The sequence below is a fragment of the Microtus pennsylvanicus genome, chromosome 12 (genome assembly GCF_037038515.1).
Source record: "Microtus pennsylvanicus isolate mMicPen1 chromosome 12, mMicPen1.hap1, whole genome shotgun sequence".
In the NCBI taxonomy this organism is placed as follows: Eukaryota; Metazoa; Chordata; class Mammalia; order Rodentia; family Cricetidae; genus Microtus; species Microtus pennsylvanicus.
In genome coordinates, this window is record NC_134590.1 from 91,968,589 (window position 1) to 92,036,809 (window position 68,221).

The following is a 68,221-nucleotide window of genomic DNA, read 5'->3' on the forward strand; positions in this document are numbered from 1 at the left end:
TGCTGAAACTGTGGAACCCAATAAACGCTTCATAGTTTTTAGTGCCTTGGCCGTAGTGTGTTGTCATGGCAACTGAAAAGTAACTACAACAAAGGACCTCTACAGAAAATGACACAGGTCTTTATTTCTTTTTTAAAAACAATTTACTGCCGGGCGGTGCTGAGGCACGCCTTTAATCCCAGCACTCGGGAGGCAGAGGCAGACGGATCTCTGGGAGTTCGAGACCAGCCTGGTCTACAAGAGCTAGTTCCAGGACAGGTTCCAAAACCACAGAGAAACCCGTCTCGAAAAACCAAAAAATAAATTGGGACCTCACCAAGACCAGCTGGCCTGGGTCTGAAAAAGCATGGGATAAAACCGGACTCGCTGAACATAGCGGACAATGAGGACTACTGAGAACTAAAGAACAATGGCAATGGGTTTTTGATCCTACAGCACGTACTGGCTTTGTGGGAGCCTAGGCAGTTTGGATGCTCACCTTACTAGACCTTGATGGAGGTGGGTGGTCCTTGGACTTCCCACAGGGCAGGGAACCCTGATTGCTCTTCGGGCTGAGGAGGGAGGAGGACTTGATTGGAGAAGGGGGAGGGAAATGGGAGGCAGTGGCAGGGAGGAGGCAGAAATCTTCAATAAATAAATAAAAATATTTTACTGGTGCTTTGGCTATATATATATATATACATATATATACATATATATGTATATATATATACATATATATATATGTGTGTGTGAGGGTGTCAGATCCTCTAGAACTGGAGTTGCAGACAATTGTGAGTTGCCATGTGGTTGGTGGAAATTGAACCCAGGTCCTCTGGAAGAGCAGTCAGTGCTCTTAACCTCTGAGCCACCTCTCCAGCCACGACACAGGTCTTTCTTATCTTGGAATTTCTACCGAAGTCCAGAAGACAAGGAGAAGTTTCCCAAATCCAAAAGACTGAGATTGCACAAAGAGAATCTGTACTGTGTTGCAAAGTCCATACATCTTCCTCATATACCCACCTTCCCGCTTTCAGTGTGAACCTGTGAAACTTCTAGCAAGCCAACAAGGTAGGGGGGATGGACGGTTGGCTGTGCGGATGGCTGGAGAGATGGACGTGGATGAGTCTGTGTCTGCAGCGGCACAGTGAATGCAGGATTGTAGCATTCAAACCCCCGAAGAACTCTCTGTTCCATGATTTCGGGGTTCTCAAGTTCCACACTGGACAAAGGGGTATGAATCCCCTGCTATGGCCTCCAGCAACCACTTCTCCGCTCAGACCTGTTTCCCCCATCTCATAGCCGTATGGGGATCTACACGATCATCTCCCTTGTTACCCGCTGCTTCTTTGCCCCCCCCCCCCCACCACACCTGACTCCGGACCACCCACCGCCAACCCCGTATCACGTGACCCCGAACCTCTCGGCTAGCAAGTACAAAACACCCTGGCAACCACCCCAGAGTCCTACCAGCTGGCCGAAGCCTCTGCCACGCCCTCTAGGTGAAAGCCACACCCCGAGACGTGAAGGGAACTCGCTTTTCTGGCGCAATCCCGCCCTCCTGTTGCCGTGGCAACCGCCGCCTACGCTGGCTTCCCCTCAGGACGCTCAATCCTTCGCGCAGGCGCGGGGATCTCAGCGTCTTCTAAGGGCTCCGTCCATCGTCCCTTCAAACTACATTTCCCGGGAGTCTTCGCGGCCTAGCGCGTCTCTTTTTTCCCTCCCGACTACATTTCCTTGAAGAAATTGCCACAGCCACGGTCCTCCAGAGACTAACCCGATTGCCGCTCCCAGAGTCCTTTGCGGCTGACGGCGAGGACTATATTTCCCAGGAGACTCAGCAGCGCCGCTTACCGGAAGCGGCGGGTGAATTGCGTGCCCTTGCGCGGGGAGTGAAACGAGAGACAGACCATGGTGGCTCGAGTGTGGTCGCTAATGAGGTGCGTGGAGACTCGGGTGGGTCCTGAGCCTTCGGGAAAGTTCCGTGCCGCAAGCATCTGTACCTTGCGGCTTGGTGTCCTGCGACTGCTCACTTCCGGTTGCATCTGGACCCCTTCTCAGGCTCACTGCCAAAGCTAACTGGATCGCCTCTCCTACCTCCCAGCCAGCCCTTGTCACCTACAGCTTCAGTTTTCCCTTATGTACAACAGGGACTCGTGGAAAATCTTGCCCTTCCCCCCTCTCCGGAGCATTAGTGACATGAAGTTTCTTTGGTCTCCCTGGAAGTTTTTATGTCCGGTGTCTCCTGATCTCGGCAGGATTTCGAACGATTCACTGTCTCTTACTTTAAGACTTGGTTTAAAACTCGTGTCACACAAGGCAATATGAATGATCCTTGTTCTGTGGCCTCCCAGGTCGCCGAATGGCGACCCTGCCGCCACAGCTTCTGTCCCTTCTCCCCTAGGTTCCTCATCAAGGGAAGCGTGGCGGGGGGAGCAGTCTACCTTGTTTATGACCAGGAGCTGCTGGGGCCCAGCGACAAGAGCGAGGCTGCCCTACGGAAGGCCGAGGAGGTGGTGCCACCAGCAATGTACCAGTTCAGCCAGTATGTGTGCCAGCAGACGGGTCTGGAGATGCCACAGGTACCCTGGCTGGGACTCAGGCCGGTTATGGTTGGCCTTGGTACCCCACCGCCCCTACTTGGTTGAGTTTATGTTGCTGGGTTTGGGTGACAAGGCTGTGACCTATCCCCGCGCACCAGCCCTGTGCTCATCTTTATTCCCAGCTCCCAGCCCCTCCAAAGATTAACTTTCCGAACTTCCGTGACTCCTGGAACTCAGGTAAGGCCCCCTGTGCCCTTGTTTGGGGGATACCTGGACATGCCAGCCTTGCTCCCAACCCTGTTTGCCTTGCTGTTCTGCTGTTCCTTTCCATTCCTCCCAGTTTATCTATTTGTGTGCCTGTATGTCGTCTGTGGAGCTAAGTAGAAATGATTGGGCGTGGTGGCACGTGCCGGTGTCTCTAGCGTTTGGGAGGCAGAGGCAGGAAGATTTTAATTCCAGGCTAACTTGGTCTACCAAGTGAATTCTAGGACAACCACGACTACAAAGAAAAATCCTGTTTAAAAACAAAACTATCTGAGAAACGTGCAGGGAAGGGGTGACCCCACTCCTGCTCCAGCTACCACTCTTCGGCTTCCTTGGGGGTTGGCTGTGAAAGTGGTTCTGGCAAGCTGGGGTCTCACTGGCACCCATGCACTGTCCCTGCAGGCATCATTTCCGTCATGGCAGCTTTGTCAGTGGCCCCCACCAAGGCCCGAGAATACTCCAAGGAGGGCTGGGAGTACGTGAAAGAGCACACCAAGTAACGGATGCCACCTGTCCCATCATTATGGGGGGGCAAGACCAGGATGCCACAGACTCAACCACAGTGGGGACCCCACTCTGAGGGCAGCTTCCAGCATTGCTGGTGCAATAAAGGACTTGGAATAGTCCCCGACCTGTGTTCTGGTAGAGTGGAGTGGACTGGAGGAAAATGGATCACCTGGGCTTTTGGGGGTCCTGGCTCCTGGCAGCCTTTGCTTGTGTGAGGAGTCCGGACCAATGGGGAACCCTGTGTTCCAGATGTAATGCTTGGAGCCCAAAAAGGTTTTTTTGTTTTCAATTTTAAAAAACAGTGTCTTAAGGTTTCTATTGCTGTGATAGAGCATCACACTTGAAAGCTGCTCAGGCAGGACAGGGTTTGTTCCAGCAGCTGGTTCCTCAGGCCTCACTCCCTTGCTGAGGGAAGTCAGGGCAGACCTGGAGACAGGACTGAAGCAGAGGTCATGGAGGTTCACTGGGGGGGGGGGGAGTTGCTCCTTCCTCGTGGTTAGACCACCAGCCCCAGGTGGTGCTGTTTACTGCCCCTCACACATCACTCATTATTCACAAAGATGCTCACAGGCCCATCTGATGGAGGCATTTCCTTAGTGTCCCCCTCCCAGGTGGCTATTGACAAAAAGTACTGACTAGCAGTGCTTCCCTGTGTGTGTGCACTGCCCACACTACCCAGGAGGGTCCTATCTGGAGCTGGGTGTACAGGCAGTCCTAAGTTGCCTGTCACGGGTACTGGACTACTGAACCATCCCCCTAGCCCTCAGAGAGGATGAAGTAGGTACTAAGGTTAGGGGAGTCTGGACATGGGGAGGCCCTCAACAGGGGTTTCATTTACAACAGACCAGTTCTTCTTGACTTTCCCATTGTCCAGACTGATCATAACCACTCAGGCCTCCCAACCTTGTCCCCTGTAGGTCCCTTTTTTTTTTGGTTTTTCGAGGCAGGGTTTCTCTGTGGTTTTGGAGCCTGGCCTACAACTAGCTCTTGTAGACCAGGCTGGTCTCGAACTCCCAGAGATCCGCCTGCCTCTGCCTCCCCGAGTGCTGGGATTAAAGGCGTGCACCACCACCTCCCGGCCCCCTGTAAGTCCCTTTTCCCAGGAGCCACAAGTAAGGCTGCATCAGCTGTCTGAGGCCTTAGTCAAAGAAGGCTGTGATTGGCAGTCAGGCCCAGAATGGGTGGGGCTAAGGTGGGAAGACTCTAGGCCACCATTGGGCTCTGGGTCACCTCCAGGAACAGCTTTTGTCACACAGCTCTTTATGTGTCCAAGCCCAATAGGACATCCAGCTATTTGTATATTCACAGAACACCCTGGAAACCTAGTGGACAGATGGAGGTGATTTTGGCTGGCTGAACATAACTTTTCTAGGTTCTCCTAGGCTGCAGAGAGCACCTGGCATTGGGCTTACTGCTGTCACCCTGCTGAAGTCCAGAGCTGGTGACATGTGTCTTACACTCTAAAACCAGGGGCTGCCTGTTTGTAACCTGGGCTGGGTGTCAGTGATCTCCAGAGTGAGACCTGTGCCCCTCACACCGCTGCTGCCTCCTCCAGCAGCCAGCTTTGTTCTTGTAGAGGTCTGTGCACAGGAAGGGTAATAGCCCTGCATGTCCTTGATGCTCACCAAGCCTGAGCTTGCAACGTGGGACCAAATAGGCTGCTTCCCATGTGCAGGACTGAGGTAGCCAAGGCCACAGCACAGGTGCCACACAGAATGGGATTGACTAGGCACCGTGGACACAGCTTATACAGTTGCTTGTATAGTACCACTTCTCTCTCTTGATGAAAATGAGGGGCCAGGCTTGAAGTAAAGGGCACATGAACAGAAACACCTTTATTACAAAAAACAGCAACAAAAACCAAATGAAAACAAATTCACATTGTTAACAAGCTACAATATGGCAGCAGATTAAAAAAAAAAATCCTTTATACAATGGTGGAGAAGTCCTGACAGGACACGGAGATCACAGTTGGGCAGCACAGGTGCTCAGTAGCGGCGGGTGAAGCGGGCGTCACTGGGTCTGCTGCCCCGACTCTGTCCTCCAAAGCCTCCCTGCATCCCTCCACGCGGGATCACATGGCCACGTGAGGCTCCACCAGGGGCGAAACTGCCACGCCTAAGGAGGCCAGGGACCATTAGACAGCTTTCCCCAAGCCACAGGCGGTCCCCAGCTCACTGCAGTGCAGCCCTGCCCCCGCCTGGCAGTAGAGTACTTACCCTGACATGCCTCCACGGTTCATCATGTGGCCGGGTCCTGAGTGGCCTGACATGCTCCTCTCACCTCCTGCAGGATGAGGCACAAGTCCAAGAGGGCAGCTTGGCAGGTGTGGAGCCAACAGCTGCTTGGTCTCAGCTGGCCCTACCCCACCCCAGTCCCTTCTCAGCCAGTGGCCCTGGCTTCCACCTAGTTCTCACCTTGCCACCTCTTGTGCTCACGTTCCATCATGCCTCCGTCAGCTGCGCCCTGCCACGCCCGGTCGTCTTCAAGTCTCCGACTGTGCTCCCCCCAGTCACGCCTGCCCCTTGGAAAGAGACCCCTCTGACCTGCACTGCCACACACACCAGGCCCTCAGCAGATGGTGTTGTTGGGAGGTACAGGCTCCACCAGGTCAGGCTGGTCACCCCCCTTCCAGGCCTTGGGAGGGTGGGACACAAACCTGGGAGGTGGGGGCAGCCCTCGGCCTTCACTTATTCTCTTGTTGGAGCTGTAGCCCCAGCCATCTCGAGAGTCCCGGCCATGGCGTTCAGGTCCTCCATGGCGCTCAGGGTAATGCTGCACCAGAGAAAAGGGTGAGGTCAACATTGTCTCTGATCCCTAGATGTGAGGATACAAAGCTCAGGGAGCAGAGTGTGGCCACTATCACAGTGTCCTCCTTCACGAAGGGTTGGGTTCACAAGGCTCCTTACAAAGAGCCCGGCCTATGCATAGCACCCTTGCTTTATAAACGTGAGACACCAAACAGAAGAGTGGCCGCACACAGATACCCACATGAACTCTTGCGCAAGGCCTCACTCTGGCTGAAACTGTATGTCAATGCCAGTAACCCCTATCTTAACTACCTGAGTGGTGAGATTCTGAGTGTGACAAGTATACCCAGCTCAAATACTGGCTTATCAAAACTGTTTTAAGGGCCAAGGCAGAAAGACCTGACAATACCAAGTGAAGCCAAGCACAGTGAGCATCTCCCAAAGCCCCCAGTTTCCTGCCTGAGCACAAACAGTCCTGGTCACTGGCGTTCTTGGCCAGCTCTTGCTCTGTCTTCCTATCTCTAAGTCAGAAGACACTGTCACCTGCCCTTCTTTGTAGTGACAACTGCATGTACAAATGAACACTCACACAGGCCACTTCTAGTCACCAGTTCCCAAAGACAACTAGCTATGTGGAAATAGCGACATCGGGATGGGCCGCAGACAACCCGACTTGGTGATGGGAAACCAAGGATGGTAAGCAAGACAGTAGTGAGGGTGGCACTGTGCAGCTGAAGCCTGACACAGTGGGAGAGCAACAAGGGGACAGAAGGATGCAAGGGGCCCTAGGGAGCAGTGGCTCAGGTGTGTAGCACTAGCAGCAGCGAGTGAGACCGCCCTTTCACAGCTGGAGCAGTGCCCCACGCACTCACCTGTCCATCTCGGTCTCCCATCATCGACCTTGAACCTTCTCTCCTAAAAAACAGGATTTCAATGAGACCAGATGGGGAGGGGTCTATGTGCACAGAGCCCGCCCAACATGGTCATGGGCCCACGATAAGGCTCACCTGTCCACGGAGTGGTTGGGATAGCGGCCCCGGTCTCTGTGGTCGAAGTCATGGAAGCGGTCCTGGCGTCCAAAATCTGAGTGGTAGCGGTCATCCAGTGCGGCCCGTTTGGCTTCTGGCCAGTAGGCATCATCGCGCCTGTGATGGGGTATGAGGCAGGGACATAAGGCACCTACAGCCTGCACAGCTCCAAGTCACAACCATGTCCCTGGCAAAAGCTTTTTCTGTGGAGGCGGTAATGAATCCTTGGACCAAACACCCCCACCTCTGCCTTAGTGCCACCGTGGATGCTGGATGTCCTGGCCTTTGGAAGGCCTTAGCACTGGCAGCTTCACAGGACACATGCCTGCCTTCTACCATAGATTCACACACCAATAGGCAGCAGGCTCGGCCTTACGTTCAACAGTGAGACCCCGCCCCGCCCCGCCCCGCGCACCTGGACCTCTGGCTGCTCACCGGCCATCCACATCATAGGGCCTGCGCACGGCTGGCCTGCGCTCCTGCTCATAGCGCAGCTCCTGTTGCCTTCGCAGCTCCTCTCGTTCGCGGTGGATGCGCTCCTGCTCACGCCTCCGCTCCTGCTCCACATGCATGCGCTCCCGCTCCAGCCGCTCCCGCTCCATGCGCTCACGCTCTAGCCGATGGCGGTGGAAAGCCAGGCGCTCACGGGCGATCTCTAGCCTCTCCCGCTCCTCCCGCTCCCACTGTGCCTGCAGCCGCTGCTCCCGCTCGCTGCGCTCCCGCTCCCTGTAAGAGGAGGGCAAGTCAAGGCAGAGGGCTCAGTGTGAGATGCTAGGGGCATGCTAGGACAGCCAGGTCAAAGACAGCACTGCCACCTCCTGTCTTCCTCTCCCCTTTCGCCCAGCAGAGCAGCCAGAGGCTCTGCCCCATTGTGCTGACCTGCCCTGGAGCCCACTTTAAACACACACACACTGCCTCAAGCAAAGGCCACTTTAGAAACTGCAACAGTGCTGCGATCAGCTGTCAAATGCCTGCTATACCTTTTCCGATCCTTCCTGGGCAAGTGAATATTCCCATCGTCCCTGCCCTGCTGGACACTTTCTGAGGTCTCTGAAGATGGTGAAATACTGCGGCAGTTATCTCAGTACAGGGCCCTCAAAGTGCCCAGCCAGTGAGCCACTCAACACCCACCCATGGCTGTCCCTTCCAGCCCTGCTCACCTCCGTGACTCAGAGTCTCTGGACTTTCGGGACTCTTTAACCTTGTCAAAGGACACAACAGACCGCTTTTCCCGGCTGGCCGACTTTCGGTCCTGGCTTTTGGAGGCCTGGTTCAGTAACAGAAAGAGAATTAGTGCAGGAGGGACAGAGGCCCCTGGCACAGGGACAGTTGCTGACTGAAGGTGCTCACAGGAGAGGCTCAAATGGAGCTGCCTATGTCCCCAAATGGAATCAAGTCACCATCCATCATCCCCGCCCCGAGAAGGACCACCACGCAGTCGTCCTGCCTCAGCCTCCAGCATGCTGTGCTGAGTTGTGAGCTCCAGGCTGGCTAAGTCACAACTATTGCTCTACATTTTCCAACTACAATGAAACTCTAACTTTCTGGAGCAAGTGTCTCACTGTTTAGCCCTGGTTGGCCTGCAGCATGTCGTAGTCTTCCTAATAAATCCCATTTGCCCTTTCCTTCATGGTCAGGGCCATATATACCATCTCCTCAGGTGTGATAGCGCCCATTGAGACCCACCCACTTTCCCCTGGAGCCCACCCTTCACCTTCCCACTTTCTAGCTGCTACAAGTAAGACTGACGTAAAAAGCCACCCGGAGACCCCAGTGCATGTGGGAATGGCCAGAAGTCTCAGGCAACAGGCCTTCTCACTCAGCAGTGAGCCATGCTGGGCTTTGAGACCCTCAGAATCCCGGGTTGATACAAACATGCCAAGCCTAGACCCTGCCTTCAGAAGTCCCCTGTGACCCAGGCCCGGCGCCACATGATGTGGTCCTCTAGAGGCTTGGCATGGATGGGAGGTCTTGGGGATGCCAGACCCATGCTAAGGTGGTCAGGCTCTGAGACTTCAGAACCCACCAAGGTCTGCAGCTGTCCCAACAGTGGGCTTCCAGGAGGCAGGGATGGGAGGCAGCACATGGCGGCCATCAGAGAGAGCAGCAGCAGACAGGCTACTCTAGATGCCTCGCATCTCTCTATGAAGCTTCCCTCGAATCACTGGAGCATCGAGCCTGCTGTCGGTCTGACACTCACTCTCTCTTTGGACCCAGATGTCTTCACACTGATGACAGGCACACCTTTGGACTTGTCCATCACCACAGTGCGCTCGGTACCACGGCTTCCTGTAAGCAGAGGGAGGGAAGAGCTGAATGCAGATGGTTGCTTTAGGCTATGCATAAAGGGACAACGGGCATCATTGCCTACCTGACTTGGTGGTCCTTGAGCGCTCTGAAGGCCCAGGCTTCTGATCGTCCGAGTCCTTGGTCTTCTCTGTGCTCCCATCGTCCCCCTTTTTGGCATCGTCTTTTCTGTCGGCTTTCTCCTCCCTCTTCAGGGTTGCTGACCTAGAAGTGAGTGGCCCACAAGCCTCAGAGCAAACATTCAAGAGGCAATGGCTACCCAGTTCATAGGTGCAGGAGGTTCAAGGCCATCTTTGGCACGTGCTAGTGGGCAGGGAGGGTAAGAGCACAGCTCTGGTGGTCTGCAGGAATACCTGTCACTGGTGCTGGCCTTCTCCTTCTTGCTGTCTCCATCTCTCCTGTCAGGCACTCTCTTGCCAGCAGGCTCACTTTTGGCCTATGGAAGAGTCAAATGCTAGTGCCCCTATGCCCTGGCACCAGTGCCAGCCCCAACTGTAGCACATGGCCAGTTACCTTTTCCACTGAGATCATTTTGCCATGCAGCTCAGTCTTATGCAAATGGCTAATGCATTTTGTTGCCTCTTCAGCTGTGGACATAGTGACAAAGCCGTAACAGCGAGCTCCAGGACTGCGGGCATTCGTCACAACCTTGGCACCCACCACCTGAAGAAAGCAAACCACCTCAGTACTACTGCAGGCATGGACCTGGTAATCACAGAGCGAGGAAGGGATTCTGACTCCCCTCAGTCCAAGGCCCTACTAGAGGCACTGGGGAGAAACAGTGCAGCCACCAGCAGAGGTTCTCAAGGGGACTGGGAGGTTTTAAACTGCACATGGGAGTGACAGTCATACCATGGACTGAGTCTTGGTGGAGTCACAGAGCCATAGACAAACAGTAACCAACACAGATGATGGCAACACTTATCAGTGAGTTGAGAGGTGGCTCAAGTGAGTCCTCTGAAACCACCTGGTGGTCACAGCACCACACTCTCACAGCATATGTGGAACCCAGCCCTGACAGGGAGCTCCAGTCTGTCCCCGATTAAGCCAGGACACAGACCTGTGCAGCCAAGTCCTGTTGCAGGATATCTGATAACACTGTAAACCTTAAACTTGTATTATTTACTGGAAAAATCTGTTTCTAATTTTGGTGTTTCAGCTCTAGCACACACTTTAGTCCAAGAGCTTTCTGCTTGAATATTGTTAACAGAATTAAATAAAGTCAACCACAGGTCAAGAGGCAGAGCAGACAACCAGCTGACAGGAAGTGAATATACGATGATTAGACAGGAGGATGGGCAGAGAGACACAAGAAGTGGAGGGGAGGGACATGAAGAGAGGACCTGATTGAAATGGTAGAAGACAGGAGGCTTCTGGGACAAGGGCAGAGAAGGAAGTTAGCTGAGTGCTGTCTCTGCCTCTCTGGGTTAGCAGGCTTTTACCCCAGCATCTGACTCCAAGTCTTTGTGGGTAAAATTGAACTGAGATTTTACTAAAAACACTTGGCTTCCAACATGGGGCACAAACACGGACAGAGAAATCATGCCATTTGTAGTCAAATGATGAGAAGTCATCAGGTTTGGTAAGACACCTGGGAAGAGTTAAATAATATTAAAAGAAAAAAAACTTTCCTAAGTTAAGGATGGGAACTATGGTGTACTCTAAGTGGCAGAAAACAGAACAATAAATGACCTAGCTGAGATTGACATAATGCCAATCACAATTACTATCGGTCTGGTAATTCATATTTTATCCTCAATAGCCAGTGTTTTTGTGCCAAATATGAAAAGTGGATTTAAGATACAAGCATTAGAAAAACGTATGAAAATAAGGAAAATTCTCAGACAGAGACAGAGGAATTTAGACAAGAATCTACCACACCACTGCATGATGCAACTGAAGAGGAGAGACCCAAGGTTATCAGAAACCCAATCTTAGTTTAACTAGTCACTATAAAACACTACCAGCAGATGATAGAGATCGCCAAAGCTATGCAGAAGTTGACTTGGGATCCTGCAGAATGTTAGATTTCAAGAGACTTAAGGAAATAGTCATTTCATATGGTATGCATTCTCCCTATGTGAAGCAGGTGTTAAATTCATGGGCAACTCAGAACAGAATTATCCACCAAGACTGGAAAGATTTGGCAACAGTAATATTAGAAAGCTGGTTCTCAGATACAATGACTAACACGGTAGAAAGAAGATCATAGGGTCATAGAACAGTGAAATAAGGTTAGAGGTATTAATATTTCTCAAGATCAGTTGCTAGGTGAAGATCAACATTCTGATTTACAAAGACAGCTTGAATTTGATGATCACACCTTGGTACTATGTTCTTTAGCAGCTTTGACTGCTTCAAACAGGGTTGGAGAATCAGGAAAGACATCTAAGTCATTTACTAAAATTATACAAGTCCAAAAAACACTGACTTCAGCTGTAAATAGAACAGTATTAGATCCGGAAGTCAGATAAATATTAATTGAATCTTTGGCTTTTGAAAATGCTAATTCAAAATACAAAAAGGTGATTAGGTTTTTAAAGGCAACATCAATAGACGTTTATGATGCTACTCTAATGGGGAAGTAACTTTTAAAAGTTTTAAGAAAAATAAAAATGACATGTTTTAATTGTGGTAAGCAAGGTCATTTGAAAAGGATTGTATGCAAGGTGTTCCTAGAGACCCAACAGAAGTCACCAGTCTTCTGGAGTATGCAGAAGGTTTGGCAAAGGCCAGCACTGAACTAATGAATGCAGATCAGCTAAGGACAAGTACAGGCCCCACTATCATATTTGGTTCAATCATTCCCTGTCGGCATTGAAGAAATTCATCCACAAAGCAATTGAGAGACTTATGGAATGCCTGTTGAATTGATTCTGAAAGCAAAACTGAGATTTTTCTCAATTAGTAGGAATAGACATGGTGGAAACTGTGGTACCTTTTACTAATACTGAAATCGCCTCATTATGGGCAGAAAATGAACAATGGTAAAGAGCTTACAGTAATTTTTGGGAGAGATTTGGCAAGAAATATCCCAAAACCAAGAGTTTTCAGTTTGTAAAAAGAGCCAATTGGATTCTCCCTGATACAGTAAATGGGATACCAATTTCTGGAGCCCCTACTTTCCCTAGTGATGCAAATAAACCAGGAAAGGTGGGTTTCAAGTCAGGAGAAATAAGTGGCTCAAAGTCTTTATGATTCAGTTCATAAATTAGAGATGTACACACTCTTACAGTATTATTAGATTTTTCTCAATCTCTTAATAATATAGTTACTGACTCTCAATATACAGAAGAATGGTTTCACATATTGAAACAGCTGAATTTATTCCAAACAATTCAGAATTAACTTCGCTATTTATTCAACTACAACAAGTAATCAGAAATAGAAACCATCCTTTATATATAACATACCTATCAGATCCCATATGGCTCACCAGGCCCTCTGGCACAAGGTAATGAGGAAACTGATCAGCCATTAATAGGAAATGCGGTAGAAGTCTAAGAATTTCATTAAAAACACCATGTTAACAGCAAAGACTTGAAGAAAGATTGCTTTTCTATCACTTGGCAACAAGCCAAGGAAATTTTAAGAAAATGTCTTACTTGTTCTTTGCGTAACCAAACTCTATTACCTGTAGGAAGTAACCCAAAGGGTACTCAAAGAAATGAAATTTGACACATGGATGTGTTTCATTGTGCAGAGTTTGGGAAATTAAAATATGTGCACCATAGCTCAGATAAATTTTCATGATTTCAATGGGCAACTGCTTTAAGCTCTGAAAAGGCTGATTCCATGATTATTTATTTAGTAGAAATTATGATTATTACAGTGATATCTGTACAAATTAAGACTGACTACGTTCCAGAATATGTCTCCAGTAAAACAGTTTTTTTCATATTACAACATAAAGTACGTTACAGGCACACTACACAATCTGGAGACTACAGGACAAGTGAAACATCTGAAGAAAAAGGATGGATCATCATGAGAAAATGACCTCCCAAAAAAGGAATACACTGGTCAAGTGGTTATCACCCACCTCCAGCTGAATGGCCTGAAAACCCAGCTCAGAGCACCAGCACCCACACCACCGTCATGCCTGACAACCACTCAGTGTGCCAGGGGTGGGACTCCCAGCCAGGCACTCCCTCCTTTCTTTCCGCCATAAGGCTGGCCCACCAAGGTGAAGTCCCAAATTCTTGTCTCTGCTGCCCTCTACAGACCTAAGTGGCAAATAGTCTTTAAGTGGCCCCACATCAATCAAAAATTAAAACTGGCTTTGGATGGAGCTGGAGTGTGGCTCTCTCCTGTAAAGCCATGCACTCTTCTTAAATGAAAATCCAAAATCTCTGTCTCTTATCAGAAAAAACAAACTTAAGGGATGATTCTGTTGCCATTAATCTCATAATCTTTTGGTTTTGACTCTCTAAAACTTTCCTTAAACCTTTCGGAGATCTGCTATAGATGCTTTAAGTTTTGAACCATGACTGGTGTAGGAGTTCCTTCTGTTTGTGTGTTGCTTTCATTGGTTAATGAATAAAGAAACTGCCTTGACCTAGCTGATAGGGCAGAACTTAGGTAGGCGGGGAAGACAGAACTGAATGCTGGGAGGAAGAAAGGCGGAATAGAGAGGAACACCTTGGGGCCGCCAGAGACAGACATACTGAATCTTTCCCTGTAAGCCACTGTCACGTGGCGATACACAGAATAGAAATGGGTTAAATCAAGATGCGAGAGTTAGCCAATAAGAGGCTAGAACTAATGGGCCAAGCAGTGATTTAAGTCATACAATTTCTGTGTTGCTTTTTCGGGGCTAAGCTAGCCAGGCGACCAGGACAAACAAGCAAGACGCCGTTCTCCAATACGTGACCATTCCTAACAGTAACCTTTGAAGATGATGGGGTCCTGCAATGACAAATCCACCTGAATTGTGGTAACATTAATCACTGGACGAAACTGTCCCACACCTCTTCTGCCACCAGGTCCTAAACAAACAGGGGACACCTTTGGGCTGACTGCTGCATTCTAGCTAGGTTTGCCACTAAGCTGACAAACACCACTCAACTTGGTATTATAAACTGCTAAGGACATTCAAATTGCTGAGCTCATACGAGACTGACATGAACATTTACAGAAATTTCAATTCAAAAATACTTAATCCTAAAACTGCTAAATACAACCAAGCTGGACACTGTGGAAAGTTTGGCAGAAGTAGCTTCATTACTGTAAAATTTTGCTGTTAAAGTTTAAAACCTTTCCTTTTCGTTTAGATAGAAATGTTTAGGGAAATGTCGCAGGACGTTTGATCACACTGTGAACCCTGAGATTGTGTTATTTACTGGAAAAACCCGTTTCTAGCTGAGCAGTTCAGTCCTAGCACACATCTTTAACGCAAGAGCTTTCTACTTGAATACTGTAAATAGGATTAAAGCCAACAACAGGTTTAGAGGCAGAGTAAGCGACCAGTTAACAGGAAAAGAACATAAGATTATTAAGAAAAAAACGTAAAGAGTAAGAAGGAGTCAGGAGGGTGGAGAGAGAGACACACAGAACTGGAAGGAAGGGACATGAAGAGAGGACCTGATTAAGATGGTAGAAGACAAGGGACAAAGGCAGAAGAGGAAGGTCAGCTGGGTGCTTTCTCAGCCTCTCTGAGTTGGCAGGCTCTCACCCCAGCATCTGGCTCCCAAGTCTTTGTGGGTAAAACAGAACTGACATTTATTTAGTAAAAGCAAGGTCTTCTCTGCTTGCTCTTGGGCAGCGGTGGCTCACCTTCCCATATCTGCTGAATAGGTTCTTCAGATCAGTGGCTCTAGTTGTAGACGAAAGGCCACTGACCCAGAAATTCCTACCACAGCTGCTGCGACCTGTGCAAAGGGAAGTTATGGTCAGAACCTCAACATCCAGAGAACTCCAGAGCTTGGCCATCCCTAGAACTTCAGGGATGTGCCCAGGGCCCAATGGCATGGCCAGGCCCAGGAAACCAGTGTCGGCCTAGTCACAGACAGCAGTGGCATCTACGTGTTGACACTAAAAAAGGATGCCAGGACATCAAGGACCAGTCAGTTGTGAACAGCTGAACTGATCTCAGACCAAGATGGCTTCTGCTCATAAAGCAGTCACTGCAGCATGGCACTGTCCTTGCTTGCCACCTTTTCCAAGCCCATGTCGTGCCTCCCCTCCCTAGCTAGACCCTGCATGGTCAGAACTGTAGACTGGTTCTGTATGGCATTTCTCAGCCTGCAAACTTCTATTTGAGTCAGGTACCTTAGCTGGCCTGGAACTTGTCAGCCTCCCTCCCTGTGCTTCTGCCTACCAAGTGATTGGAGAAAGGGCCTGAGCCACTGAGCCCACTCAGCAAGAGACTTTAACAAGGGGCCGCAGCACTCGCCAGCTGTAGTGGGATGCATGCGTGTACAGGGAAACAGGCCACGGTGAACTTGAGGCCTACTGCACTCCAGGAAACTGGTGTACTAGAGGACCTACCCTTCTCCTCACGGGAAAGCCTCTTTGTGTCCGAGTCTTCTTCAACAGAACTAGAGACAAGAGACAGTGTCATTCAAGGGGGCTGTAGCAGCAAGAGACAAACCCACAACCCTAAGAACCCGCCAAAGCTGCATACCTACCCGGCACTTAGCTCTCAAAAAGGACACCCCGACAAACATGTTTTGGAAATCTGACCTAACATAAGATTTCATACCCACAGGAGTTAATTAAGTTTCTGCCGGGCTAAAAATAATTAAGAAGAATTAAAAGCAAACAACCGTGGCAGGTTGAGGGGGAAAAAAGATTATAGAACCGGTGTAAAATAAACAAGAAATGAAACTGCCTGAAGGAGCTAGCGCTGGGCAGCGTGGCTGCCGACTGCAGGCTCTAAACAGCTCACGTGTGTCACTAGTGACAATGAAAGGAGATAGCGTCTGGTCTAGGACTGAGAATCAACAAACCTCATTTTCTGATCAGCGCCCTCACTGGCTGAGGACTCTTTAGGAGCTGCAGGGACGTCATTACAAGCGTCAAAAGCAAACTTCTTCACGTCGTCTTTGCTATCTCGGGGCTCAGGGCTCAAAGCTGCTGTGGGCGCTCTCACCAGCTCCTGGCTGGTGGCATCCGTGAGCAGGGCAGCTGTGCTACTCTGCTCAACTGGCTCCTCTAGCCCTACAGGCTCGTGGTCCATCCCGGGGCCTCCGCCTGTGCTTGCGACTTCACCCGGCGCCTCCGCCGGCTCCCTTTTCACTACTGCTAATGGGGCGTCTGCCTCGCTCCACTGACACCGAGTACTTGGAGACTCAGACTCGCTGTTGCGGACCAAAGCTAAATCTCCCTCCTCCTCTTGTTCTTCTTCCTGCTCTTCTTCCTGCTCTTCCTCTTCCGGTTGTCCGCAGCTCTCAAATAGGTCCTCTTCCTCCGCCAGCTTCCTGTCTGGCCCCACACTACTCGTGGCCTGGGCAAAGGGCTGCTCCAGCTCCGAACCTTCTTCTTTTACTGGCTCAGATTTACAAGTTTCCCCCAAAATGTCGAGTATTTTCTCATTTTCTACGGATTTAACAGGAATAGAATGGCACAAGGTTTAATCACCAGGGAAATAAAGCAATCACAACTGCGGCTCGGGCGCGGCGGCCCCGCTCACACCGACAGAACTGCTGGCTACACAGAGATTGGAAAACCCGCTACACAGCGCCTGCACCCTACCTGCGCCCTCAGCCATGGGCGCCCCCAGCCTGCGCTAAGGGCAGAGGCAAGCATCCCGGAGACTTCACCCCACAACCTTCTGAGTCTTGAGTCTTCATTCTGTGCACTGTGACAATGTATGAACCAACTCTTCTCAATTCAGCTTGCGTCCAAGTGCGTAACTGAGCGCCTGGCCTTCATGCATCACTAATTGCCTGATGCTTTGCCTTGCTTACAGCAGTTAACGTGCGGAGCGCCGGGTCTTCTGGCATGTGGAGGTTGGCAGCCCAGAGGGACAGTGTTTGTTTGCGATTCTCTCAGAAGTGCACTCCTCTTCGGGGGATCCGGTCATGTCCTATTCATGTGGCACTCCCTATGCTACCTGCACTGCCTGTACGAACACCACATGGTGACATGCTGCCGGTATCACAAGATCTGCTGGCGACAGACACAGAGCTCTGATCACGGGAGCTGTGGGCATTTTCACGCCACTGCTTCTGTTTAAAGGCAGGACCGAAGCCTTCGCCATGTGGACAGGATGCCACACAGGTTGCTGCCACATGTACAGATCTTGTGATACGGCTGGGTTTCCAATCTCTATGGTCCTGGTGTGCTCTGGACTGTAAAGCACTAGAGCAATGCACATTAGAGTGCGGCACTGGTTAGCATGAGCCTCCCCGCTGTGGGCAGAACCCGCTGCTGAGCCCTGCATTGGACAGTACCTGGCTCCAGGGATGCTTCTTCCATTTCCTGCAACAGAAAGCACAAGTAAGATGCTGCCTAAAGACCTAGTCCCACTTCGCCACCAACTTTCATGGGGACTAAGGGAGGCTGACCACCAACTGGGACTTCAGGGGACAATATGGACCCAGAGTGGCCCTGCTTGCACAAGACAAGCTCTGCCCTGGTCACCTCAGTTTCTGGCTGTCCCAGACACGCTGCTGATCCTGTTGAAGGGCACCCAGCAGCCCTCCTGTCTCCCTACTGTAGTCAGGAATGGCTCTCTTGGAACTGAACTTGAGAACAGGAGCGTAGCTCTCACCCATTTCCATATATGCCTAACTGCCTGGCACAAGCCTCTGGGCACTCTCTTCACCTGCAGGATCCTCAAGCTGACTTTCTGAAAATTTAGGGCCAAGGGGAAACAGACAACGCAGTCGTCCCCGCCCCCAGCACTTTCCATCTCCCTCAGTGATGACCCAACTTGTCCAAGGAATCCTATCCTCCCAGCTGTGCTCTGCCTTGTCCAGTGGTGACTTTTACAGTCCTCACAAGTATTGGCCACACAATGGGTTCCCTGGCTCCACAGCCACCTTCCCATGCTCTCAGGCCTGCAAGCAAAGCTTCTCTGGGTGATCACTCTGACTTAGGCTTTGCCTGCTGCCCTCTAAGAACTACCCACGGGACAAGGAAACACTCCTGAACACGAGTCAAGGATGTGAAACCCTGGGCTCTAGGCATGAGCACAGATGTCACTGCTAGTGTCCTTTAGACAGGCCAGTAGATCCTGGCCTTGAATGGCATGGCTGAGATAGGCTGCTGTGTGAGGCAAGGACTGTGAGTGGGTTTGTACCCCAAGCTGGTGCTCTATGTGCTCTTAAAAGGGAGGCTTCCTGAGAAGGCTGGGACAGTCGTCACTCTTTCAGCTCTGCTCCCCAGTGTCCCGGCCCTCACTGGAGACTGCGGGTCCAAGCCTAACACTTCAGGAGGCTGAGGGTTTGGCTGTTTCCCTCACATGACTAGCCTGCACTTCAAACTGAGCTCTAGAATTGGACACAGAAGCAGTATGGCAGAGCGACACCTGAAGGGATGTCCTGTAGTGTCTCATGTTAATAAGATGCCAGGGCAGACAGACATGGGTGTTCCTTTTCATTGCACAGGCTCTAAGTGGTGGTGACCTCTATGAAACAAATGCAACGACTTGCCCAGAAGTCACCTCTGCTCAAGTGGTGCAGGTGGTAGCTGGAGAACCACAGGCCAATGCACTCTTTCTCACAGCATTTCCTAGGAAGCACAGGACCCACCTCACCCCTTAGTGCTCACCTTGTTCTTCGTTTTTTCTCCTGTTTGGAGACAGGGTCTCACTAGGTAGCCCTGGCTGGCCTGGAACACGCTATATAGACCAGGTTGGTCTCGAACTCACAGAGATCTGCAGCCTCTGCCTCCTGGGTGCTGGGATTAAAGGTATGCACCAATACACCCAGCTGATTCTAAAGTTTAGTATTTGCATGGACATCACCAAACATCAACCATCACAGTTACCTGGGAAACCTGGGCAGAGTCTGTGAGGAGCTGCCCACAAGCAGCAGAAGAGGGCAGTGTTACCCTCACCCTCGTATCCCCGTCCCTTCCGGGAGACTGTATCCCAATATCCTCTTCTAACAGTGAACTTACAGACCGGGTTCTTACAGGCACAAAGCTTGGCCCCACAACTATACATCTCCAGTCAAGGGAGGTGCTGGGTGGTAGCCACAGCTTCTAAAAACCAAGCAGGCCTTCAGGCTGCCATGTGGCTACAGTTTAGGAAGCCCCCACACTAGCTCGGTACCCCTGATCCTCATCTCAAGAGTGCCAACGCTAATCCCCACTCTGGAGGAAAATCAAAAGGGGCTACATCTACATCGGTGTTCGTCCTGCCAGGGGCTTCACCTTCACTCGGCAGCTACAGAGCAACAATGGCCTTAAGCCTCTTCCAGGCAAGGACTCTGGGCAAGGCCCTTTCCACTTGCAACCAGAGAGTAGCATGTTTCCAACTTTGCTGAGGCCACAGGCATGTCCTCCAAGGACTCCAGCACTCACTGTCTGGGAAGGTGACCCTAGCTGGTGTGTGGTTTGTCAAGCGATGAGGCATGTCTGAGGTGGCTTCTAGAAACAGGGGCTACCTGAGAGTACAATTGAGACGTGCGACAAATTTACCTGCAGGATGGTGAAGTCGGACGACGACGTATCCACGTTGTTAACAGCTTCCTTGTCATCTACCTGTGGAAAGGGAGAGCCAAGTTTATAATGGCGTAGGTGAGAGGATACATCTCTGTGCACCACCCAGTGTGGCGAGGTGGAAGACAGCACTTGTCAGGACTCCAGAGGTGAGCACAAGAGCAGGCCCCTGGCAGATCTTCTGGAAACTGCCTCTAGAATCGGGCTGCAGAGCACAGCCTGCCACCCACCCTCTTGTCCGAGTCTAGGTGCTATGAAGCCCTCGGAAGCAGGTAACCCACCTCTGACATCACAGGAGAGTAAGTGGTAGCTCACCAACAGAGACGAGGGACCCCCCACCAAGAAGAGGCTCTTCACCCACAGAGAACATTCGCTGAAGACCAAGCCTCACTCCTTTCTTTCCAAGATACAGCTGTCTCCCACCATGAGAGCCACATATACCAAAAAGTACCCCAGCTACACATGCACCCAGCCTGCCCGTCCTGCTCTGGATGCTGGGTTTGTTCTGACTGGGCAGCAGTAGCACCTGCTGTGGAGGCATGGTGACCACTCTAGGCCTGGGGCTGGCCCAAGTGTGCCTGGCTGTGAGGGGGGCTGGTCCTGGCTGTGACAGTGACCTCTGGCACTGCAGAGCAATGGTGAGAGGCAGTGACAGGTACAGTTTGCTTGTAAATTTCTATCATAGATGCAGGTGTATGGCAAGGGCCATGACAACATTTACTCATCAAACCTGAAATCTTGGTGACCAAAGCCCAAAAAGAATTAATAGCCTGTGTAAGGTCACAGAGACTGGCACTTGACACACTTCACAGATGCTCCCAGGTGGCCCTGTGTCCTTCATACTGTAAATCAGAGTGTTCCCAAGTCTTGGCCTCCTCTGTTGATCTGCGGTAGGGAGCCCCACCCCCTAGAGTGCGCATTTGGACTGTGGCTTTTAGGAACAGATTCTGAGACCCTGTTTGTATCCTAACAGCACAAGATCAGTGTGTGGCCTACAAAGGCAAGCTCAGTAGGTTCTCACAGGAGGGAACAGAATGCTCACTGCAGGAGATCTAAGGTCCTGAGAAGGCCAGAGCCCACTTTCCTCTCTCCGGACAGACATCAACCATGTGCCCATAAAATCCTTCAGCACAGACTGCTGAGAGGCCTGGGACCCTGCGCCTGTTGAACTGATACTCATCAAAGCCACATCATTTACTGGGGACATCCTAGCAGCTGTACCAACACTCCTGCCTCTAGCACCAGGATGACAGTATCTGTGCCTGAGGACGCAACATGGCACCCAGCACCTGGCATGCCGGTCTAAGCCATCACAACCCTGCTATGGTCTGACATGTTTCACATGGAGAAGCCGTTATCAGGGTTGAGCACCTTGATTGAGGGCAGCAGTTCTGAGCCACAAGTAACTGCACCAGCTGGCTGTACTTGCACACCACAGCTCAGGCTCCCCTAAGGGACAGGGATCAGCAGCTGTCCCTGTTAGCCTACTCTGCCACCCAGTGCCCCACGTGGCGCCAGCTGCTTACAGCATGCTCCTGCAGCTGCTCTGGGAGTCCCTTCAAGTCGCCTTCCACCAATTCGGTGTTATCTGTCAAGCGCTCGGGGAGGGTGGTCTCCTCCTCCTCCTCCTCCTCCTCTACACAGTCTGCCACGCTGCCACTGTCAATGTCAGCCTCGTCCAGCACACTTATGTCCATCATGTCCATGTCTTGCAGGTTCTCCAAGCTGGTCTCCACGTCCTCCTGCAACACAGAGAACATTGTCATGGCCACACTACCACCATGGCTCTCCCTCTTTGCTGTGGGACAATGGTCTGTACCCTGTCGTTTATATTTTAAATAAATGCTGATTGGCCAGTAGCCAAGCAGGAAGTAGAGGTGGGGCAATGAGAATCCTGGGAAGAGGGAAGTCAGTCTGCATTTGTCACCCAGATAGAGAAAGCCAGACACATAGCAAACATGATGTGACTGCCTTGCTGAAAAAGGTACCAAGCCACGTGACTAACACAGACAAGGATTATGGGCTAATATAAGCTATAAGAGTTAATAAGAAGCCTGAGCTAATAGGCCAATCAAGTTTATAATTAATGTAGGCCTCTGTGTATTTCTTTGGGACTAAATGACTGAAGGACCGGGTGAGACAGAAATATCTGTCAACACCTCTCCTCATCAATGGAAAAGGTGATACATACCTGCCCATCCCCAGAATTCTCCTCCAGCCCGTTGTCCTCCACACCCTCGTCTTCTGGTTTCCTCCCTGAAGAGATAGCATGTGGAAATGAGGCCAATTGTCTGAGCTCTGCAAGCTGGTGCCTGAGCTTCTGCAAGCCCCCAGTAATTCAGCTCACTGCACAGGCCTGGCCTCTCATCCTAGCTGGGTCTCGGTGGCGTCTCAGTGTACTGTGGTTGGGATGCTTACTGTCAACTTGACAGAATAGAGAATCACCAGAGATGCACACACTGGGCCAGCAAGAGGGTTCAGCAGGGAAAAGGCTGACCACCCCAGTTCAATTCCTGGAACTCATATGGTAGAAGGAGGGTCTTGATTTCAGCAAGTGTACCTCTGACCACACATGCACACACATAAACAAACAAACCAAAATGTAATAGGGATTGGAAAGCTGGCTCAGTGGTTAAGAGCACTCACTGGCTGCTCTTGCACAGGACCCAGGTTCAGTTCCCAGGACACACAACCATTAGTTGCAACTCCAGTTTCAGCGTAGCAGATGCTATCTTTGGCTGTTCACACCCTGACATGGGCCACCTCCTCAGCTCTACTACACTAATGTTCAGGCTGAAGCAAAGGATCGTTAGTTGGAGGCTTGCCTAGGCTTCATGCTAAGCCTGTGTTCAAAACCAAACCAACAAAACAGCACCGCTTGGGCAATCGCCAGCCAGCTATTGGCTACTCATAGGTGCAGTGAACTAAAATGAACACTGAGGACAGGCCCTAGAACTTACAGAGATCCCCATGCCTCAGCCTTCCAAGTGCTGGAATTAAAGGTGTGCACCACCACCCTGGTCCACCTGGCCTTCTTTAAAAAGCAAAAAAACTTACCCACTTATTTTCATGTGCATGGGTGTTTTGTTGTGTACCACGTTGCATGTGGTGCCTGTGGAGGCATCAGAAATGAGTGAGCTACCAATTGGGTGCTGGGAATGGAAGCTGGTTTCTCTGTAAAAGCAGCCAGCGCTCTAACTGCTGAGCCATCTCTCCAGCCCTCACCATCTTTAAAAGTATCCACTCTAGCCAGGTGGTGGTGGTGCACACCTTTAATCACAGCAGTAGGGAAGAAGAGACAGGCAGATCTCTGTGAGTTCGTGGCCAGTCTGGTCTACAGAGTGAATGCCAGGACAGGCCCCAAAGCTACGCAGAGAAACCCTGTCTCAAAACAAAACAAAACAAAACAAAAAAACCAAAAAAAAAAAAAAAAGGTATCCGCTCTAACCGCTGAGCCATCTCTCCATCCCTTCTCCACCAGCTTGAAAAGCATCTATGGCAGCCTGAATCTGTCTGGTCAGGCTAAATACGAATCTACACAGACCAGTGGTTTGTGCAAAGTGTTCTCACTTCGCAAGTAACAGCTTCTAGTGTGGCTCATTCAAATCCCACCTCACACTACAAGGTTCTCCCCCTACCCATCAGGAAAGACTGATGAAGCTTCCAGTGGGCAATACCTGAACTGGCTTTTCTCCAATCTCCTTACCTCACGTGCACGAAGATCTTTCAGGGTTTACATTTCACTTAATTGTGAAGAAAATACTTTTTAAAGTTTTCATTTTCAAGTTTACATTTACACGATAAACACCACACCACAGGCCAGGCGATGGTGGCGCACGCCTTTAATCCCAGCACTCGGGAGTCAGAGGCTGGCAGATCTCTGTGAGTTCAAGACATGCAGAGGTACTAGGAAATCTGTAGGGTTTTTTTTCTCCATCAAGTGAGTCTCAGGCCACCAGGTTTGACAGAAACCCCTTTACCCACTGAGCCTTCTTACAGATCTCTAAGAACATATCAGCCAGCAAGCCAGTTGGAGCCTCACCTCTGCCCACGAACACCAGGCCCTAGGATCTTGTGCACCTCTTCTTTCACTCCATCCTGTGGACAGTCAGCCACATGCACTCACCAGCTGACAGTCTGGGCAAGTGGCATATTGTTATTGTAATTGTAGCTCTTCCCTCCAAGGAGTGGAGCAGCAGCGAACTCCTTGAGTCTCACTCAGGATTTTTTCTTACTGCTCTGGAACAGTATGGAATGATCTCAGCTATGGCACTTGGCCTTATCTCTACTATAGTAAGCTTTTCGGGGCTGCTGGATTCCTTAGCGTCCTTATCAAAATCTGTGCCAGTGGTGGTACACACTTTTAATCCCAGCACTTGGGAGGCAGAAGCCAGTGGATCTCTGTGAGTTTGAGGACAGCCTGGTCTACAGAGTGAGTTCCAGGACAGCCAGGACTGTTACATAGAGAAACCTCGTCTTGGAAGAAAGAAAGAAAGAAAGAAAGAAAGAAAGAAAGAAAGAAAGAAAGAAAGAAAGAAAGAAAGAAGCGAGCCAAGGGGTAATGGCACACGCCTTTAATCCCAGCACTCGGGAGGCAGAGACAAGCTGATCTCTGTGAGTTCGAGGACAGCCTGGGCTACAAGAGCTAGTTCCAGAACAGGCTTGAATGTGTATACGTGTGGAAGGCAGAGTCTCCTGCTGTATATGGAGCCCAGCTGGACTACTCAGTAACTTCCAGGCCAGCCAACACTAAAACACCCTACCTCAAAACCCTTATCAGCTACTTTTCTGTTGTGACCAAAAGTAACCCAATGAGAGTTGACTTTGGCTGCAGAGGTGCCCATCTCAGCAGGAAAGCATGGCAGCAGGGCAGGCATAGTAGAGGAGGGGCAAGGACAGGCAGCTGAGCTGGGAGGTAGGGGGTGATAATGACCACAGATCAACAGACAGACTCAAATTTCAAAGCTGCTGTTGCTGTAGTTACAAACTACCTCCTCAACCTCTTCAAATAGCAGCAGCAACTAGGGACCAAGTTCTCAAATGCCCAAGCACATGGGGGACATTCTCATTCAATCCACTGCAGAATCCAAGCATGATTCTTGAGATTATTTTTCCCTAAGCATGAATCTAACCCTAAACACAACCCTCAAAGCAGAGCAGAGGGTGAGGCCATGCTCAGGACACATTGGCCTCGTGTCCCCAATCATGTTCCCCAAGACAGAAAGAGCCTCTTTAGGCAATCCAGGAACTCGCCACGTGGACTAGACTGCTCTTTATAAATCTAAGTGCTGGGATTAAGGCCAGCACAACCGCGCTCACCTCCAGTCAGGTTCACGCTGATTCTGTAAGATTTTGCAAAACCTACCATGGAGGAGCACCGTGATAACTCGAGACAGATCCTTCTTAAACTTCAAGCCAGTGAGCTCATTCGCGAAGCTAGTGAGTGATTTCTCAGCCAAAAATCTTGAACTCAGTTGGAGGTAGGAGAGAACAGACCCCTGTCTTCTGGCCACAAATGCATGTGTAAAACATAAACTCCAAAGCAGCCCTGTCAAGCAGTGCATAGGTCCAAATAAAGCCAGCCCTCCAAGGTGAGTAGGGGCTGCAGCAGTTTGAGGTTCTAATTCTGTATTAGTGACGTGCTAGAATGAGCAAAGCCCCAACAGCTCCTGGGGGAGGTTGGTACCTTGTATTCTGGTGGGTGACAGGGAGGAGCGATCTTTCTAAAAATGCTCTGGTTTTACCCCACTCATGCCCTCACACAACGTGCAGAATCAAAGCACACACATTAAATTATCAAGAGCACAAAGAGTCTGTCACCTGGCGACAGGGTTAGGGCCCTCCTAGTTCAGAGGAGAGCACCCGTCAACCACAGCCAGTCCCTCTGACAGGACAGCCACAGCAGGCAGGCAACACATACAAGCCCAGCTGCAGCAGCCTGGGCAAACTGCAGAGTGCCTGCACACTCAGAGATCACCACAAACAACCACCCAAGGTGGCAAGGGTGAGGAAGAACACAGGGCATTTCACCAGATGTCATTCACAGGCCAAGAAGGGAGAGGTCAGAGGACTAGGACTTCAGGATCATCCCAGACCACACCAAACGGAGAACAGCCTGGGCTACAGCAGATTCTATGTCAGCCCCTGCTTTGGATGCCAGCTCTCCTGATTCCGAGTTTCTCTTCAGTGAGTTTGCAAAAAATACATACATATTCCTTTACCAGATGTGGTGGAAAGCACCTGCCATCCCAGCTAGCTGGGAGGCTGAGGCAGGAAAAGGACCTGAGCCCAGAGGTTCAAGACCAGACTAGAGTCACAGCCAGAAGAATGACAACAGCAAACTTTCGAGAGGACAATGGAGTGACATTTGGGCACACTGATACCTAGAGGACAGGTGTGCTCAAACAGAATGAGGCCAAAGGCTGGAAAGACAGCAGGTGTAGTTCAAATAAAAACAGCCCCAAGGCTCATGTATTTTTAAAGCTTGGTCCTCAGTTACTGGAACCGTCTGGGAAAGATTTAGCCTTGTTGGTGGAGGTGTGTCACTGAGGGAGGACTTTGAGGATTCAGAAGCCTAGAGCAGGCCTGGTGTAACTGTTGGTGCTTCAGCACCATGCTGTCTGCTCTCCGCCATGACAATCATGGGCTTAATCTCTGAAACTGTAAGCAAGCCCTCAATTAAATGCTTACCTTTTAAGAGTTGCTTTGATCATGGGGTCTCCTCTCAAGAATTGAATACTAAGACAGTGAGTAAAGGCAGCCCTCATCAACCCTGACAGGACTCACGTGGTTGAAGGAGACAGAGGCTCCTGAAAGCTGTCCTCCACCCTCCAGATACAAGCCCAGCATATGTATAAGCACGGAACATAAACGATGTATATAAAAAGAACATGGCACGCTGGCGACCTGGCTCACTGGTTAGGAGTAAATATTGCTCCTGGAAGGGACAGCTCTTGGCTCACACACCCAGAGAGAACCTGACCTTATCTTCTGGCCTCTGTGAATACTGTGAATACTGTGAATGCCCATCCCCCATACACACATAATTAAAGAACAAACATGCAGGGCAGTGGTAGTGCACGCCTTTAATCCCAGCACTTGAGAGACAGAAGCAGGTAATCTCTTGTGAATCAGAGGCCAGTCTTGTCTACAAGAGCAAGTTCCAGGATAGCCAGAGCAACATAGAGAAACCCCGTCTCAAAAAACAAAACAAAACAGAGTTCAGTTAACTCATCCATAAGATCAAGTAAAGTTTTTTCTACACTTTTATTTTTACTCATGTGTGTTTGCCACATGTGCCGATGTTCAATGAGCCAGAAGAAGCATTGGGTCCCCTAGACTGACAGGCAACCGTGGGCTACTTGATGTGGGTGCTGGGCACCAAACTCAGGTCCTTTGCAAAAGCATATGTGTACTCTCCAGCCCCAATGTTTGTTTGTTTTTGAGACAGTGTTGGGACAGTGGCCTCAGACTTATGGCAATTAACCTGCCTCTGCCTCCAGTGAACCTTTTGTTTTGGTGTGATGTGTTAGTGTCAAGACTCAAGGCTTTGAAAATGCTAGGCAAGTGCCCACCACTATGCCACAGAACCAGCTGCTGGAGAAATGTTTCTGCCATGCTGAGGGAAAAAACAAACACTAAGGATTTTGAAGAAGAAGACCAATCTGTGTACAGTACAGATGTGCATGTGATGCCTGAGTGGGCAGGACAGCAGGTGTCTCCCACATAATCTGAAGCTAGGCTGGGGCACAGCAGCAGCAGCAGCAGCCACAGCAGGCTTGTCTATGGGCCCTGAGGCTTCTAATTCACCCTCACACTTGTACAGCAGGGCTCTCACTCACTGCACCAAGGCTAAGGCCATGACCAGTGCCTTTTCTGTTTTATCATGGATGTCTGTGGTGTGAAACAATTCTGTATTCTGTCACATATTTTAAATAAACGCTGATTGGACAGTAGCCAGGCAGGAAGTATAGGCAGGACAACCAGACAGGAAGCAGAGGCAGGGCAAGGAGACCAGGAATATTCTAGGAAGAAGGAAGCTCTTTCTGCAGTCCTGCCCAGACATGGAAGAAGCAGGATGTGACCTGATGAAAAAAGTACTGAGCCACGTGGCTAACATATACTAGAATAATAGGCTAATATAAGTTTTAAGTTATAAGAGATAATACGTAGCCTGAGCAAATGGGACAATTAGTTTATAACTTATGGAGACCTCTGTGTGATTTTCTCTGGGACTAAATGGCTAGGGGACCAGGAGGGACAAAAAACTCCAACAAGCTGGCCCTGAAACCAGCTGGACACACTAGGCTGACCTTGAACCACACTGGTATTTCTTTTTTTACATTCAGGTTTCAGGGAAAACACATGCATGAAAGTGACCCGACACACAGTAGGTGCATACATCACCACTGTGCCACCTCCAACTGGAAAGGAATGTCAACTTTGTACTTAAAACTCATGCATCTGGCAAAACATCAGAACAAGCATTTGCTTTTACTAGAAACGCAAAAAGTAAAATAGGAGACTCTTGGGTGCACTCCCTAGCAGGGCCTTCTTAAGTCATTATCCACAGAAGGCCAAAGCAGAGCCTCAGGCTAGAGAGGGCAGCAGAGCTCCCTCCAGTACAGGCCCACATGGGCAGCACATCACCACTGTGCTACTCCATCCCACCAGCTAAGATCCCCACCTCACGGTGACTAAGACATTGTCCCCAGCAGCCTCAACCCATCTGATCCTGTCAAGTTCCTTGGGTTTCAGAAAGATGATACACAGCAGGATGAGGCAGAGGACTGACTGGGAACAGCCCCCACAGGCTGGAGGCAGAGGCGGAGCTGGGCCTAGGAGGGGGCTGTTGGATGGGCGCATGCTGAGTAGTGGCCTCCAGCTTTCACTCTGGGGGTTCTGAACAAACTGTGTCTGTGGTGGTCTGGTATTACAGGGGCCTTATTTTCTGGCAGGTGAGGCAGTGAGAGGCTCTCTTCATGAAGCTGAAGGACCATACCCAATCCACTCCCATTACACATTCAGGTCCTGTGTGACAGAGGGGACTGTGGACAAGCAGACAGGGCTTCCTGAAGGCTCTGCACCCACAGGGCACCCATAGCATTGACAGTGGCCCAGAAGCTCCATACCTTTGCTGGGCCTCTTAGGCATCTTCTTGTTGCCTTCAGAGGTGACTTCAATGTCATCAGGATTCCCACCTTCTTCTTCAATGGCCTAAAGAGACAGCAGGAGAAAAGCCAACCAATAAAACAGCAGGTGGCAAGGCAACCCCACAGATCTAGGAGGAGCCAGGAGGCTCATTTGAGCCCGCAGCTTGAACACAGGAGGTTCCCAGCTCCATACCACCCACAAAGGATACCCTGTGCCCAGGCTGGTTCTCAGGGCTTTGAAGCCCAGGTGCTGCAATCTGCCACCCTGCCCCACAGACAGCCAACCTGCTGTACATGGAACGAGGGCCCTGGCACCATTACCTGGTGGCTTTTCTTAAGTAATCAGCTCTGTTTTGTTTCTCTCATTTTCCTTTCTCCTGTGTAGATACTTGTGCCCTCTTCACCTTGGCCCCTCAACATGGGCTCTCTCCCTGAATGTGGAACTAGTATAGCAGTCGAGTAGCACCAGGCATCACAGGTGTACGTGGCTGTCAGTTTTCTATAGGGGTGCTGGAGATTTGAACGCCTGTGCTCTGAGTACTGTTTCCCAGCAAGCACTCATGGCCCCTAATGGCAGTGGCCAGTACTGCTTCCAGGCTGTCCTGAGGACTCCTTGCATGGAGGCAAGTGCTCAGAGCTGCAGGCTCCTCCACTTCCTGTATCCCTGAGGAACAACACTCAGACTTCCTTGGCTTAAACCTAATTGCTCCTTCCAGACCCTCAAGGCACACTGACCTCAGACCTTGCTATCCCCTCCTGTGACTTGTAGTGGACACTCTCTAGAAGTCCCACTTCACACCCAAGGATGTCATTTGCTCAGCAGTGGCCCCGCACAGTCAGGGTACCAACTATGCCAGTATATCAGTGACAATTGTGCCAACTAGGACCACTTGGGGCTGAGGCCTCTCTCCCTGCACAGCTCTGTCAACACTGCCCCCAGGGAATGAAACGAGACACCTTCCTGCAAGCATGCCCCTCATGTTAGTGGTGTTGAAAGCCACTGTCCCCAGAGAGAAAGCACTAACAGTGTCCTCAGATCTCCATTAGGCCTCAAGCTCAGACAACTCTTCCCAGACCCTGGGCAGCCTCCTGTGGTGCAGAAGGGCACAGGGGTAAACAGCAGGAGCAAGGCCCTGGGACAAGAGAGAAGCACCATCAGCAGCCCCTGCCCTCACTCTGGGGACAGTCGCTCTCAAACATCCCCAGGGTGAGGGACAAGCTGCGGGAAGGTGTCTCATTTCATCCCTTGGGTTGATGTAACATAGCCGCCCCTCCCAGGCCACCTCAGCAAATCCCTCCACCAGCTGCTCCTCTGCCCATTAAAAACAACAGAGACAGCTACCAGCTGGATGACAGAGGCAGAGCGACAGAACCACAGACACACAACAGAGTGACTGGACCAAGAGGACAGCCACCCTCAGCTTGGTGCTGCCAAGGCTGCTATGTGTCTCCCTGGCAGGCCGGCATCAGCCTAACCAGTCTTCCCCACACCCTGAATGTCCTGTGACACCATGAGAGGACTTCTTGACTAGTCTAGTAAAGACACAATGTCCATCCACAAAGAATGAGTGGGAGTTCAGTGAGTGGAGAGCTCACCCTGGTCCTCTCCTACACGCGTGTATGTTATATGCCCACATGTGTACTATGCGTGTTGGCAAGTCAGAGGCCAGGGGATCAGCTCAGCTGTCCTTAAGGACTTGGCTAGATCAGCCAGTGAGGACCAGAGGTCTGCCTGTCTCTCTGAGCACTGGAACCGACCCAGCCTATTCTGTGGATGCTGGGGACAGAACGCAGGCCCTCACATCGCTGACTCCTCCTATCTTCCATGCCATCTTCTCTGAATAGCCAAGGATCCAGGAAGGCAGAATGAATCTCCTGCTCCTGTGTGCAGGGCGTACACAGGCAGGAGGCACTGTCCAAAAGCTAGAGGGACAGCATCCTAAGGTGACACACACACAAAGTATGCATCTCAGGGTGGGGCTCAGAGTCCTTACCTACGATTGACAAAAGGTGGCCCAAGGAGGCAAGTTTGTTTACCTGCACCAGCCTGCACACCAAGCTGGTGCTCACGTGACCTCCCGCCCTACTCCAAAAGGTGGCCTGCTAGCTACTCATTATTCTGAAGGGACAGACTCAGAGGGGCTAAAGGTCTTCCTGAACAAGGCCACCAAGGTGGGCAGTAGAGATGCCCCTCCACCTGCCTCTGGGGCACAGTCCCGGAGTTCTGTGACTCCAACCTAATCACAGCCAACTGTGTGTGCTAAGGCAGAGATGGCTCTGAGGGCCTTTGCAGTCTTGGGCAAACATGCTACCACTGAGTTACACGACCAGCCCTCTTTTTAGAGACAAAACAAGACACTATTGTTTTGAGAGAGGGGCTCAAACTTCATCTTCCACCCCTGAGAGGTGTGCACTCCCGGCCTCAGGACGGCACTTGGGGTAGAACTCAGAACTTGGCCTATGCAAAACAAGCACTCTACCAACCGAGAGTAGCTCTTGGTTTCCAAACTTTCTATTTGGAAACAAGCTTGCTAAATTGCCCAGGTTTGCCTCACCTCCCCCCACCTGCCTTGTAATCCGAGCTGCCCTTGGACACCCTCTCGCTAGCCCTGAACTCTGCAACTCAGGGTGGTTTTGAACTCCCTCTGCAGCAAGGATGACTTGCCTATCGCTGACAAAACGTTCTTTCCTCCCAGCACCTACCAACCTAGTCCTGGCAAAATGTTAAAAACTTTTCTTCTTTTCACCCCCTGGGCTATGGCCTCAGGTTGTTTATATGAACTCTGAGGGTCTCTGAGGGTTCGTATCCCCACGGGTCACTGTATGCCTTCCCGGAAAACAAGCAAACACACACTTGTTCGGCCTCGGGGACCGAACAGGGACTTGGGTTCGAATCCTGCCGAGTGACCTTGGCAGCATCCCCTCCATCTCCCTTTGGGGTTGGGGCTAAGTAGCGCAGGGAACGCGACGTCACCAGAACCCGGGCCCGGCCGCAGAACGTTATTTCCTTCTGGTCCCACGGCTGCGGCGTCGGGACTCGAACTCATCCCCGGCCCGGAGCCCGTGGGACCGGAGCGGAAGCGCGCGGCGCGGAGGCCGCGAGCCGCCCGGGACCCGGCGGTGGGCGTCGCCATGGCGACCGCGGGGTCCTCCGCGAACCTCACCTTCTTCAGCCGCTCCATCAGCACGCTCTTGTTGCCGCTCGAGTCGAGGTTCCGCTTCCGCAGCTCCGCCCGCAGGTCGATCACCCGCAGGTCGCTGAGCCGCCGCGTCCCGGTCTCTGACGCCGCGGAGCTCGCGGCCGCCGCACCCGCGTCTCCTAAACCCGACAGAGTCTCCGCCATTCCAGGGACCCTGGTTCCGTCGCCCACTTCACACAGAACCGGGTCGGTGGCCTTGCGTGCGTGTGCTTTTTGGAATTATTATTATTATGTTTTTGAATCTCGGCACTCTTACCACAAAATGGCGCCGCCTGAGAGGGAACCGCTCCAGCCTCCCCTGAGGCGCACCGCGTCACTGCGCAGGCGCGCCCGGCGCGAGAAGGACGCGCTCCGACGCCTCTGCACAAGCGCCGCGAGTGCCTCGGCGGAGAAGGCCGGGTTTCCCTCCGCCGCGGGCCGCGACGCAAGCGCGCTTGCGGTTGCTGCGCCTGCGCGTTGAGGTGCGGGGCGGCCGGCTGTGTCGGAGCGCATGCGCGGCAGTGAAGTGACGAGAGAGGATATCCAGGCTCGGGACAGCAGCGCCGCGGCGAGGCGGCACGCATGCGCGTGCGAAAAAAAAAGACCTGGCGCCTACGACCTGCTGCGCGTGCGCATCCTTACGAGCGAGGCTCGCGAAAGCTCGGACGTGCGCCGGAAGCGGCACGACAGCGAGGTGCGCGTGCGCGTTCGGCAGAAACGACCGAGGCTGCGCGTGGGACCGGTTGCGCGTGCGCGTCACCGACGCGAGGCCGGCGGAAGCTGGGACGTGGGACCGAGGAGGTGCGTCAGAGCGGTGCGCCTGCGCAGCCGCAAAGGGAGGCGGGAGGAAGCGAGTGCGTTTTCCTCTTAGGCGGCGCCATTTTATGCTCCCAGCCGCCGCAGCCGCGGGCGGCGTGTGTGTAAGGTTGCGGAGCGGGTGGGGAAGTCGCGGGAGCGAGGATGGCGGACCCCGTGGCCGGGTCTGGCGACCCCGGCTCCGGTCCGGTCGCCTCGGAGACCGGGACGCGGCGGCTCAGCGACCTGCGGGTGATCGACCTGAGGGCGGAGCTGAAGAAGCGGAACCTGGACACGGGCGGCAACAAGAGCGTGCTGATGGAGCGGCTGAAGAAGGTGAGCGGGCTCCGGGCCGGCGCCGGGAGCCGGGCGCGCCTCTGCTCCCGCGGGCTCGGGGCGTCTCAGCCCGAGGCACCGGCGAGCCGAGGCTGTGTGACCTTGGCCAGCCGCTGCCCTCTCTGTGCCTTGCATTGGCCCAGGGTTCGCACGGTGTGCCGGGGCAGGTCTCCGCGCGCCCGCGTTCACCTCTGTTTACTCTGCCCGGGCCGTGCCCACTCCCACTTCTGCTCCCCTCGCACTTTCCTGGCCTCGAGCCTGCTTGTCATCTTGGGTCAACGTAAGATGTCACCTCCCCGCCTGTCTTGTCCCGTGCGCTTCTGCACTTGACAGAGTGGCCTGTGTGGAGCGGGGTTCGTAGGGTTAGGGCTGCCGGCGGAAGGCGTCAGGATACTTGGAGGGAGAAATGACCAGCTTGCCTTCGTCCCCAGCCCGTGTTAGGTTTTTCCTCGAAGAAGGCACCGACTTTCTCCCCGCCCCTCCCCTAGCCCAGGCTGGCTTCAGACTTGCTGTGTAGCCCAGACTAGCCTGGCGCTCCCGATCCTCCTGCCCCCGCTTCCCAAACGCTGGGTTTGCTGATGTGCACCGTCGTGGCGGGCTAATGGTAGCTCTTGAACCTCGCTCGACCCTTTGCCCTCCCTGAACCGAGGACATCTGTCCTGTCATCGGCCCTGCGTGCGATGAAAGGGCAGGAGAACGTGAGATAAGTGGTCCTTTTGTGAATGGCCACTAACCCTGATTTGGGGGTAATACTTGGAATTTTTTTTTTCTTTTTTTTTGCCAGTGCCTGGATTATATTCAGGGCCACATGCCACCAGTTGAGTGCATGACCACAGTGTGATGACCCTGATTCTGAGACCCAGGCTTTCAGCTTTCCTTTCTCTGGATTTTTGGTTTTAGCACGACAAGGGAGCCAACTGTGTTGGGTGAGACCTGAAACCCACATTGTGAACGCTCACTCGCTGTCTCTGTGGATGGTTTCGCAAGATCGCTACTTTGAAAGAACAGCTTGTGCCAGGCACTCTTGATAAATTACATTGTTTCAAAATCCACCCTCTCTTTGTCAGGCAGTTAAGGAAGAAGGACAAGAGCCTGAGGAAATTGGCATTAGCTGGGGAACCACAAGCAAGAGGACCGGAAAGAAATGCTCCAAAGGTACCTTCCTGTCTCACCCTGGGAAGAGTGTCAAGCTGGGCTGCTGCCCTTCAGCGCCCCCCTCACACACACACACTGACTGACCCCTTAGCCTGGGGAATGAGTGCCGACTGAGCTGCTGGCCTTGAGGGTCCTCACACACACACTCTTCCCCCACCTCTCTCCCCCCATCTCCCTCTCTACTTCTCTTCCCCTCCCTCTCTCTTTCACACACGTGTGCACATACGCACGCATACACATTCCACACTCACACTGACTACTCCTTTTTGACAAGTGGCCAGTGTCGGGTACAGGAGGAGGACCAGGGCAGGAGCCAAGAAGTGAATTGTATGACACAGACACCTCATAAGGGTGACATGGTGCTGAGATAAGCTCTCTGGCTTTCCCAAGTGTGGGCTCTACCCCAAGCCATGGTCCCAGCACTAGCTTGTTTTCTTGAAAGGTGCCGCGGGGAAGTTCTCATAGCCGGCCACGGTCTTCTCATCCAAGGCACACTGAGTTGAGGCTGTGTAGGATGGTTTGCTGAGGGAATATAGAGGAAGTCATAGCATTTCTAATGGTTGTGGTCTGTGTGTGCATGCATGTGTGCAGTGTGCATACTTACACATGCATGTGGGAGGCTGTGGCCCCTTGGTGTCACATTATCCACCTTGGCTTTTGTCTGTGTTGAGATTTATTTTATATGTGATTGTTTGCCTCGGTATGAGTGTACCCCACATGTGCAGTGGCCACAGATCAGAAGCAGGTCTTGGATCCCTTAGAGCTGGAGTCAGGTGGTTGTGAGTCTGTATGGTTGCTAGGAGCTGAAGCCTGTCCTATACTTTCAACCACAGAAATGTCTGTCCCAGTCCATCTTCCTTGGCTTTGAAATGGGTTTACCTGATCTACCTTGGAGATTTGGCTGGGCTGCTGACCTGAGTCCTGGGGATCCTCCTGTCCCCACACAGCAGCTCTTCATGTGGTGCTGGGGATTGAACCCAGGCCCTTAAGCTCACACACCCAGTGCTTCACCAGCCTAGCCATTTGCTCATCTTCCTGAAGTCAGTTTTTACCAGCAGCTTCTAGGACAACTTTTCCTCAACACTCAGGAGGCTGAGGCAAGAAGATGGACAATTCCAGGGAGGCAGGGCTATGTGAGGTTCTTGTTTAAAAAACAACCAAGGGCTACTAAATTAGTTCAGCTACTAAAGGTGTTTGCTGCTACTCCTGAGGCACTGGTTGGTCCTCAAGACCCATGTGATGAGAAGAAATGACTGGCTCTAGAAGTTGAACTCCGCCTTCCACATCCCCGCCACGCTCCTTGGTGTGTCATATGATAACTTTTGTTTTTAAAACACTTGCCTTGAAGGCCTAGTGTGCCCCCTGGGTGCTTGTGTCACAGACACTAGCTGACTGGTCTCAAGCGTATCAGATCAGTGGGCAGCATTGTCAGGTAAGCTTGGAGGAGGAGGCAGTGGTCTGCTTGGTTGGAGAGTGCCTCCTCTGGAGGTGCTTGGGAGTGGTCTTTAGTGTGATGTGCTAGCCCTTGGCCTCCGGGCCTTCGAAGGTTTTGTGATGGCCCAGGCAAAGTGGGAGGAAGTTCCAGGAAAATCACAGCCACTGCTCTCAGAGGTAGGAGGTAACTCAAAGGGATTGGGCTGGGCAAGTGTCCACCTAGCATTTGTCCCAGAGCCCCCAAACATAGTTAAATCGCTGAATGGTTCTGACCCCTGCAATTCATGTTGGATGTGTCCTGTGTTTGAGTTGTGACATGGAGCTCCTAATATGTCCTATGGAGGTACTGCTTGCCACCAGAGGAGCATGACTATTCTGAGTACCCTCCCACTTTACAGCTGAATAAGGTGCTGTAGGCATCATAGGGGTTATTTGGTTCTGAGAATTGAAGTGGGACCACTAGGCAAACCCAGCCCACCCAGCTGTGGAGTTGGCCTGGTTTTTGATTGTTCGTCCAAACTTGAGTTCTTAGAGGGCTCTTTTGGTGTCTGTGTGGATTGGATTGGAGTGCACGTATGTAGTCAGCAGTGGACTGGCCTCAGTTGTGATCCATGTGATTTCCTGGGACAGGTTCTCACTGCCTAGCTGGTTGGCCATCAACCCGGGGATCCTCCATTCTCCACTTGCCAGTATTCTTCAAATAACGTCCACCTTGATTTGTTTTGTTTTTAGTATATGTATGTGCACATGCATGTCCTTGAGGATGTGTACACGGAGATGACACGGTGCAAGTACAGACATCAGAGCGGACTTGCTAGGAGCCATTTCTCTCCCTCGTGTGATCCAGGAATCAAACTTGGGCTCTTAGGTTTGGCAGCAGCTGCTTTGCTCACAGAGCCATCTCATTCCTTTTATTTTTGTTTTGACGTTTTTCTGAGTGGTGGCCCACGTCCGGCATGAGAGCACAGCTGTGCAGTGGATTCTGAGGTTGGAAATTGGGCATGTGACTCCAGGGGAGAGTTGGTAATGGATCCAGACACAGGAAGCAGGGTGAGACAGAAGTGAGACAGAGCCTTCTCACAGAGACAGACTTCTTTGAGCAAGGCTCTGCCTCCTAACACTCTCAACCTCTGGGTGGCAATCCCTTTGCAGTCAAACAGCTGTCATAGGAGTCATTATAGATGATTGTGAGACACTAATGTGGGTGCTGGGAATTGAACTCAGAACTTCTGGAAGGGCTGCCAGTGCTCTTGACCCCTGAGCCATCTCTCTACCCAGCAAAACTAATTCTATGGTTGGGGGTCACCACAACATGAAGAGTTGTATTAAGGCGTCCCAGCATTAGGAAGGTTGAGAAACACTGCCCTGAAAGGTCCATCCATAATCTCCCAACCAACACTGTGAACTGGACACAAAGTCTTCTGATACCTTGACGTGTGTCATCCAAATCACACCTGGCAAGTGCTTTTATTTGCTGGCGTGGGACTGCTGAGTCAGCTAAACTGTCTGGCCCAAAAGCGCCCACCTATTTGTCTGCACCACCCTGGCCTTGGGACGACAATGCAGACATCACCACATCCAGCATTTACAGGAGTGTTGGGGCTGAATTTGGAGTCCTTGTTAATGTTGAGCAATATCCCCAGGCAGTTGTTTCATCGGATGATACTTGAGTTTTGTTTATGGTTTGATGACTTTCCCAGTATTTAATCTTTTTAGAAGTTACCTGGTGTGTTGGCAACCAACACAAAAGTCAGAGGGACACGGGTCCCTAGGTCATGGATGCCTACTGTGTTTCCATTATGCAGGGTTATAAAGCATCCTGAGTATTTCATCCTATTGCCAGAGGCTTCAGGTGATGTCTAGGTCACATGTGTATGTGCATACATATACACACAAGCACACCTGCATGCCAGGGATGCTGCTCCCTCCTCCCAGGTCTCAAACTTTGATTAACCCTCAAAAACCGTCCTTTTCCTCTTTGGGATGCAGTTAGAACACCCCTACAGAGTTCATTTTCTTTCACAAAACCATTGATGGAACTCAACTTACCACAGGTGTCACCTTAAAAACAGTTGTGGGGCTGAGATGGCTCCATCTCCTGAGTTGTTGCCACAGAATTAATTATAAGGGTGGGCCTGAGTTCATATCATTTCCAGACTTGGAAAACCAAGTCTGGTATGTATTTATAGCTACAGTGCTGGGAGGTGGACACAGGAGGATCCTTTGGGTTTGATGGCAGGCAAGTCAGCAGGCTCCAGGTCAATAAGACCCTATACCAGTAATTAATGTGGATAACAGTTTGCGGGAGACACCCGTTGTTGACCTCAGACCACAACGTGCACATGTGCATGTACCATGCAAATCAGCCCTAAGTTGCAAGCAAGCACTTTTAGGGAGCAGAATAGTGGACCTAGTCAGCAGTCCAGCATGTCCAGAGACAGCGCCGCAGGTATCCCATACCCTTTCCTGGAGTGATGGGAGGCAGGGACAGGCATCTCTGAGTTTGTAGAAAGGGAGTTCCAGACTTTTCCTCTGTTTTTTGAGGTGTTTAGTCTGGGGCAGTTTTGAGATCTCCTAAGGCTTTTTTTTTTTTTTTTTAAGATAGGGTTTCTCTGTAGCTTTCTCAGAGTCTGAGAGCTTTGCTAAGATGATTGAAGTCTTGGCTGGGAAAAACATCCCACCTAGACAGGATCTCTGCAATACGGAGGAATTCTGAGGCTGGCTCTGGACTCTAACCCAACTGACACTATTCTATAATTAGGATTCAAGATGGAGGAGGAGGGCGGCGAGGACAACGGCCTGGAAGAAGATTCCAGAGATGGGCAGGTGTGTTGGGCCTGGGGGCGGCACACCTTCCCACATCCCATGGTCTTGGTGACTGACGTACTCACTCCCCTCACAGGAGGACGGGGTTGTGACTCTGCAGAGCTCACAGGACAGGGACACCATGGACACAGGTGTGCCAGATGGGACGGAGGCTGAGGACCTCATTGAGCCCTGCTTGGGGGAGGGCAACACCGACGACTGCGTTCTTCCTGCCTTCGTTGACAGTAAAGAGTACGTGGCCGCGCAGCTGGGACAGCTTCCAGCTCAGCTCCTGGAGCATGCTGTAGGTAACTTGCAGCCACGCGTGCGCCAGCGGCCCTGGGGGCTCAGCATCAGGGCTACCCAGGTCCTGGTAGAACCAGACCCGATTAATCCCTCCACAGTCAGGTGCCGGTGGCTATTGCTCTGGGATAGCGCTGGGAGTGCTGTGGACTCACAGAGAGGGGCGTGTGGGTGGCATGAAGGCTCCTCGGGTCACAAGGGTTTTAAGTGCTGTGGAAACACACTCCACAGAGCAGGTTGTTTTCTGTCACCTGGTGTTGCTGTCAGTTCTCAAGGCCTGAGCCCAGCACGTGTCTGTCCCATGGGCACCTGTTGTCCTTTTTAGGCTGACTTTGCATGGCACTAGCAGCTAGTTGATTCAGTGTAGTCTGGTCTCCTTTCTGAGGGACTTGCTAAGACTCATCAGCTTCAACTGAGGCTGGGATCTATGAACACCTCCTAGTGGGAATGGATAAACTGGAGGTCCTCCACTATGCACAGTCTGCGTGCAAGTAAGATTGAGGTAGTAAGGGTGAATGAAGAGGCACCCAGTTTTCACCTGGGATGTGAGTCTCGCCCTTAGAAATGGCTGGGGACGTCCGTCCTCGCTCAGCCATCACAAGGGGCACCTGCTGCATGAGGAGAGCCGCTGTCCGCCTCAGCCTGGAGTCAGGGGCAACTGTGCTATCTCAGCTGAGCAGTGATGGGTGCTGTGGAGGAGTGGACAGAGGTGTTCGCTGCTCTGGCCTCCACGAAGTCATGTTTTGATTCATTTTTCCAGGTGAATGAGGATGTCTTTAAGACTCCGGAAGCTTCAGCGTCAGACCTCAAAGTAACTCTGGTGAGTAGCGTCTCCCTGTGGCTCTGCATTGTAGAAGAGACTGAGTGTGTGTCTGAGTCTGTGTGCATGAGTGTATGGGTGTGTATATGTGTGTGTCTGTGGGGGGGGCTTCTGAGTGTTTGTGTGTGCCTGTGTGTAGAGCACACATACACTGGCTGTTCACCCTGTGGCAGTTGCCGAAGGGACAGTTACGGCAGCAAATGTCCCTTAGGTCACATTCCAGGGGTTTAGTCTTAAGGTCAGGTGACTGTATTGTTACATGTCTGAGAGGAAGAACACCAGGCAGTGAGAAAGTGTGCTAGAGGAGGCTGCTCGGTGGCCAGAGAACAGAGAAGACAGTGCAGACTCCTTCTTCCCCAACCAGCACTTTCCCCTTGTCTGTTCACAACCCCCAAAGGAGGGAGCCGTTGATGGGGCCAGAGCCCTATGACTCAGTCACCTCCAAACCTTACAGTGTAGTACAGATGCTAGCCGGACCTGCATTTGGAGGCTGTAGTGTGGTTTGTGGAGATACTGCGAGGTGGGACTTAGGGACCAGAGGGCCAGGTGACTGTGCTCTATAAGTGCCTGGAAGGTTCCCAGAGAAATTCAGGCTTGGAGTTAGTGTGGCTGAGTTCAAGGATGAACTTGGTGTGGTGGTGGCCCTGAGGCAAGAAGGGATGCAGCTCCTGGGGTTCAGAGATGCTAGTGTTGGGAACTGTTGGGTCCCAGGAGTGCAGGGTGTGGCCACTCTCCTGAATGAGTAGGCAGGCTTCCTTAAATCCCAAGCTCTGGGGTCAGGGAGGCACTGCCTTGCTCTTCTGTGTCTTTGCTACCTGGAAAATGGGCGGAATGGGATTTGGTCATATGCTTAGAGGAGCATCTCAGCCTGTACACAGGAGCTTCTTCATGGCACAGCTGTCTGAAGGGACGCATCAGTGGATGAAGCCTTGGTGACATCTGTGCCTGGGGTCCGTGGCCGTGCTATTCAGAGTGACATGTGCCCTTCTGTTCTCTCTCCAACAGGCTGATGAAGGAGCCCCCTTGGAACCAGGTACTGCTGAGACAGGCAAAATTGTGGCTTGGCGCCCTGCTGCTTGCGCTTAAGTCCGTCTGTTCTCAAGCTGTGTTATGGTCTTGTAAATCACCCCAGTGGTGGACGGTCCCAGTCACACAGAATCAGAGATTGGAAACCCACTGTATCACCAGATCTGTGTGCGTGCTGTGGCAGTCCAAGGGCAGCCTTGGGGGCAGATGTGACACTTGCATCAGATCGTGCAGAGTGTTTGTAAATGGCCCCTGGGTGAGGCTGTGTGTCCACACACGAGGCAGATCTTGTGATACCATACCCAGTCACAGTCAAGGGTTTGAAGCAGTTGAGGCAGGCCAAGGCTGTGGTAGGGCACTTAATCCCGGAGCCACCGATACCAGAAGACAAGTGGGTCTCTGCCAAGATGTTCATCCTGGGCCCTTCTGGACTGCCGAGTTCTCACAGGCGAAGAGCAGCTCCAGTCACCTGGGACTGTGGTGCTGAACTCAATCACTCAAGCCGGGAGCAGCAGGCTCCTCAGTAAACGGTGACTGCCATGGCTTCAACACCATAAACATTGGAAGGAAGTCTGAAGACACAGATGTGCTTGAAACCATGAAGAAAGCTGTGGAAGCTGCGCCGTGGTTATGGGGTGGGAGGGAGGGCGCCTCTGCCCTTAGCGCAGGCTGGGGGCGCCCATGGCTGAGGGCGCAGGTAGGGTGCAGGCGCTGTGTAGCGGGTTTTCCAATCTCTGTGTAGCCAGCAGTTCTGTCGGTGTGAGCGGGGCCGCCGCGCCCGAGCCGCAGTTGTGATTGCTTTATTTCCCTGGTGATTAAACCTTGTGCCATTCTATTCCTGTTAAATCCGTAGAAAATGAGAAAATACTCGACATTTTGGGGGAAACTTGTAAATCTGAGCCAGTAAAAGAAGAAGGTTCGGAGCTGGAGCAGCCCTTTGCCCAGGCCACGAGTAGTGTGGGGCCAGACAGGAAGCTGGCGGAGGAAGAGGACCTATTTGAGAGCTGCGGACAACCGGAAGAGGAAGAGCAGGAAGAAGAGCAGGAAGAAGAACAAGAGGAGGAGGGAGATTTAGCTTTGGTCCGCAACAGCGAGTCTGAGTCTCCAAGTACTCGGTGTCAGTGGAGCGAGGCAGACGCCCCATTAGCAGTAGTGAAAAGGGAGCCGGTGAAGGTGATGAGCCAAGGTGCCAAGCGCAGGTGGAAGTACAAGCAGGCTCGACTGCGCCGGGCGCAGACAAAGCTGTCGGGCGGAGGCCCCGGGATGGACCACGAGCCTGTAGGGCTAGAGGAGCCAGTTGAGCAGAGTAGCACAGCTGCCCTGCTCACGGATGCCACCAGCCAGGAGCTGGTGAGAGCGCCCACAGCAGCTTTGAGCCCTGAGCCCCGAGATAGCAAAGACGACGTGAAGAAGTTTGCTTTTGACGCTTGTAATGACGTCCCTGCAGCTCCTAAAGAGTCCTCAGCCAGTGAGGGCGCTGATCAGAAAATGAGGTTTGTTGATTCTCAGTCCTAGACCAGACGCTATCTCCTTTCATTGTCACTAGTGACACACGTGAGCTGTTTAGAGCCTGCAGTCGGCAGCCACGCTGCCCAGCGCTAGCTCCTTCAGGCAGCTCCATGTCTCTGCGTATATTTAAGGGGTGATGATTGGTTTTCCCTTGCTCAGCCTGTCATGGTTGAGTTCTTAAATTGATGACTGGTATCGCCAGCTAGACTGAATTGCTCTGTAGGGAACTGACACTGTATTCTTGTGGTCAGTTTAATTTGAGACTAATTCCCTGGTAGGTATGCAGTTTTAGCACATTCATTCTTTGAAAGTAGTTCACTTCACCTTTTCCTTGTTGCAATAACATTTGTTTTTGTCTCTAGCTCTGTTAAGGAAGAACAGGATATAAAGCCAGTCATTAAAGACGAGAGAGGTAGGTGCTTCCCTTGGTTGTGTTTCCATGTGGTGGTCCGGGTAGGGGTGGACTGCAGGCTACCACATGTGCCCGTTGCCCTGTACATGGCCCTTCCGTGAACCACTGTCAGGGTTCTGAGTGTCTGCATCACAGGGTAGCACACCCAGACAGGAACACCTCTGCTGTGTTAGGGACAGGTGCCTGTAGGACCCCCTTGAGCTGTCTTGCAAAGCCATCTCTCTGCCACAGGGTATTACTCTGATTATCTGGGGTGAAGACTCTGGTGGCTTTGTGTAAAGTCTCTGCACTATGAACCTGAGGGTTCTGTCCATCCATGGAACCCCAGCCAGCACTGGGGAAGCAGAGGCATGACGAGCTCTGAGCTTTGCTGCCCCACCTGTCCAGCCTAGTCTGTGAGCTGCAGGCTCATTGGGCTGTGTCTCAGAATAAGGTAGAAAGTAAGAAAGATCCTGGGCGTTGACCTCTGGCCTCCACATGCACGCATAGTCACAGCAGATGGAATCTTGTAACGTCTTCCCTGTGTGGTGGATGTTGAGCTTGGTGGATGGGTCCTGCCTTAGCGGCACTGATGACCTCCTCTCCCCAGGCCATGCCAGCTGTAGCTCGGGAAGGAACCTGTGGGTCAGCGGGCTATCCTCCAGCACACGTGCTGCTGACCTCAAGAGCCTCTTCAGCAAGCATGGGAAGGTAGGGCCCCACCCCTGCCCACCAGTGAGTGGATGAGGGAGCTGGCCTCCTAGCTCTTAGTGTTCTTTTCCTTGGATGTTGGTTCCCACACTTGGCAAGCGCTCTGCCACTGTAGATCCACCCCCATGATTTGGACTTGATGACCTAAAGCTCACTTTGTAAATCAGGCCGAGTTCAGACCCAGCTTCCCTGCCCTGTTTCTTGTTGCTGGAATCGGACTGTCTCCCTCCTAACACATGGGGAGCAGCTGTGGTGACAGGCCTCTGCTGGGAAAGCGCTCACCTGGCTAACAGGAGCCCTGGGCTCCATACCCAGCACTCCATAAACTAGACAGGATCTCCGCACTCTTGAGGTGGCGGCATGAAGACCAGTTTCACAGTCATTCAAAGTCATCCTGGGCACCCCAGTGAATTAGAGGTCAGCTGGGACATAGAAGGAAAGAAGCACCCACTTGGTTCTGCTCAGAGTACCCATAGTACAGCAGGGAGACAGTTCACACGAACTTAGCTCTTTGCAAGGAGTCCTCTGAGTCTAAGGCCAACACAGCAGGCTTGTATGCCCATAAGGAAACTGTTGGCCTCTGTCCTTCAGCCTGGAGCATCTTGAAAACTTGAGCAGGAGAGTGGGTCCAACTTCTCACTAGTGCAGTACACGCTTCAGAGCTTCCCTTGGGGACAGGAGAGACTCCCCTGCCCTGGGGTAGTCTGAGCAGGGGCACACAGCACTCTGGACAGGGGTGTGCTCCCTGCAGGAGTCTTCATTATCCCTTGGTGCAGGCCTACGCAGCTGCTCTGAGTGGTTGTCACGCCCCCTGCAGGTGGTGTCATAAGACAAGCCCTGAGGCTCCCACCGTTTTTGTTTTCAGGGGCTGCTTTCCTGCATGCATTGCAGGGTGCAGAAGCCAGAGTGCCCTAGCTACGTACACTTGAGAGCCTGTGAGCCTGGTTATCTGCTATCTGCATAAGTCTCAAGGACAGCAGGGGCTGAAAGTTGGGGGGGGTCTTTTTCTCCCCCCCCCCATTTCTTTTAACCCCCACCCCGCTGAAGGTCAGGTTCCTAATACAGTGGTCAGGGGTGGGCCAGGTGCACATCTAGATGTGAGCAGCATCTCCATTATGAGAAGGGAGGTATGTAGAGGGACACATGTCCAAGGGTACTGTGCCCCCAGTCCCTGACTGTCCGAAGTCCAAGCCTTTTGGTGCAGTTGTCCCTCTGGCTGTTTGACTCCCTGGATGCTGGGGGAGGCATTGTTTGCGAGTGTTGTGAATGATGTTCTGTGTGCTGGAGTGCAGTGTGGCGCCAACTCCTGCTGCTTTACTGTTTTCATGTTACCGGTTATGTCTGACATGAAAAGCAGAGTTCAGCAGCCTTCAGGCCTCCCTCCTGCAACACATGTGACTGTTGAGGGCTCAGTGTCCAACTGGGCTTGATTTATTTGTCTTTGTTCAACTACCCACTACATTTTTCTCCCACCATTTTCAGAAGAACATGTTGGGTTTTCTGGGCTCTGCTTTTTTAGCCCCCAGCTCTCCTACCTCCCCAGGCCTGGATGGAGTCCCTGCTTTTGTGGCGTTCTAGTAGATTTTCTTGCACTTTGTTCAATGGCCTCTGCTGTATGATGCCAGTCAATCTTTTACCTTCAGAAACTGGGTTCTGGTGATTTGTGGGTTCTTATATTCCCTAATATGCTGAGCAACTTGTTGCCTCAGCAGATTCTGGCATGCAAGTTGTCCCATATCACCTGTGACTGGTCACAGTGCACCCCTGTCAGGTGCTGTGTCACCTGCTGGCTGTCCTACATGAGCAGTGAATGACCTGCCTTCCACAGGGCCTTCTCCCTACCTGAGAGGGGCCCTGAATGTATACCTGCCCATGCATGGCTCAGGCCACTCCCATCCAGCTCAGAGCCTCTACAACCCTCAGCTCACCTTTAACCGACCTCAGTTTCCCTCCCTGCCCATGGCCCAGAAACTCCACGCTTGAACCAAGCAGTCTGAATGATTTGTGTCTGGCAAAGCACCAGCCCTTCCCTTTGTTGTGGTGGCTACCACCTCTAGACATAGGGCCTGGCACAGAAGCCATGGCCCGGCAGGGGTTACCTTTGGCTGTGCGAAGTCTGTCTAGATTTCATATCTGTTCATATGACACTTGACTGGCTGTCTGTACTGTTTGTCACCATGAGAGCCACTGTGCTCTGACCAGTGGAGATTCTCTAGGACTCACAGAGGTGACTAGGCAGAGCTGAGTGCAGAGGATGGCAGCAGTGGGTGCCTGGTGCTTGATCCTTCGTGAGCCCTGTGTCTTGTGACGGGGCCACGTGTGTCCTTACACTAGTGTATTCTTTCCCTCGGAGGTTGTTGGGGCCAAAGTAGTCACCAACGCCCGGAGTCCTGGGGCTCGGTGCTATGGATTTGTGACCATGTCCACATCAGATGAGGCCACCAAATGCATCAGCCACCTGCACAGAACCGAACTGCATGGAAGGATGATCTCCGTGGAGAAGGTGAGATTCCTGCTGTCGCCACCCACAGCAGTGACAGGGCTGTGCTCCCCCCAAGTCACCACCACCCCGTTACATTCTAGGCCAAAAACGAGCCCTCCGGGAAGAAGTCGGCAGACAGGAGATCTTGTGACCTGAAGGAGAAGGTGCCAGGGCCGGACAGGCCTCACCCTGTGGAGATCAAGACGGAGAAGTACAGTGACGTGGTGGCCCTGTCCCGTGGGGTCCCAGTACCCTTCTAAACCCCACTTCCCAGCTGGTAGCCACAGGACAGGCAATGCAATCCCTAGTCAGAGCCCAGAGCCAAGTCACTGAGTAGCTTCCCAGCAGGCTCCATACCAGCCGTGGCAGGGGGGTTAGTGTACCGTCCTGGCCAGCCTTGACCTGGAAGGGTTTTCTGCGCCAACTCACCCAGATGTGCCCTGGATTTGCCAGTTCACAGCCCTCCTGCCACAGTACTGACCTTGAGTGGGCCATGTGTTCAACCCTGACAGATGTCACACAGCACCATGTTTACGCGGATATTAAAAATGTCCCTGGCATGCCGCACATCCCCACAGCATCCTTAGTACTTGGAGACAGGGTCTCAGGAGTGCTCTTGCCAAGGGACATGACTTACGTTTTGAGCAGAAATAGACAGGAAACCTGGCAAATCCCTGACAGCTTGTGTCCTTGCCAGCATTGAGGGAATTTTGGCAGGAGAGCTCCGTAGTGGGGAAGGTAGTTGTTAAGTGCCACATGAGTGTTGTTAGGGTGCAGGTGGGACTGGGCTTCGCAGCTGCACATAGGCTCCCCAGATTAGTCGAGAACAAGCTGGCCTTAGAGTGGTCACTGTTCCTCAAATCCCACAGTGAGGGTGACAGCAGTGAACCAGAATGTTGAGCGTTAGGGCGTTACTGGGACCATACATCAGACCCGGCCCTCTGGAGGGTGCAGGCTCTGGGGAAGCACCCAGCAGCATAGGTGGGGCTAGGACTCATTCTAGGAGGCTCCTGGCTGTGCCTTTGTCTAGACATGGCAGATGGCACACCTATGGCCTACTAATAGGGAGAAAACTCAGGCTTATTCTAGTAGTGCCATCTTGGGACATGGTAGCAGAACAGAGTCATTATAATGCCTGGGAAATCAGGGTCCCCTCTAATCAGAGTCTCACTAATAAATGAATTTGAAAACAGACATAGAGAATCTAAAGAGACAATCCAGGCAAAAGTGTAAGAACAAGTCAGGTCTCTGGCCAGCACCTGAGAGGAAGGTGGGAAGCAGCAGTGTGCGTCTGCAACAGGCCATAGAAGGTGGACAGAGCCCCTCCTGCAGCTCTGGGAAGGAAAGGGGGTTGTGGCTGGATAAACACTGTGTTTGCCTGGTATATAAGAGTGTAGAAACTGGGGGGGGGGGGTCAGGCCAAGCTTGCTCCCTGGGCTGATATCATGGGGACTCTGCCTTGCTTGTCCACATAGGGGTCAGTTAATTGGTGTTGATTTATTTAGAGATCGTATCTCACCTTGTGGCCTAAGCTGCATCTGCTGTAGTCTCCCAAAAGCCGGAGAAACGGGCTTACCCACTACCCTTCTGTGGAAGTATTTTTAGGGTGGGCAAGGTGGCCCAGCTGGTAAAGGTGTTCGCCAACACTGATGGCCTGGGTTTGATTCCAGAGTCTACTTGGTGGGAGAGCTGGTTCCTACAAGTTGTCCTCTGCTGTCTTAATGCATGCATTATGGGTACACCCACACACAGAAACAGTGAATGATTAGACTGGGCGTGTTCTCCAGCCCTGACTTCCATCCCTAGCACCATGGAGAACCAGGTGTCAGGGTACATGCCTGCCACCCCAGCATCAAGAGACAGGAAGGTTGGCAGTGTGGGTTAGCTGAGGTGCCCGGGTTCAGGAATACTCTAGCCCCGGTGTTTCCAGCTTTTAGGCCGCCAAAGAGAAGCCGGGGTGGTGTGGGCCTCAGATCTCCTTCGCTGGTGGGTGGGGCTGGTAATTCCCATGGAGGTCACCTGGAGGCTACAGCTTTCTGTTTTCAACAGAACTGTGATCAAGAAGGAAGAGAAGCAAGAAAGAAAGGAGGAGAAAAGGCCAGAAGACATTAAAAAAGAGAAGGATCAAGATGAGCTCACACCAGGAGCTGCTAGTCGGTCTCGAGTTGCCAAGTCAGGTGGGCTGTGTCTTGGACACTGGTGGAAGAGGTGGAGGCATGGCAGGGGAGGGGGAGGACCCAGGCAGGAGGCAACCAAGGTTCACCACTCACTGGGTTTTCTTTGTCGTATAGAGCAACAATCATAGACCATGTGATAGAACAGAAGTTTCTATTCTGCAAATCAGGCATAGGGGCATGGACCTATGTCACTCTCCTCAAAACTATGGCAGGGAGATTGTGATCAAGGCTAGTGCTAGCTATGACAGCCTAACAAACCCCTGTCACAAAATCACAGCATCAGGGGCTGGAGAGATGGTTTAGAGGTTAAGAGCATTGCCTGCTCTTCCAAAGGTCCTGAGTTCAATTCCCAACAACCACATGGTGGCTCACAACCATCTGTAATGAGGTCTGGTGCCCTCTTCTGGCCAGTAGGCATACACACAGACAGAATATTGTATACATAGTAAATAAATATTTAAAAAAAAAATCACAGCATCAGGTGTGCACCAGACCATGTGGGTGAAGTCTGGGGGTAGGCACTGCCACACAGGAGGAAGAAAAGGGTCTTGCTCCACAGTAGAGGGTAGGCCTAGTCAGGCCTGAGCCTAGGGCTATGTGTGGAGTCCGGTTCCTCCAGGTCCCTGTCCTGTCAAGGGCATGGTAGATGCCCTAGAGCACAGACTGCACTCGGAAAGCCAAGGCAGGAGGGCACCTTGATAAACCCATCTCAGGACAAAGCTGACAGCTTCTGCTGGGACCCTTTACAAATGTGCCTGTGCCTTGGGTGTACTCACATCCACAGTGGCCTCAGCAGGTTGCTCCTGGTGGTGCTCAAGTGATGACACAGAGCCCTCTACTGCTGCTGAGCTTGTGTTGCAGCTGGCATTCACATGGTGCAGCTTTCGAGGCTAGCACTGTGCCGTTTCCCTGGCCCCATGCATGATATTCCATGCTGTTTCCTCCCGTTTGATACTGGTCAACTGCACTACCTGCTGTCAAGTTTGTCTGAGATGCTGTTTCATCTTCTGTTGAGCCCAGTGGCTCTCTTCCCTAAAACAGCTTGAGATGTTCCTCTCAACAAAAGCTAAGATTTTAAAACTAAAAATGCCAGTCATCTTTAATCCCAACACTTAGGAAACAGAGGGAGACAGAGACAGATACCTGATTTTGAGCTCTGCCTGGTCTACATAGTGAGTTTCAAGATAGCCAGGACTACACAGAGAAAGCATTCTGTCTTGAAAACAACGAAATGAAAGGAAATTACAGCTTCTCCATGTGTTCAACCTCCCCAGAGGCACCATTTTCCTGATGGTTACACCTTGAGCCTGCAGTACAGACTGGGCATGTCTGCCTCACCACACAGTGAGGAAACTTGCCCACTGCTGGGTGACACTCCCACCAGGGTCACATTCTTTGCACACTTCTGGGGGTCTGCAAGGCTGAGGTATAGTGCGTCTATGTGCTCATGGCTGCCTGTGCTTTCATGCAGGAAGCAGAGGCACGGAACGTACAGTTGTGATGGACAAGTCCAAGGGCGAACCCGTCATCAGCGTGAAGGCCACCAGCAGGTCAAAGGACAGAGTAAGCATTGAGTGGCAGGTCTGGGCCCTGGCTGTCATCCTCTGTCCAGCTTTACCCACCTCCAGAACAGGAACTGAGGCATGGGCAGCCTTGGCAGAGATGGGCCCATCCGGCATAGTCTAGTGTAATGATGGCATGTTTATTTCTGCTGTTGGCCTTGTGCCAAGTGAATGCAAAGGAAAGTAGGACCTTGTCATTGGCGGTACCAGGGAGGTGTATGGGCTCTTCACTCTGGAACCATCTATCCAAAAAAGCCAGGCTAGCACACTGTGGTCCACCAGGCACAGGGCTGGGGTGCATCCAGTGATGAGTGCAGGCTCACATGGCAGTGCCTGCTGTTTCCACTCGTGCAGGGGACGTAAGTGAGCATTTGACTGGAAGCGCCCATAGCTCTCAGGGCTGCCCTCTGAACCCCAAGTACAATCCTAAAACCAGCAACTGCCCCCACAAAGACCATGGAGTGGGGCGACAATCAGTGTAACTGCAGGACACTCACACTGTAGAAGCATGAGGGCAGGAGCCCCTCGTAGCTCACAACTAGCTTTATGCCAAAGCCCCACTTCTGTCATTTTCCTTGTTGTTTACATGCATGTGGAGCAGCCCAGGGATCCCCGTGAGCTGCCGGCCTGGTCCTCTGAATTCAGAGCTTTCTGGTTGTTCCTAATTGGAAATGCTGGTGCTGCCCTCAGGGTCTGTGGGGCTTTGGCCAACCCTGCCTTCCACAAACATCTTGGCCATAAGAACCAGACTCTGCAGTTCAGAGGCTAAGGATAAGAGCCAGACAGTGCACCGGGCGGTGGTGGTGCACGCCTTTAATCCCAGCACTCAGGGAGGCAGAGACAGGCGGATCTCTGGGAGTTCGAGGCCAGCCTGGTCTACAAGAGCTAGTTCTGGGACAGGCACCAAAGCTACAGAGAAACCCTGTCTCGAAAAACAAACAAACAAACAAAAAAGCCAGACAGTGATGGTGCAGGTCTTTGACCCCAACAATTAGGAGTCAAACAAGGCAGTGTTTGTGAGTTCCAGGACAGTCAGGGTTAGACAGAGAAACCCTGTCTCGAAAAAAGCAAACAAACAAAAATCACAGGGCCAGAAGAGCAGGTATGAGCTCTCTATATCCTAGGCCGGCCTTGAACTTGCCCTCCCACGGTTTAGCGTAGGCTAAATTCAGATGTCCTGTCACTGCTGTGAGCAGTGAAGCTAGGCAAGATGGCTGGCATGTGCCAGGCCAACCACCAAAGCTCATGGCAGGACCTTAACCCTCTGCACTTCGCTCAGTTCTGACTAAGTCACTCTGGTCGGCAGAGCTCCAAAAGTCAGGACCGCAAGTCAGAGGGCCGGGAGAAGAGAGACATCCTATCTTTTGACAAAATTAAGGAGCAGAGGGAGCGTGAACGCCAGAGACAGCGTGAGCGCGAGATCCGGGAGACGGAGCGTCGGCGGTGAGTGGGGGCACTGGCTTAGCCTGCCTTAGTTCCTGTCTAAGGTTGGAAATGGTTCTTGGCACCATCAGAGGGTGTAAGGAGTAGTGTCCCTCAGAGCCAGGGCTTGTTCCTGGCAAAGCAGACCAAGGCCTGGCTGACAGAGGACCTTTGGCCTCTGCCGAGTCCTGATGGGGAGGGCTTGGCTGAGGCCGCAGCCTGCTGTCTGGGCTGATGGCCACCTGCCTGCAGGGAACGGGAGCAGCGGGAGCGCGAACAGCGACTGGACGCCTTCCAGGAGCGGCGCGAGAAGGCACGCATACAGCGGGAACGGCTGCAGCTCCAGTGCCAGCGCCAGCGACTGGAACGGGAGCGGCTAGAGCGGGAGCGGCTGGAACGCGAGCGTATGCGTGTGGAGCGTGAAAGGCGCAAGGAGCAGCAGCGCATTATGCGTGAGCGTGAGGAGCTGCGGCGACAGCAAGAGCAGCTGCGGGCTGAGCAGGAGCGGCGGGCGCTGCGCAGACCCTATGACCTGGAAGCCCGGTAAGTGTCATGCCATAGGCGGGTGCTGCCTCCTCTATGGAAAGCCATGTGGTGCTATTCCTTGGCCAGCTCTCTGCTGTGGCCACCCTGCATGCATCCTGTATTCATGGGCAGTGAGAGGCCATGGAGAGAGCAAGATGCTGCCAACTCTGAGCCAGTAGACAGTCACTACAGGCATGCTGAGGTTAGCCTGGAGGAGGCTCAGGCACCTGTGATTCCCATCACTTTCACAGAGTCCCAGGGGATAGGTTGACAGGGGAAGAGGCAGGGGACCCAGGGTGGTTCAGCACTGCTCATGCCTGTGGTGCTGGTGATAGCCCGCTCCCAGAAGCCTGCCTCCATCCTGAGATGACAGCACCATTGAGTACTGGATGCTGCTGCTGTCACCTTGAATGAAGTATTTTTGCAAAACCCAAACCAGGAGAGAGGACAGCTACTGGCCTGAAGGGAAGCGTGCAGCCATGGAGGACAGGTACCAAGACTTCCCACGGCCGGATCACCACTTCCACGACTTTGACCACCGGGAGGGTGGCCACTACCAGGAACATGTCATAGACAGGTCAGTTCCTCCCCTGCAGCTGCTCCCCAGGGTCATCAGGTGTGGCAGGTGGGTCCTAGTGCTCTCTGAAAAGCTCATTGCTTCCTGGGACCTCCAGGAAAACTGCAGGTATCACCAGGGAACACCAGACACCCTGTACCCACACAGTGGCTCCGCTGTCTTGACTGCCAAGGCCCCTCGTGCCTCTCAGAGGGCGCTAGTGCATCCTGGGCCTGCGCTCACACTGTACTCCCCCTTTCCTGGGGTCTTGTCAGGGCTGTTACTCCGGCTCCCCAGGCTGTCTGTATTCCAGATCAACTCACCCCTGTCCATTGTAGGCGCAAGACCGCTATCCTGGGTCTCAGGCTTTATGGAGATTGTTGCTGCCTGTTCTGCCCTGGCTCCCACCTCCAGAGAAGAGCCTTCCGTCTAATAGTCCCATCCTTGCCATTGTATTCCTAGGACAAAGATGCTGATGGGGAAGGGGGATACAGAACTTGTCCCCAAGGGAGACTTCTGCCTCCACCCTACTCCCATGCGCTCCCATATCATTGCCCTGTTCCCTTCGCAGGAGAGATGGATCCAGACCAGGAATGGAGGAACGTGATGGGCAGGTGAGTGGCAGTGGTCACCTGTGGCCCCTGCTGGGGAAGGAACAGCAGCTCAATTGCCCCTTAGTTGGGAACTTGGTGTCTTTGCCCTAGGGACCTTCATTGCCCCTCCAGTTGAGCTGTGTGCTGGGTGTCAGGAGAATACACCATGGTCTGAGTCTCCAGAGAGGAGATAGGGTCCTGTGGGATGGGCTTAGGTCAAGACAGGGCTTTGGAAAAGCTTGTCCCCTGGGTGTCCCTTGTTCTTGGTCAACAAGAGAGCTCCAGTGGGATGTGCACAGGCTGAGCTGCCTCATAGGTACTTTGCCACCCAGCTTTGTTGGACATCTAGGGGATGTGGGCTCAGTGGGGACAGAGGCTTGGTAGAGTATTAGAGCCTGGCCCTGTGTGTGCATGGGCCCCAGGAAACACCCCCGTCTCTCCCGTGCCCTCCTGCAGCACTACCTAGATGACCACCACAGCCACGGAGCCACCCTTGAGCACCATGGCTGGGACTCCCGGGACAGCTGGCGTGGCTACGGCTCTGACAAGGTGAATGAAGGCCAAGGCCTGTCCCCTACCCCCAGGTAAGTGCCCTCTGCAGGAAGAGCCTGGGGTGGCTTCTGGGTGCTCACGGAGGGGACAGGTGGTTTGAGGTGGAGCACAGGCTGGCTTCCACGCTGTCTGCTGATAGTCCCTCAGTGGAGCCTGTAGTAGAATGTTTTCATACTGAAAACTATGCCACAGCAGCCTGCACATCTCCCACCCGGACTGTGCACCACAAATCCACCTTTCTGGCTGTGTTCCCCATCTCAGGTGCTTCCCATCCTGCAGACATAATGCACACGCACGCACACACACACACACGTGTGCCCCTTTGTGTCTGGGTCTCACTGAATACTGTCCTTGAGACCCCACTATGCTGTGGTGTGTTTGGGGTGGTCCTATCTACCACAAAATAACATACTGTGGGCACTGCCATTTTCTCACACATTGACAGTGTGCCGTGCCCTCTGCCAGCTGTGGATCATGCTGCCAGCATTTGCTGCCTATGTGTTTGTCTCAGCATGAACCACTGTGACTGCTTGTGGCCTTACAGTGTGGGTGTCTTGGTGACTCTCCTTTCCCTGGTGGTGCCTGGCACCTTAATTGCCCACCTCTGGCCACAGTCCCATCTTTGTAGATGCCCTGGAGTAGGGCTCTTTCTAGTGTGATGGGAAGTGAGTGGGGACAGCCATGTTCTGTTTGTCAGAGTCGGCAGAGAATGGGTAGAGCACAACTCACGGTTGGAGGAGCAGCAGATTCCCGCCTGGCACAGTGCTGTGGACACAAACACGACAGGCCATGAGCACATACGGTGGCGAGGTACCAAGGGGGTGCTAGGGGTGGATGAGCACCAGGTCCATAGTACAGGCAGAGTCTACAGAGCCATTTGTCCTACAGGTGCCGAGCGGGGCCTTGCAGGACCTGGGCATGCACATGTGGCGGCAGGCCGGGGTGGCATGGCTGGGTAAGAAGGCTGCTATGCCAGCCACTGTCTTCTCCTTTCTCCCTCCCTCTGCACAGTTACACACTGGCTTGTCTGGTGTTGAGAGTGACCTGTATAGGGTCCTGTTCTCTGCAAGGTGGCACCTTGTAGTACCAGGCTTGACCATTGCAAACCATCTACCTTTGTTCTAGGCAAAGCAGCTTTGCACATGGTGGACATTCCCAGGGCCATGTGGTACCCACTGGTGGACTAGAAGGTGGTGGCATGACCAGCCAGGACCAGGGTGGCAGAGTCCTCCACCCCCACCTTCACCCGCACTTCACCCGCCGCTACTGAGTTGCCGTGGACCAAATCCTGCCGCTCCATGGAGGCAGAGGCTGTAGCTCAAGCCACTTTGCACTTAATGGCACCACCAGCAGTCGCAGATGCTGCCACTTGTCTGTGTGAACTCACTCTCCTGGTGTTTTTAATAAACATGTCCTATTCTGCCATTTGTAAGACAAGAGATCTGTTGTCAGGCATTCCATACCCCTCAAATGGCCTGTTCCATCCTGCCCAGCTCTTGTGGCTGCAGCTATGGTCCCTGCTCTTGGCCCATGCTCAGGGCCTAGCCTCAGGCGTGGCGAAATTGGAATCTCAGCCAGACCTGCCTCTAGCTGTGAGGTTGGGGTGACAGGTTCTCCTGGCAGAGCCACATCTGGGCTTCTGGGAGTTTTCTGTGTCAACCAACTGCTGGAGAAGTGTCCATAGTAGCTGGCCTGTAGTGCCTGAGAGCTCCAGGGGCAGCCACAAACATATTTTGAAGGATAGGGGTGTGGTGAGGAAGGGCTGTGGTGTTGAGGGACAGCTGTAGAGCCACCAGCCACCTTTCCTCATCTAGACCTGGTACAGAAACCTGAGATGGCTTTCCCTAAAGGCCTTGAAAAGCCACAGCCTGATGGTACCCAGTCAGGCAGTGTCAGCCAGGCTTTAGCTGCAGAACAACCCACCTCAACATCCATCCCCATCCCTCTGATCACAGGCTCAGCTGTGAGCATCCAAACCCCTGTGACCATGGCACGAGGGTAAGAGGTCCCTGCATGGTGACTGAGGGTCAGATTGGGTTTTCCTGAGCAGTTGACCGCACCACAAACTGACTATGAATTCACTGGGTTCTCTGAGCCACAGTGAGTTTTCCAGCTTGCCGTGGGCCATCTCTGAGGATCCTTGTGCTCACCCAACACCAAGCCTGCCTGTGTTCCTCAGCCTGCCAGAGCGCATCTTGCCACACCTCAGGCCAGCAAGGTCTGTCCCCGAGGCTGTATTTGGTCCCCTGGGATGTCAGCCTTACTGCAGCTTTATTAAAGAGTGAGGAGGCAGGCGGAACATGCTCCGCAATCCTCGGGCACAGAAAAAAAAGTGGCGTTGTGGGTGCTCGAAGCTGAGAGGATGTGTGGAATGCGGACATAGCTTTGTTGTGCTGAGACTGATAGGATCCTCAGCAGGTGGATGGTGGACATGACTACCCAACCTTGAGAATGAGCTTCCTGCCTCCAAGCTTTGTCCTGAAAAAGTTAAGGTGGGGTAGTTTTGAAGGAGCCCACCCTCCACGTAGGCCAGCTGGCCTCAGACTCGCAACCCTGCCCTCCTACATGTGCCGCTGTCCTGCCTATTGGAGGACTGTTACACTGCCCAAAGGCCTATGGTGCCTCGCATACAGCAAGTGCTTAATAAATGCTGAGAAGCAGAAGTGCTGGGCTGACCTGTGCCTGCCTCCTGTAATCCCTACCTGTCCCTGGCCCCTCGGGTGCAGGGTTACAGTGGGGTATCATGAAATGGAGGGGATATTTTGCCAGTGTACCTTGTACAGTCTACTTTTAAGACATCTGGTCACTGGGTGTCATGGCATACATGCGAGTTCAAGGCCAGCCTGGATTACATTACCAAGTTCTAGGACAAAAGAAACACCTCACTGTGGCTAGTGACAGGTGTGTCATAGTCCTTGGGAACACCAGAATTAGTTAACACTGAAGTCACTCAGGCTGGTTACCCCACAGGCAGCAAGTCACATAACCCAGTCCCTGTCCCTTCAGACTGACCAGGTGCCCTGGCCACATACTAATGTCACTTGGTTCGGAACAAGTATTCGGGGACCTGCCCTCTTGAGCTTGCTGCACACAATATCCACAGTTCCTTATGGAATTGACCTGCGTCCCTTGATCCTGGTCTCAGCTTCTTGCCTACACCTTTCCAGGCATCTGTTACTCTACCCCTGACCACGCCCCCAGCCCCTCACTGGGGGATTCTAGGCACAGCTCCACACCTTATCATGGCTCCTGCCTCGGGTTATTTTTGGAGAGTTGGAGGGGGCTCAACACAAGGTTTCTCTGTGTAGTCCTGACTCCTAGAACTCACTCTGTAGACCAGGCTGGTCTCAAACTCAAAAGATCCATCTACCTCTGCTTCCTGAGTGCTGGAATTAAAGGTGCGCGCCACCACCGCCTGGCTGAAATGTTTTTCATCCAATATATTTTGATCATGTCTTTCCCTGCCACCTGTTGAACTTTGTTCTTTTTTGTTCTTCAGTAACACAGGCACAGAGAAAAATCACAAAGTCAAAAAACAGAACATGCAAGTAAACAACCAATAAGCCCAAAAACAATTCTCGAGGAAAGCAAAATAGACTGTTGGGTTCGTTTTATGTTGGCCAGCTACTGGGCATGGGGCCTGCCCTGCACATTCATTGAAGAAAGCTGCTTTTCCTTCTCCCACTATCAGTTGGAGACAGCTTCTTCGGTAGGGTGGGAGCTCCAGTCTTTCCCCTGTGTGTCTGGAAGACAGTTTTCAGGTAGACTTTCTGAGGTGTAGTGGAGACCTCCCATTTATGCTGCACTCCCGACCTCACTTTCTGCACCTTGTCCAGCTGTGGGTCTCTGTTCATTCCTATCCGCTGTGGGAGGGAGCTTCCCTGATGGTCCGGTCCGTGACACCATCATCCAGGCAGCAAAGGCAGGTCCATGGATTCCAGAACACCCTATCCAACAAACTGGCTCCTAGCTCCTTGCTCATGCAGGTGTTGTCGGGCTGTGAGTTCCAGCTGTCATCTATAATGTCGTGTTAGCAAGGCCCTTGTCTCCAGCCCCCAGCATGCCAAAGCCACCAAAGGTGTCTCATGCCTTCTAGACCCGTCCCACCCTCCCCATGGGGACTGAGAAGCCAGCAGGAGCCAATGGAATAGCTCTCCCAGGAGGCACTGGTCTTTCTGCAGACGTGACCAAGTATTGAGAGTGGCTTTCAGTGTCTCCACTTCCTGTTCCTGGGGTCACCGGAGTGACCATGAGCTGCGGTTCCCACATGTTCCTCGCTGTTCAGTCTGTCATTCACTTCCAAATGCTTCTTGTGACACATCTGCCACTTGGCTTCCTAGAGGTGACCAGCCGGAAGTGTCTTCCCAGGGAGGGAACTGCATATGCAGGCGCCCTAGGCAGTACCCACAACAGGCTGCATTCAGCCCTGGAGGCGAGAGACTGAAGAATGTTTCCTCTGTGATGGTACCTTGCATGTCTTTAATCCCAGCACTCCAGAGGCAGAAGCAAGCAGATCTTGAGGCCAGCCTAGTCTACAGAGTGAGTTCCAGGACAGGCTCCAAAGAGAAACGCTGTCTCAGAAAAATAAAAATAATAAAATAAAATTTAAAAAGCCGGGCAGTGGTAACACATGGTGCATGCCTTTAATCCCAGCGCTCTGGATGTAGAGGCAGGCAGATCTCTGAGAGTTCGAGGTCAGAAAAAAGAAAAGAAACAAAAAAGGTAGAAGGGAAAGACACAGGTACAGGCCTGTTGAGGGGGCGGGGCTCGTTTTCAGACCTACCGCTTCTTCCCCGCGTGGCCACAAGGTGGCGCCCAAGAGCCACACCGTGCCAAGGAGTTCCCACTGCCTGAGACCCTGGGACCTTGGTGGTGGCTAGTGTGGATCCTCCTCTGTACCCAAAGTCTGTGGAGGCCCCGAGATCCAGCGAGATTTGGCCTGAGCTAGACTCAGAATCCAGAGTTGCTCTCCATCCTTGGCTACATCACAAGTCTGGGCTACATGAAGCCCCCCCCCCCAAAATAACTATAATAACAAATGAGGGGAGGCATTGGGCGGGCTCAGTGAGGAAAAGTACTTAACAACCAAGCCTGACAACGGGAATTCCATCCCACAAGGTGTCCTCTGCCTTTCGTGTGCAAGCACACACGCAGACACACACACACACGCAAGTAAACGTATTTTTTTAATTAGGAAAAAGCTGCAGACCCCCTTCCCCATGGCCCTGGCCCTCGCTGTAACCAGTGGGTCCCTATCAGTGGGTCTCCATGAGTGACACTCAAGAGCTCGGCATATGGATGATGGGTGGGGATGCTCACTGCTAGAGCTCAGTTTTCCCGTGTGCTGTAGGTTGAATGTGAATGACTCAGTAAGTAGGTGCACTGTGCCCTGGTCTGACTGTCCACACAGGGACCACACAGCTATCTGAGCCAGGATCCTCAGCCCAGTGACTGAGTCTGCTTCCTGCGGTCACACAGCAAAGTAGACCAGTGTGGGTGGGATCTGTGGTTTGTATTGAAAGAGCCCACAACCTCCACTGCCTAGAATCCTCCAGTGAGGGGCTGAGGGCGTGGTCATGGTGGAGCTCCGCCTAGAATCCCCAGTGAGGGGCTGGAGGCGTGGTCAGGGTGGAGCCCCGCCTAGAATCCTCCAGTGAGGGGCTGGGGGCGTGGTCATGGTGGAGCTCCGCCTAGAATCCCCAGTGAGGGGCTGGAGGCGTGGTCAGGGTGGAGCCCCGCCTAGAATCCTCCAGTTAAGGTTGTCATTTCCCTACTGTATGCCCAGCCTTGGATTCCATTCCAAGTTGTTTTTGTTTTTTGATTTTTTTTAGATTTATTTATTTATTATGTATACAGCATTCTGCCTCGATGTATGCCCGCACGTCAGAGGAGGGCGCCAGATCTCAGTACAAATGGTTGTGAGCCATCATGTGGTTGCTGGGAATTGAACTCAGGACTTCTGGAAGAGCGGCCAGTGCTCTTAACCTCTGAGCCATCTCTCCAGCCCTTGTTTTTTGATTTTTTTTTTGAAACAGGGTTTCTCTGTAGCTTTGGAGCCTGTCCTGGAACTAGCTCTCTTAGATCAGGCTGGCCTTGAACTCACAGATATCCACCTGTCTCTGCTCCCCGCCCCCCCCCCAGTGTTGGAATTTAAGGCCCCTTACAAGCTTTTTGTGGTTTGGGTTTTCGTTGTTTGTTTGGTTTCAAGACAGGGTTTTGCCCTGTTTCCATCAAACCCACTGGGACCCATTGATTACAGCGAGGGCCAGGGCCATGGGGGCTGCAGCAGGTGGGGGCCACCTGAGCTGAGATGGTTGTCTGTGCTTTGACTCTTTGGAGGGATCTTGGCTTTGTGTTGTGGCCCAGGCGGTGGCAGCAAACTCGGATAATCCCTCAAGAGCTGGAGGCTCAGGCCACAGCGCAGAACCAGCCAGCTCTCATCTTGGCGGACATTTGAATTTGCTTTTCAAGAAGTCACTTTAACAGTTCCCCTTTTCCTACTGTACAGTGTGGTGTTGGTTCTTGATTCACAGGTACTTCCGTGTAGCCTTCACTATCCTGGAACTTGCTCTGTCAACCAGGCTCGAACTCACAGAGGTCCGCCTGCCTCTGCCTCCGAGGGCTGGGATTAAAGTTATGCGCCACCAAGGCCCGGCCTCCATTCCAAATTTTATATCAAAGATGTGCCCTTTTCATAAACATGCTATGCCTTCTGTTCATTTCTTTTTGTTGTTGTTATTTTTTTTGTTTTTTTTTTTCGAGACAGGGTTTCTCTGTGGTTTTGGAGCCTGTCCTGGAACTAGCTCTTGTAGACCAGGCTGGTCTCAAACTCACAGAGATCCGCCTGCCTCTGCCTCCCAAGTGCTGGGATTAAAGGCGTGCGCCACCACCGCCCGGCTTCTGTTCGTTTCTTTAATCTACTATTGGTTCTTGTTGATTTCCAGAAACTTTATATACTGTGAAGTCAGGCTTTAGGTGTCGACTGTCATGGGTTTTCGTCAGCTTTGTCCCCGTTCCCCTGTGTGTTTGGGTTTAGGTGTTGTCAGCTATTAATCTCGTAATTAGAGCCTCTTGGATTTAATGTCACCCAACACAGCACACTGAGATGTATGATTTTCCTGTGTATTTTCCTTGTTGGGGGGTGTGTGTCAAGATCCCACTCTATAGACCAGGCTAGCCCTGTTCTCTCAGGGACTCCCCCTACCTCTGAAGTACACAAAAATGTCACTTGTGCTGAATTTTTAGAATGTTTTATTTGTTTTTCTCCGTGGAATCAAATTTAACACCTTCTAGAGTGTTCTCTCGGCAGAGCCATTCCTGGGTGAGTGTGCATCAGGAGACTTGTGACAACATCATCTTACAAGGCGCCAGTGGACAGAGACACTCACTGAGAGGCTCTGGGAGAGACAAGGTTGCCCATGACAACGCGGAGTCTGTGTCAGAGGGAAAACTGCTCCATCCTGTGGGGCAGGCAAGGAAGACGCATGCTGCATGCTGGGTAAGCGCCCTGAGATGAGATGCTTCTGGCTCCCCCAAAAAGGGCTGCGAGGATCAGGAGGCTGAGGCTACCCCTTTTCCCACTGGGCCCTTGCTGAACTGTGTGTTAGGTGGTAGTAACTGTGGGCAGTTGGGAATGGTGAACTCTTAGTCATCCCCTGAAGCCCTAGCTCCAATGGCCTCATGAATGATATTCTCCCAGCCCAACCCAGATGGGATCTGTCCCCCTTACTCAGGCCGTGACCACATAGGCTGGGGAATCTGTCCCCTGTCCCCAACTAGAGGACCAGGGATGGCGAAGGCCCAAGACTGAAGTTTCTCTGGGTTCCACCAACCCATAGGCAGTGCAGTGTAGATTAGGGAGAAAGTTCTGGTAATGGATGTGCAGGTTACACTGCTCTCCTTTCGTTCCTCTTCTCTCTCTAGCCTCGCTCCCTCCACTCCAGCAACAGGGCCAACTCCCTGCTTCTCCAACACACCAGGGTCTCTCCTGCTCTGTGGTTTCTGCCCCAGGGTCTTAGCACCTGTGCAAAGACAGGAAAGGTTGCAGTGGAGGCCGGGGCAGAGCCAACAAACGTCACCAGCCCTCCTCCCTCCCCTCCTCGCCCCCGTGGGCTGCTCCTGCAGCAGGGCGTGCCTGGGAAGGGGTGGAGGGGCGGGGGCGGGTGGCCTAGCCGGTCTGGCAGGAGCTGGCCTGGGGAGTCTCAGGCTGGCGGCGGCCATGGAGGGGCTGCGTCGCGGGCTGTCGCGCTGGAAGCGCTACCACATCAAGGTGCACTTGGCCGACGAGGCGTTGCTGCTGCCACTGACCGTGCGACCCCGCGACACGCTGAGCGACCTGCGCGCGCAGCTGGTGGGCCAGGGCGTGAGCTCGTGGCGCAGAACCTTCTACTACAACGCTAGGCCTTTGCCAGACCACCAGACGGTGCGCGAGGCGCGCCTACAGGACGGCTCTGTCCTGCTGCTGCTCAGCGATCCCAGGTGATTAGGGAGAGAACCTGAACTGGGGACCTGAGCGGGGGGGGGGGGGGGGGGGGGGGGGGAGTCTGAGCTGGGGACCTGGGCTGGGGGGGGATCTGAGCTGGGGTCCTGGACCTGGTAGGATCATGGGCTCTGGCTTATGGAGGATGGCCTGGTGGGTTGGTGGTGGCTCAGGGATGGGGTGAGAGAGACCGCTGTGCTGGGTCCTGTTCTCTGTCCCATTGGCTCCGTCGGTCTGTGGTGTTGGCTCCAACAGCGGCTCTTGGTACTCCCTTTCCTGGGTCCTTGTCTCTATCTCTGCAGATCTCTGCGCCTCCCTTCCATTCCTGTCTCTCTCTGCGCCTCCCTCCCCGCGTTTCCTCAGACCTCTGTCTGTCTGTCTCCATCCCTCCTTCTGTGTCTGTCCAATTCCTGTTGGAAGCGCACAGAGCAAGCAGCTCCCAGCCCCGACCCCGTCACAAGGGGGGGGCACGACAGGACGACACTGGTCAGAGTGTCTCTAGTGAGACTAGGTGGTGTCTTCATGAGTACAAACACTTTAGCTGAACTCCGGGCTACCTGGAAAGGAAACCCAGCGGTGGCTGCTTTTGTCTTAACCTGTATCTTTCTTTGTGACCCTTCAGGTAACTGGGTCCGAGTTTGAGCCATGATTTTTGGGACGCAAGTTGGCTGAAGGAGCAAACTGGGCAGGGGGCGGCACACTTCTGTCTTCCTGGGAGCCCAGCCTTATTCCAGGTAAACCATTCAAATGGGCACCTTAGACATGGTAGAATCCACAGATGGGAACACTGAGGGCCTATGAGACACTGACCTTACTCTCCCACCTCCTAATGCTGGCTTGGCACTATTGCCGCCAACTTGCTGTGTGACCTTGCGAAATTCCCTGCTCCCCTCTGGCCTCACTGTGATGCAGGCCCAGACTGACCACACTTGGGTGGCAGGATGTTTGCTTGTGCTCTGCCTGCAATTCCTGTAACAACCACCAAGGTGCACTAAGGCAGCTTTGCCTGCAATTCCTGTGGCGTCCACCAGGGGGATTCAAGCACTATGGCTGTCTACAGGAGAAGGTCTCCAAAAGTCCTGGGTGACCACTGCACTCCCCATCCACACCCAGATCCAGGCCATTGGGAAAGGGTTAAAAGGGTCACTGGCTGAAAGTTGCTGGTTCACATCACTGGGACCACATGTTCCTTGCAGATCCTGGTGCTGGGCTCCCAGGTAGATGTGACACCTGGGCCCAACTGATGCCCACTGCCTCCCAGATGCTGTCCAGTCCACCAGCAAGGAGTCTTACGGTTTCTCCATGGCCTTGGGACCAATCCCTCCCCTGGGAGCCTCCTCCACCACCTGAATCTTCGGCTGTGCCTTCATCCAGGAAGCCCTCCATCAACAGGCACAGTTCCTTCTTTGGTGACCCACAGGGCTCCTGCTCAGAATGGTTCTGGCTACAGGAGGATCTGCTGGGGTCATGACCAAGGAGACTCTGATCTGAGGGGACTCGATGAGCCTACGCATGTGCAAAGTGATCTGCCACGGACTGTGGATGCTCTCCTCCACAGCCCAGGGTTGGGTGCTGTGCTGAGCCTTCGGGAAGCCCCTCCCCCATGCTGTGGGCTGCATGGTGGGCCCAGAAGGCAATGCGCCCTAATTAAGAGTTGTACAGGCCTCAGGGTGTGGAGGTGGGGACTGAGTCTTGGCCTTGGGGAGCTGGGCTACTGGGCATGCACAAGTGTGCCGGGGGCCTCCGGGGTCTCTTCCTCCCCCCAGTCTCCTTTGCTCGGCTGTGGGGGTAGCAGCAGTCCCTGCGGGGGGGGGGGGGGGGGGAGTTCCGTGGCCTCAGCCATGGGGGATAACTGGTGGGGGGAAGGGCTGGCATGGGGGGGGCGAGAGAAAGCATTTTGACATTTAACAAACACTATGTAAATTGAATGCAAATCACATGCAAATCACCACTCATTCCTTAAGCCCTACAGCCCTGGTGTGTTCAGAAATAATAATGTAGGGCCTGTCCCCTGGTGCCTATCCAGCGGCCTTCCCTCCCTCTCTCCCTTCCTCCTCCCCTTCCCGGCTTTGATCCAAGGCCTCCCAGCCTGAGGTGGGTGCACACACCAAGATGGGTTCCCTGCATCCTGTTTTTATAGAACCAAGGCCCACAGAGGCTCTGGGTCTGCCCTGAGGCCCCAAAGCCACGAATTCCTGACTTCCTGTGCCCTTTCTCCAACAGTCATCAGAAGCCACCGTGGACAGAACATGTGACCCACCCAGGAGGCTCAGGCTGCTAAGCATGCTTGGCCCACAAGCTCAGCTTGCTCCTTGCCTCCTGAGGTCCCCGTGAATTCTGGCCATAGGTCCCTCTGCTTTTTTTTTTAAATGTACAAACTCCTATATATCCTACAAAGGCCTACTTTCGGTGTCCCATTTTTACATAGCCATTCTTGATACTCCAATAATAGCCACCAGTTCCCCCCACACCTGGCCCTGCTATGCCAGCACTGAGCTGCTGGCCTAGACCTGAGTCATGAGACCAGGTGGTGTCAGGCTCGTTGGTGAACTGGAGCCCCAAGGTCATCCAGTCTGGGCTCTAGGTATAGGGGGCATTTTCCACGCGTTCAAATAAAAAAAGACTGAAGAAGAAGAAGCAGGTGCCACTCCCTTTCCCAGTGTCTTTGTGCTGGTGTCCGTGTCCGCCTCCCCCACCCCCCACCATTTCTACTTCCGGTGATCCAGGCAGCTGCCCATTCTCCCTCCAGGGCTTGGCGAGCCTCAGACCCCACCCAGCCAGCAAGCCCTGGCTGGGGTAGGAAGTTTCGGTGAGACTTGGCAGCCTCTCTGGTCTCACTGAGGCATGTGACATTCAGGGAGGGGCCGACTGCTGCCATGGGGCCCACGCACACACGCTGCACATACGCTGGGTGCTGGCCAACCGTCAGCGTGGGAGGAGGGTGGATTCCACAGTGCTCGCTCTGCTATCAGAGCATTGGCTGGAGACGCAGCGGGGCTACCAGGGACAGCAGCCTGTCTATGGACATTCATCTGTCGTTTCTGTGTCTGAGCACATCTGTGCAGTTTTCAAAAACTACTGAAGGCTAGAGGCACCTTCAGGGTGGAGCCCTGCCTAGAATCCCCCAGTGAGGGGCTGGGGTACAGTTAAGGTGGAGCCCCTTCTTGGAGGTCACCCCACCCCTCCTTTGGGGTTTCTAGGCATGGTCTAATCTTGAGTGACACCCAGCCTAAACCTCACTCTCGCACTGAGCCTCTTTGGGGAGGCGCAGGACCTTTGCACGGTTTCCTTTACCCTTTAACCCCACTTCCACCTTTAACATTTTTCTTTTCCTTTGTGTTTAGTTTTTAATTTTGTTGCTCATTTTGATCCAGGTTTGTAACTGTAGCCCAGCCTGGCCTCAAACTGGCAACAGTTCTTCTTCGGATGCTGACTCGGGGGATCCGGAGCCTGGGCTTGCATCCTGTATCTCCAAAAGCACTTTTTGGGGGAGGGTCTCAAATGACTCATGTTCCCTAAAACTTTTTTTTTTTTTGAGAAGTCTCACTCTGTAGTCCAGGCTGTCCTGGAACTAGCTGTGTTTATTACACTGTTATTCATCCGGGATGTTTTCCCCCTGCAGTCTGGACTGGGATTCAGGAAGCAAGCAGTGGGGGTATGGGGTACGCTGCCCCATCCCGCTCCGGTCACTGCAGGCCCCAGATGCTCTGATTCCTTCTGGGCTGGAATTCGTAGCACTTGGCTCCCAGCTCTGTGATAAATAGGAGGAACTCAGAATTAATTATGGCTGGATACAGCCAAGACCACTATCTGCATGGGTTTGGAGGAGGCTGGGCTGCCTTGGGAAGTCAACTTTCCCTCTCTCAACTTCTGTAGCCTCAACGAGGGGGCTCTGGTCAAAGATCAGTCTGAATTATAAGAATTTAGATGCAGAGGCATTATGGCTCATGCCTTAATCCCAGCACTTGGGAGGCAGAGGCAGGAGGATCTCTGTGAGTGAGGTCAACCTGGTCTACATAATGAGTTCAGGGTCAGCCAGAGATGACTGAGGCTCTGTTTCAAAAAAAGGCCAAAAATTGAAAAGAAGCATCGTGTAGGATGTGTTGCTTTCATTGGTTGAATAAAGAGACTGCTTTGGCCTTTTGATAGGGCAGAAACTTAGGTAGGCAGGGAAGACAGAACTGGATGCTGGGAAGAAGAGCGGAGTCAGGCAGACTCCGTGAAGCTCCAGCCAGAGACAGACGTAGGTTAGAATCTTTCCCTGTAAGCCACGACCTCATGGTGCTACACAGAGTTAGTCAAGTTAGTAAGAGGCTAGAGTTAATGGGCCAGGCAGTGTTTTAATTAATACAATTTTGGTGTGGTTATTTTGGGGGTTAAGCTAGCCAGGGCAGCAGGACGCAACCCGCTGTTCCTCTTACAACAGAAGCAGGCAGGATAATTTAGTGTTGTGTCTCATGTGTCTGGCGTGTGTTGAGGAGAGCAGAGAGGGATCTGGGGAAAATATCACAGCAAACTCAGCTCATGCCAAGGTCCTGGGGCAGGATTGTTGGAGGCTCTCCCTACTACCTCCACTCCTGTGTGGGACACTGAGGCTGGGGAATAGCTGCAGTGGAAGCCTGCAGGGTTGATCGCTAGGCTCCCCATCTGTCCCAGCACCCCCTGAATGCCCCCCATCTCTTCCCACCAGCTCCTCTTCCCCATCTCTTTCCAGGGAAGCAAGTTCTTGTTCATGGTGGCATGGAGGGAGGTAGAGATCAGAGGTTGGCCGGCAGGAGTCAGGTCCAGGGTTTTCTTTTTTTTTCTTTTTCTTTTTTTTATTTTTTTGGTTTTTCAAGACAGGGTTTCTCTGTGGTTTTGGAGCCTGTCCTCGAACTAGCTCTTGTAGACCAGGCTGTTCTCGAACTCACAGAGATCCGCCTGCCTCTGCCTCCCGAGTGCTGGGATTAAAGGCGTGCGCCACCACCGTCTGCCAGGTCCAGGGTTTGAACTCAGGCTGTTGGGCTTTAGCTACAAGCCCTGGCTGAGCCATGTCTGAGCTCTGAGTTTGCACTCAGTGGTTAAATGCTTTCTTTAGCTCATTCCATCCCGACAGGAGTGGGGGGGGGCTGTGATCACCCCCATTTTACAGGAACTTTCCTAATGCTGGGGTCTAAGTTTCTGAGGCTGTTTAAAAGTTAAGACGGCCCATTCAGCCTGGGATGCATGGGTCTGTTCCCTGTGCTGGAGCCACAGCAGCCTCTCTGGGGCCTGTGGGTATGGATCCTGAGGGCAGAGAAACACATGTCTGGAGCAAGCTTCCAGTCAAGGCTGGAATCCTATACACGCACACCCGCTGCGACCTGGTTTGGAGCCACAGGGCAGCCACTGAGGCACAGGGCAAGCTGGGACCTTAGTGGAGTCACAGAGAGGTCCTCCCCTAGCTTGCTGAATCACAACCCCATCCCCAACATGGTGCAGAGTGCAAACTGAGGCAGCATGCCCCTGACACCTGGTCAAACACACATACAGAGGCACAAATACATGAATAAAAACAATAAAAAATTAAAAGCTAGTCCTGTTGCCATGGCCACTAGCCTATGTGGATGGCCTCTTACGGGTTACATTGCTATTTAAGTTTCTATAGTCTCAAGTTAATTTACCTCACAAAGGCTTCAAGGGGACCGGAAGCCTGCGGGCTGGGCCCCCAGACTCCTACAGTCGACAAAATCACCAGGGTCCACAGCCACCACAGGTTCCAGGTCACCCCGAGGACACGTGCATAACCACCAGAGTCCACAGCCACCACAGGCTCCAGGCCACCCCGAGGACACGTGCATAACCACCAGGGTCCAGGCCACCCCGAGGACACGTGCATAACCACCAGGGTCCAGGTCACCCCGAGGACACGTGCATAACCACCAGGGTCCACAGCCGTCACCCCGAGGACACGTGCATAACCACCAGGGTCCACAGCCGTCACCCCGAGGACACGTGCATAACCACCAGGGTCCACAGCCGTCACCCCGAGGACACGTGCATAACCACCAGGGTCCACAGCCGTCACCCCGAGGACACGTGCATAACCACCAGGATCCAGGCCACCCCGAGGACACGTGCATAACCACCAGGGTCCAGGTCACCCCGAAGACACGTGCATAACCACCAGGGTCCAGGTCACCCCGAAGACACGTGCATAACCACCAGGGTCCAGGTCACCCCGAGGACACGTGCATAACCACCAGGCTCCAGGTCACCCCGAGGACACGTGCATAACCACCAGGCTCCA

General features: G+C 52.6%; 4 protein-coding genes across 9 annotated transcripts; 3 read left to right on the plus strand and 1 right to left on the minus strand.

The window, feature by feature from the left end:
* Positions 1-1,769: 1,769 nt before the first annotated feature.
* Positions 1,770-3,417, plus strand: Micos13 (mitochondrial contact site and cristae organizing system subunit 13). Its single transcript, XM_075942605.1, has 4 exons — positions 1,770-1,919; positions 2,384-2,561; positions 2,705-2,759; positions 3,189-3,417. The coding sequence occupies exons 1-4, from the start codon at positions 1,891-1,893 to the stop codon at positions 3,284-3,286; spliced, it is 360 nt and encodes a 119-aa protein (XP_075798720.1). The 5' UTR covers positions 1,770-1,890; the 3' UTR covers positions 3,287-3,417.
* Positions 3,418-5,102: 1,685 nt separating this feature from the next.
* LOC142832261 (scaffold attachment factor B1) lies at positions 5,103-32,722 on the minus strand. Of its 2 annotated transcripts, none has more exons than XM_075942612.1 (21): positions 32,306-32,722; positions 29,121-29,205; positions 22,181-22,245; positions 21,516-21,731; positions 19,969-20,031; positions 17,775-17,802; positions 16,329-16,917; positions 15,868-15,917; positions 15,154-15,248; positions 9,892-10,041; positions 9,732-9,814; positions 9,443-9,582; positions 9,272-9,360; positions 8,232-8,338; positions 7,507-7,797; positions 7,051-7,188; positions 6,916-6,958; positions 5,953-6,068; positions 5,711-5,811; positions 5,513-5,579; positions 5,103-5,411 (listed from the first exon to the last, which is right to left on the minus strand). In XM_075942612.1, exons 1-21 carry the CDS (start codon positions 32,483-32,485, stop codon positions 5,282-5,284), a joined length of 2,826 nt encoding a protein of 941 aa, XP_075798727.1. In that variant the 5' UTR covers positions 32,486-32,722; the 3' UTR covers positions 5,103-5,281. The 2 variants fall into 2 exon arrangements, with proteins under 2 accessions (XP_075798727.1, XP_075798726.1); XM_075942611.1 differs by having other exon boundaries at positions 5,711-5,817; positions 32,306-32,659.
* Positions 32,723-33,162: 440 nt separating this feature from the next.
* On the plus strand, positions 33,163-54,911 carry LOC142832260 (scaffold attachment factor B2-like). 4 transcript variants are annotated; one of them, XM_075942606.1, is made up of 21 exons: positions 33,168-33,451; positions 34,519-34,606; positions 38,802-38,866; positions 38,943-39,149; positions 39,909-39,968; positions 40,974-41,001; positions 41,848-42,487; positions 42,866-42,915; positions 43,505-43,605; positions 45,959-46,108; positions 46,189-46,298; positions 48,137-48,264; positions 49,736-49,827; positions 51,133-51,269; positions 51,501-51,791; positions 52,213-52,350; positions 52,901-52,943; positions 53,379-53,506; positions 54,172-54,284; positions 54,363-54,429; positions 54,600-54,911. In XM_075942606.1, the coding sequence occupies exons 1-21, from the start codon at positions 33,281-33,283 to the stop codon at positions 54,742-54,744; spliced, it is 2,952 nt and encodes a 983-aa protein (XP_075798721.1). In that variant the 5' UTR covers positions 33,168-33,280; the 3' UTR covers positions 54,745-54,911. The 4 variants fall into 4 exon arrangements, with proteins under 4 accessions (XP_075798725.1, XP_075798721.1, XP_075798723.1 ...); XM_075942609.1 differs by having other exon boundaries at positions 33,192-33,451; positions 34,523-34,606; XM_075942610.1 differs by lacking the exon at positions 41,848-42,487 and having other exon boundaries at positions 33,163-33,451.
* A 6,526-nt stretch (positions 54,912-61,437) lies between these two features.
* Tincr (TINCR ubiquitin domain containing) lies at positions 61,438-64,563 on the plus strand. Of its 2 annotated transcripts, XR_012907279.1 has the most exons (3): positions 61,438-61,952; positions 62,576-62,687; positions 63,150-64,563. XR_012907279.1 is itself a non-coding variant. In XM_075943577.1 (1 exon), the coding sequence occupies exon 1, from the start codon at positions 61,693-61,695 to the stop codon at positions 61,954-61,956; it is 264 nt and encodes an 87-aa protein (XP_075799692.1). In that variant the 5' UTR covers positions 61,569-61,692. The 2 variants fall into 2 exon arrangements, 1 of the variants encoding a protein (XP_075799692.1); XM_075943577.1 differs by lacking the exons at positions 62,576-62,687; positions 63,150-64,563 and having other exon boundaries at positions 61,569-61,956.
* The last annotated feature ends 3,658 nt before the right edge of the window (positions 64,564-68,221 follow it).

Excerpts from the sequence above, each read along its gene's own strand:
- Micos13 (XM_075942605.1), top strand. The coding sequence starts at position 1,891 with ATGGTGGCTCGAGTGTGGTCGCTAATGAG. Across the intron at positions 1,920-2,383 it reads CGAGTGTGGTCGCTAATGAG|GTTCCTCATCAAGGGAAGCG; the intron begins GTGCGTGGAGAC and ends CTTCTCCCCTAG. Across the intron at positions 2,760-3,188 it reads CCGTGACTCCTGGAACTCAG|GCATCATTTCCGTCATGGCA; the intron begins GTAAGGCCCCCT and ends CTGTCCCTGCAG.
- LOC142832261 (XM_075942611.1), bottom strand. The coding sequence starts at position 32,485 with ATGGCGGAGACTCTGTCGGGTTTAGGAGACGCGGGTGCGGCGGCCGCG. Across the intron at positions 9,583-9,731 it reads AAGGCCAGCACCAGTGACAG|GTCAGCAACCCTGAAGAGGG; the intron begins GTATTCCTGCAG and ends ACTCACTTCTAG. Across the intron at positions 6,069-6,915 it reads TGGGAGACCGAGATGGACAG|CATTACCCTGAGCGCCATGG; the intron begins GTGAGTGCGTGG and ends TCTCTGGTGCAG.
- LOC142832260 (XM_075942609.1), top strand. The coding sequence starts at position 33,205 with ATGCTCCCAGCCGCCGCAGCCGCGGGCGGCGTGTGTGTAAGGTTGCGG. Across the intron at positions 52,351-52,900 it reads CAGGAACATGTCATAGACAG|GAGAGATGGATCCAGACCAG; the intron begins GTCAGTTCCTCC and ends TTCCCTTCGCAG. Across the intron at positions 54,430-54,599 it reads GGCCGGGGTGGCATGGCTGG|GCAAAGCAGCTTTGCACATG; the intron begins GTAAGAAGGCTG and ends CCTTTGTTCTAG.
- Tincr (XM_075943577.1), top strand. The coding sequence starts at position 61,693 with ATGGAGGGGCTGCGTCGCGGGCTGTCGCGCTGGAAGCGCTACCACATC.